The sequence below is a fragment of the Ammospiza nelsoni genome, chromosome 3 (genome assembly GCF_027579445.1).
Source record: "Ammospiza nelsoni isolate bAmmNel1 chromosome 3, bAmmNel1.pri, whole genome shotgun sequence".
Lineage (NCBI taxonomy): Eukaryota > Metazoa > Chordata > Aves > Passeriformes > Passerellidae > Ammospiza > Ammospiza nelsoni.
In genome coordinates, this window is record NC_080635.1 from 67,312,739 (window position 1) to 67,384,827 (window position 72,089).

The following is a 72,089-nucleotide window of genomic DNA, read 5'->3' on the forward strand; positions in this document are numbered from 1 at the left end:
TAGGGTCCAATGGTTCTCCTGCAGAATGTTTTAAACCAAAGGCTATAAGTAAGAGGCAATGCTGTCAAAGCAAAACAAAAAAACAAGCAAACACAAAACAACAACCAAAAAAAAACAAAACTTCAGCAACCCCCCCCAACCAACCAAGCAACCAACCAAAGAAAAGAAAAAAAAACAAAATGTATTCAAATCCTGAAAAAAGAGAAAAAATGAATCTTTACTTCAGTGTCTGAAGCCAGTGTTACATTTTGTCCTGAAAAACGTGAATCTGAAAGATATTTTGCCAACTACAGGCTAGTGTCACCTACAATCACATTCAAGGTTTTTCTGTTTAAACTTGAAAAATCAACTACAGTCTTATACTGGAGAATTGGAAAAATATTTTCTCTGAATGTAATGTGGAGCTTTTAGGTAAACTGAAGATGACAGTGGAGCAGAGGAGTATTTCATACAGCATTTTATTTAATACAGTAAATAGATATACCATTTCTTCGTATAAAATTTTGATGCTGAAAAGACTGTTGAATGGATTGAGTGGAGCTAACTTTGTCATGATGTCAAAGGAAGATCTGAGGAAAAATATTTTAGATAATTTGCTGCTGCATGTCCTTGCCTTTGTGAGTGCCATGTAAGTATAAATAGTGTCAGAAGTGGCAGCAAATCCTTCCTCTTTATAATTTCACATTCCTGCCTCTTGTAAAAGGATTAATCTCAAATCTAAAGTAAACCAGATTTGCAGCAGGAAAAAAATCTGCCAATGTAGAATCTATCAGTATAGTCAAACAACATGTCTTTATTTGTCTTCTGGTGGAAAATTACATTCCTGAATGATGATGCAGAATCTCCATAGAATAATCTATTATGATCTTTTTGGCAAATAATTCTGAAAAAGAAAATATGACTGATAAGTTTTTACCAACCACAGAGTTTCACTCAGAGGTAGAAAACTTTTGATGAGAACTAGTGAAAAATTTGTCCTGGTATCAGAAATTCTCAGTTCACATTTGAAAAAAATTCTGGTTACCAATGACATTGCTAGCTATTCTTTTGGTGCTTTCTGAACTGCGAATGAAATTCGCTTCCTTCAGGTATGGCAAAAAACACGGGCTTCCAAAAGTGAAACTGCAACTGCAGGAAATGGAACTCAGGCCTTCGTTCTGATGTGCCTGAAATCATATTTCATTTCTCTGGTTGCTTTCCCAGCAGCTCCTTCAGGACTGCTGCCTGGCTGCTAGTGACGTGGATTTAGGTGAGCACGAAGCCACAGCTCTTTCCTCCCTTATATATTGGATGTACAGTGCTGTGACTGCCCTCCTTCCCTCCTGGTGGCAAACAAAAGACAATTTATGGTGCAGATGCCTCAGAGAGGTTTTTGTAAACCTCCACCTTCCACAACTTAATAGCAAGGAACAACAAAGGATGCATTTCATGACAGAAGCTTTACTTGTGAGCATTAACATTGAACAGAAATTATTTTCTTTAAGAAAAATGGATTGCAAATATTTATCTGTCATTAAGATTCGACATTTCTTCTTTTGTAACAAAACAAACTAGAAACTTTTGCTTTGTTTGTTTCAGAAACAGAGAGTATATAAGTAGTTTTAATGATAGTGTGTAATTTTCTTTTATTTTCCACTACTCTTTTTTTGTGGAAGCAGGAAAGTATTTCAATTAGAAAAAGAAGAGAAAGATGAGAAAGGGATAAAAATATTTTCTAAACTTTCAAACGATTTCTCTTTTACACCAAGCAAACATATCTGAAAAATGCCTCTTTGCCATTCACCACTTTGAAAGAATCTCTATCCAATTTTAAAAATCAATTTTTAAATGTCAATTCAGAATGGATCAAAACTTCTTATCACAAAAGTCTTGTCTTTGAAGATATTTCAGCCAGGTCTCAAGTAAAACTTGAAGCTGGCTCAAATTTCATTGAAATTTAGGTTTTTCTGACATATAAGTTAATTTAAAATTAACCTGTCCATAAAAATGACATATTTTCCTATATTTCCTGTGCACTGTGATAATATATTAATTAAAAGGTATATTTTTCATTTTTCTTAATCTATAAGGTGATTTTCTTGTGAAAATAAGAAAAAATAAAAATCTGCAAGAAGTCCCCAAAATATTGCCACAAAGTTCTTGATCTGTCCCTAAAAAAAATTCTTTTCTTCTGAGATTTTGAAGACTTTAAACTTACTTTTTCAACTTCAGAAAAAAACATTTGAAAAGATCCAAATATTTTTCTGGATGGGGAGAATAATGCCTGCCCCATTTCTGAGCAGACACTATGTTGTGTAGATCATGATTTTAGGCTAATGGACAAAGGAGAAGAATTAGGAAGGTAACTAGGGGATGTCTTTGAAAGGTACTTGTTTAGTGGAGGTTGATTATTTTATTCCTGGTAATACAGCTCATACATTAAGGAAGACTTCAGGTGAGATGAAAGAAAGAAAGAAAGAAAGAAAGAGAAAGAAAGAAAGAAAGAAAGAAAGAAAGAAAGAAAGAAAGAAAGAAAGAAAAGAAAGAAAGAAAGAAAGAAAGAAAGAAAGAAAGAAAGAAAGAAAGAAAGAAAGAAAGAAAGAAAGAAAGAAAGAAAGAAAGAAAGAAAGAAAGAAAGAAAGAAAGAAAGAAAGAGAAAGAAAGAAAGAAAGAAAGAAAGAAAGAAAGAAAGAAAGAAAGAAAGAAAGAAGAAAGAAAGAAAGAAAGAAAGAAAGAAAGAAAGAAAGAAAGAAAGAAAGAAAGAAAGAAAGAAAGAAAGAAAGAAAGAAAGAAAGAAAGAAAGAAAGAAAGAAAGAAAGAAAGAAAGAAAGAAAGAAAGAAAGAAAGAAAGAAAGAAAGAAAGAAAAGAAAGAAAGAAAGAAAGAAAGAAAGAAAGAAAGAAAGAAAGAAAGAAAGAAAGAAAGAAAGAAAGAAAGAAAGAAAGAAAGAAAGAAAGAAAGAAAGAAAGAAAGAAAGAAAGAAAGAAAGAAAGAAAGAAGAGAAAGAAAGAAAGAAAGAAAGTGTCTCCTTGGCATAACTAAAGACAGCAGTGAGTGGGAAATTAAGTGTGCCTTTTTAAAAACTTTGAAGAGGAAAATGCCCTGCAGCTGAACAATATATAGGCTCAGGATGTACATTCAAAATGTGGCTGAAAGCTTAGTGCGCAGCTGGGAGAAAGAAATCTGCCTTCCTTGGCGTGGTGTTTGAGCACCTAAAGCTGCATGGGTGTTGCTGATGTGAGCTGACACGTGTCAGTAAGGGGTGCAGGCAGCCTGCAGAGCCGGCTGTGCAGCAGCACCAGGGCGCTGGGTCAGTGGGGGACGCGCAGCGCGGAGAGGCAGCGCAAATCCCCGGCTCGCTGGTGGGCAGGAGCTGGCCACTCGCGTCTGTTTATCCCCCAGGGACACGAGAGAACAGATTTGTCAGGGTTCGTCTCCTTTATTCCAGTAATTATGAGAGATTAATTGGGAATGTTGACTGTTGGGAGAATAATTGGGAATGGTTGTTGTTTACGTGCTTGTTTGGTTGGGGTTTTTCCTATTACAGCTGCATTTCTGCTCCTTGCCTGTAATTTTTATGAATAAACTGAATGATGCAAGGCCTCCCTCTAGCCTGGAGGCCAGCTAGGCACGGCCAGTTCCATATGGTTAAGCTCCCTTAGCCTCCCAAGCACAGGCTGCATCCAGCCTGCCTCTTGGGAGCAGCCCCAGAGCTGGGCTAGTGCCCTAGCTGTGCCCAGGAGGCCCTGGGGAGACAGCTGGTCAAGTAGCCAAGATCAAAAGAGTGTCAGGGCCTGCCCTGACATTTTTATGTTCTAGGAAAAAAAGTAGTTTCAGGGCATGAATTCATGCCCTACTGTAATTTCACTCATTTCCATAGATGTAATCTTAGTATTATTTAGGTCAGTGTGACTCCAAACACATAGATGCTGTTGATTCACTTTGCTCGCTAGGAATGAATGAACTAGGTTGATTTAAATGGTGCTACTACAGCATAGCATAATATTTATACAAACAGTGTAACAGGGGTTTAGTATTTATTTGTAACCAGCCATTAACTGTGAAATATATAATAATATTCTGGAAGTAGAGGAAGATTTGAATGTGGTAAAATATTTTAGATAATGGTTGCTACTCTTCTACATACTTTTCTGCATTACTTATAGTTAAATTTGTTATCAAATGCTGGGGTCATTTTATCCATAAATTGTTGTTATAGGAAAGCTATTATCTATTTACAGTGAGTTTGTTTTCAGAAATGTATATAGTGCTGAAAAAATTTGTTTTTTTCAGAGGTACAAAAAATTGAGGGCACTAGCACTTCTTTTAAAAGATGCATTACTAATTTTTGTCAAGAAGGTAAACAGACACAAAAATCTTCATTTGGTGATTATCAGTATTCTTTGTGTCAAGAAAACAAAAATAATGACAAATTTAGGGCAGAGTCTCAGAAATCAAACTCCTTTAAGCTTTAAAATATACACTTTTTAGCTAGCTGGAAATTATGCTTAGGATATTTTAGACAGTTGTAATGTGCAGTTGAATGACAGTGAGCTAATTTCATAACAAAAATAATATTTAATTTAGTTGTGGGGGAAAACACATTTAATTTAGAGTGACTTACAACATTTTTTTATTTCTTGATATTTAATGTCACTGCATTTTTTCCAACATCTATAAGTCATCTTCTCTAATCTTTTATTGGTGAGCTTTTGCAATGTTTTATTTTCTTTCTCTGATGCAAGATAGCAAAACTTCAAAACAGTGAATATTAGTCTGGGTATGGATACATTGAAATGCTGCCTGGAAGAGACTCTACTTCTCAGCATAGTCCTACAATACCAGTTTTGTGGTTCATGAGTTGCATATGTAAATTACAGTGCTCTTGGGGGAAAGGTGCCTTCAAATGCTGTGACCCCAGGTGTGTGGTAAGACTGAATCCCAGGGGGAAGGTCATGAGGTCCCAGTGCCTTCTTCGGACATTACTTCCAGTTAGGGTTTCAGCAATCTGCATTTAATACCTCTGGAGGATTCAAATTAGGAGAAAGAACAAATCTAAATATTTTAGCCATTTCTTTCTCTAAGTGATGCTTTTAGTGGAGTTTCAAGGAGTCTGATTTAATTATTGCACAAGCACATGTATAATGAACTTGATGTATCTAACTTAAGAAAACCCCCTGTATCTGAATCTGATAAATGGGCAGTAGTCAAATATCAGTTTCATTATTCAGTAGGAGCTTTTAGGCTTGACCAACAAAGAAGTGAAGATTATTTAGAAAATTGAAACTTAATGAAGCAGACCAGGATTTTTAGCTTAGCTTAGTTTGGAAGTTGAGATGATATATAAGTCACTTACTTTGTTTAGTGAAATCACTGAGTTCCCTAAAATTCTTCATGCTTGGAAAATTATGTGTAGCTTGCAACTCCATTAATATATTTAGAAACAGTAGGGTAGGAGCAGAAATTGAAAGATCCCTTGTAAAATTTGAGAGAGGTACTGTACAATTATTCATGACATACATGTGCATATTGATTTATGATTTATAATTTAATATATATTGTGCATACTCTCACCTAAATAGAAATGATTTTTTTCTCTTTGTATGGCATATAATGATTAAGGAGATCTGAGAGTGCTCTAAAAAGTTTAAGTTATTTATCACTGATACTTAAAAAGGAATAGCTAAGTAAGTAGATCTAAAGCCGGCCTGGAGCTTCTTTGGTGTGTGTCTGAAGCACATCTACTAACTACAACTGTAATTCATGATCTAAAGAGCATCCTGCTCCTTGCATCCTGCTGTAATGCCTCTGGTGCCTCTGCCTTTATCTCTTCCTTCCCTTCAGTTTGGTCTGCAGGGATGATAGCTCTCAGTGGATGAATGCAACTCATGCAGCCCAGAAAAAGAGGGATTCATACCAAGCAGTCGCTAATGGGGAGTGAAGTAGTAGCCAGCCTCAAATCTGGGTCAGAAAAAGAATTTATCACAAGTTTGAGATTTCTTGAGGTGCCTTTCTTTCAAAGATGAAGCTTCTTTCTCCAGCCTGTTTCTTAGTAAAAGCTCCACATTAAGATCCAGCTTTGCAAGTAATTTTGCAGATTGCTTCAATATCAAAAAATTGTATTTTTCAGCAATAAATTGTCTATTAAATATTTCAGTCCATTTGACAAAGGTCCTTTGAACAGATGTTAGCCTGAAACATTCAGGGAGAAAGATCATGACACATTTGGTGACAATGTGGTACCAGTGCCAATAGCTTCCTATAAGCTGTGAAAAAAACAGATGTTATTCCGGCCAAAATTGTGCCTTCCTCTTGACTGCTTTCAGCAGGGTGCAGGCCTGACTCTGACCCCCACTCCCTGAACTAACCTTGAAGCTGCTGTTGCAGTGATGGAGACCTCTCAATTAGCCTGATCTTGCGACTGTTTGACACATGCTACAGCAAAATTGTCCTTGCCTGCCTGTGGCAGCTGCCGCCTCCAAAGTGGTACTGTCTGCTTATAGCTCAAAGTATAACTCAGTCATACATACACTTAGTGCAGAATGGCTCTTAAAAGGCATTTTAATCTGCTGGCATTTTAGTTCGTAGGCCTCTGGGGTCAGGTTGAAAAATTACACTAATGCTGAACTTACTCTGATATTCTGGGCAGCCTTCTGAATTTTAAATAACTATCCTCAGAAGGCTACCCTTTTCAAAAATTATCTTAAAGACTGCACACAGAATTTTAACTCTGTTCAGTAACCACACAGATATGCAGACTGAATTTTATAAAAATGTAGGGTAAGAATCTCTGAATTTATGGATAACAGCAGTTATTTTAGTTTTCATTATCAGAGTATCTGTTCCTACAGTGCTAACTATATGAGCTCTGTTTTACAGTAATTGTTAATATTTGCATCTGAATTAACTGTTCTGCATTGCTGGTTTTTGTCGCTGACTGCCTATTCAAATATGTAGGATTATTTTGAAACCTACATAGGAACTGGTTCTTTTATAGTCTGGAAATGGGCAAGGCAAAAGATACTGGTCCATTTTTCAACCAATGGCTCTTCTTCATCCATTTCTTTTATGTATGTAGGGAAAAAAATGCCTTTGGAAATATTTATGCAAGTATTTAATATTTTGCTTATTTAGCATTTCTTGCTTCTCCCAGTGATCTGCCTGGATTGTTGCTGACTCTCATCATACAGCTTCTTCTGCTGTGGCCTCTTCTGTTGCAAAATTGAGCTTGTCCAGCTCAACAATTTGGGCTCCTCTTCTGGTCCTCTACCACCCATCTCCTCTGATCTGACCCTGCCCTCAGACTCTTTACAAAGTGCAGATTGCAGTGGGCACCCAGCCATGGAATGGGACCAGATTTTGGGCACAGAATAAACCCCACTGTTCCAGGCAGGGACTGAAACCCGTTAGCCATCTGTTCTTCCTGATCATTAGGGATAAGGGCTGCCCAGAGGTAGATTTTAGCAAGGCCCTGAGCAAGTGTACCTTTCTGATTTATCTGAACCCTCTCTTGCTTGCAGCCTTAAAGACATGCTAAGTATTTTATATTCTCAGTATTGAAATTGGATTTTGAGAAGCTGTAAGCTGTTCCCATTTCACAGCACATCTTCTTACTCAGCTTGACTGGAGCTGTTCTCCTTTGGGAGGAGGTCTTGCTGAGCCAGAGGGAAAGGAAGGATGAGCTCAATATATTCCTTGTTCTACCAGCTGCCACCAAACATATTCATCTTCCCTCCAAGGAGCTGTGAGTCCAGATCCATTCACACTGTGCACCCTGATGAGACAGAGTGACATCTTCCATGATAGGTGATGAGGCTGTGGTTCCAACCTCAGGGGGTTTTTTAGGTTGGTTGGGTTTTTTTTGTCACATCTAATGAAGAATGCCAAAGCAGATGTGTTTCAGTGTTGTACTTTCAGGAGCAGAATGAAATAAAAAGCCTAGGATGGCAGCTACAGTGAACTTTTGCAGCATGCTGAATACCTGGATTGTGAGGAAAAGTAATTCTTTGGCTGCTCAAATAAGTCACAATCTTTTCTGAGTGCTCCAGCAAGCTGTAGGAAGAAGGTTTAATGACTTCTCATCTACACTGTGTTGGAAAAGGCTTTTTTTGCCATGTGTCCAGCCTTTTGCTAGTTAGCAAAGAGTTTCTAGAATGCTTCTTCAGCTCCTTTTAAGATCATGTATCTTATTTTTAGATTGACAGCAAACTGTGCCTGGCAGTGACATCTGCAAGCTATTCTTTCTGGGGCTGAATGGTGGCTTTTGTGTTAGATGTGTGATGCATAAACACACCAGTTCTGCTCTTTGAGTAGAAGGAGGGCACAGTTTGCTTCAGAGGGTTTATTTTTTCCTTGTCCTAGTCTAACATCATTGCCTCCATATGAACTGGGTGACTCTGATTGTTACTTGAGGTAGACAATGGTTCTGATTATACACTGGAGACTTCTGGTACAAATACATCCCAAATAATACAAATAAGAAAGTAATGATAATGCTTCATATTATTTAAAAGTCAGGAGGAAATAAACTGTTACTTTAGTAAAAAAATTGTTCTGTTAATGTCTATAAGCACATGGTTGTATAGAAGATTTAAAGATATATCACAAAATCCCTGTCTTTTGATGCTTTGCAAGACTCCTCTTTCAAAAGTTTTGGTTGGGGTCTTTAGGAAGACAGAGTTTTGTTGTCAAAGTATTCTGCTTGATTAGTAGTTAATTTTCTCATTTTGGGAAAATCTTTGCTGAAAAAAATATTTTAAAAAATGTAACTTCATTGCCCTTTGCTCCCTCTTGGGAAATACAATTACCTCCCTTTTTATGAACTGCAATTGTGATTTTTATCCAAAAGATTCAGGTCTTGAACAACACAATACTGTATTACTTGCTTTAATAATGCTAGTGAACCATGTCAATTTTTCATTAAAAGAGGAATGACCTATGCTTTCTTATCCTTTCCTCTCTCCCGGAATTTGACACAGAATTTCAATGTCACAGGAAACAAATAACATTAGATCTATGCAAAAATAATTTACTCCACCATATATCATTCTTAGCAGCATCACACTTTCACCTTTTTCAAAATTGGAAGATGAATTAATAAATTGGTGTTTGTTTCAATCATAATGGAAAACTGTGACTACTTAAACAGGCTCATGCCCTCCCTGTAATTGAAATTTGCAAATATTAATGAGATTATACCAGTGTTCTGTCAATAAATGTTATCAACTGAGTTCATTTGGGTGGAGGTCTTGGGATTTCTGCAGCATGATTTTGCATTGTCACTCTAAAGATTTCATATTAAACCTAACAGATCATGACTACCTTTTTTAATTAACTCAAGCCCTCTCAAGCTTTATATAACCTGTCAAGGGGTATAAAGTATACAGCCCTTGCACAGGTAGGCAGGCAGGAGGAATGCACACTGATGTGACTGCTGCTTATGAAGAGTTACAACTATTTGGAGAGGTGCAGGGGCATCCCTACCTGAAATAACCAAGTGACAGATAATCTAGGTCTGTCCCAAGAGTAATTTGTTCCTGAATGAAGGTATATATCTCTCCTGGCCAAAAAACATCCAGCACTGTCACTGGGAGGCACGGCTCTAAGCTCCTACCTCGTCCTTAGGTGGCACTTTTGTGATAAAAAGTGACCCTGTAGTTATCCAACTCCTTGGATACTTGTAGGGAAAAGCTGCTGGAAGAGGCTGAATCCTTTTGCACAGGGTCTGACGTGTGTACGTGTGTGTACGTACACAGAGGGCAGGAACACTGTGACAGCACCACTTGGGTCACCTGCCATACAGATGTCACCACTGGGCAAGTTCTAACTACCTGAGCTATGTTTAATAACCCTGAGGAGTCAAAAGATGGGTTTCAAGGGGTTAGAACCTCTGAAAACATCCCTGAACAGAAATTTCCAGGATCAGCCTACCTCAAAAGGTCAAGGAAAACAGTTTCTCTTTTAAACTCTGAGGAAAACTACACAATCATGCAAATCATGAAAAAGTATAATACTTGAATATTTTTAATGCCTGTGAAAACTGAAATTCCAGAGCTGAACAACTGAAAAAGACAAATCCAAAATTGTCATACAAATAAGTATTTCTTAAAATGCATTTGTTCATTCCAGTGATATTTGACTGAGCTCCAGGTTTTCAAAAAGTATATAGTGAAAAGGTTTTTTTTCCAAATTTATTTATAAATGTAGCTCTCTCTGTATATTTTTTTGGTAATTGTTTGGAATGTTCTGAGCATTCAAAGGAATGAAAGAGATCACTTATCCTCTGTGTTTGGCATGAAGGGTGTCCTAATGCACATTTAAGCTTTTCATTGTAGAAGAATGCTATCCTGTGGCTTGCTTACACAAAATGGGAGAGGCTGTATCTGATACAAGCAGTCAAATGACATTGTGTAGTACACAGTCAGCACATTTCAAACTAAGAAATCCTTTTTTCTCTTGTTACCTTCAAGTTTTTCCTTGAAAATATTTCCAGATAAGTGTGGAAAAATCATACTAAAAGAACAACTACTGGGAGGAAACTTAAACTGTCACTGTGCAAAACTGTAAACTTAATAAAAATAACTTATTGCAGGTATTGCCTCCCAATTTTCTGTGTTCTGTGTTTTGAAAAAGGTCAGACTGAATTATCATATTTTTCCTCCTGACCTTAAAATCTATGTCAGCACGTTTTATTTTTTATTGGAACCTGGCACAGCATTTCTCTGGTGATTTTCTCAAAGTTATATCTTTTATTTTTAAATAAAAGCAGAAAATCAAGGTGGGGGTGAGGGCAAGGTGGAGGAGAGAAGCATAAATCTCTAGCTGTGACCGTGACAAAGAAAACTTAATAAAACCCTCAAAAAGTTAAGATTTTGTCTTTTTTTTCTTTTTTTCTTTTTTTTAATGAAAGTGACTGGCATTGAATTTTACTATTTGATATAGTCTAATTTAAGGTGTGAATAGTTATATTGCAAAGCTCTTTGTATCTATGCTGGGCCTGAGATTGCCTTTGTGCTCTGCAAGGATTCTCAGACCATTTCTTACTGCGTGAAGCCCACCACAAAACTAAGCCACCCCATTTTTTTTCCAGTTAATTAAGAAAAAAAATTCTATGCTGTAGGAGACTTTCTGAAGAAATATGACTTGAAGAGAATTTAAATAAGGAGAGATTCCAAAAATAATCAGTATCCCATCATTCATATACTTTTCCTAGTGATAGACATTCATGAACTCATGGCATGACTTTCAGTATCATCTCTGAATTTCTTTCACATGCAGGATACTTCCCTAGAATAATAATGTAATTTCCCAAAACTATATCTATGACTCCCTAGTGTATTAGAAAAGAAACTAATACAAGAAAAATAATATTTGCCGCATTCATTTCAGAGAAATATGTAATTTATTAATAAAATATATCAAAAAGTTATTGCAGAAACCATTACAGTTGATTTATCTGCCATATTCCAGAACCTCCTGGTTTTTTAATAAATTTTATATTTTAATTTAATTATTCTACAGATTACCAGATCTTATCACAGTGTTCAATGTTGGATATGAAGAGGGTAAAGGGTGAAGCTCTCCAGACTGAATGTGAACAAGGTGCTTTTCACTGTGAACTTGGAAAAATACTTCCTCTTTTTTTTTTTTTTTAATTTGTCATGTATTCAGAAAATTATCACATCTGTGGATTTCAAGGATTTCACACTTGGCTACGTCAGTGTGAACATTCTTACATGAGATTAAATGCTTAGTCTCATATTTGAGTCTTTTCCTTTCTATACATATATAAACCATATCATACAGGCATATATTCTATTTCAAAGGTGCAGAATTTTCAAAATATGCTGAACTATTGCTGCTTTAATATTTAATATTAGTCTACATATATATATGTTTATTTATTTATTTATTTATTTATTTATTTATTGCACTTTAGACATTTCTAGTGTATAAATTTGAATAAATTTTTTTACACTTATCTATCAATAAAACTCATTATTGTTTACATTCCTGTAGATTGTGCAGTTGAGCAAATCAGGCTTTCATCTAGCTGAGTTATTGAATTTAACTTCCTTTTATATATGTGGTCATTTTCATTTTCCAAAATAAGGTGTTTACAACTATTTATAAGGAGAAAAAAGATAATGGGACTGAAAATGTTCAAATATCCAGTAAAAAAGGACACCATTCTACTAGTAAGATAGAGATATCTGTACTAGAAATGGCCAACACCTGTAATTTTTAATATGATTGAAACCACAGGCTTCTCTCTGATAAGATAGACTCTATTTTATAAAACTTTCTCATGAAAAAAATTAATTTTATTGGAAATTATTAATAATTAAATGAAATTACAATGATTTCCAAAGCAAGGAACTTGCTTTTCCGGATATTCTTTCACAACATGAGCTTTAAAAAATATTTTAAAAGAAAACAAGAGGGACCCCCTCCCCACCCCAAGTTTTACTATATCCACCCTAAGGATTCTTCAGGTATTTCCTGCAATTAAAATAAGAGAACAAACTGTATACCTTTTCTATTATAGTGGTATTCCACAGTATTTTCTTGTTACGGCACAGGTAAACAAGAGTGTGCTGCAGATCCCATTCCCAGTGTGGTAAGAGGAGCATGGTCCCATCATCAGACTATTGTTCTCACTAAACACAGAACTTCTGCCATGCTTTTGGAAGACCTTGAGATCTAAAGATTTGATTTATCATAGAAACAGTTAATTGCAGCTTCTGCAGCATCCATGACAGCAATTTCATATAGAAGCAAAGGTGAAGTCTAGGGCAAGGTGTATAAGCTACTTTATAAGTTTTGGGCACAATCTGAACATTTGTGGTCAGGTGGGAGGACCTGCAGTGGACACCTTCCTCTGCAGCATTAATGTAAACATGTATAATCAAGGAAAAGTGTGGAAGGGCTCTGAGGATGCCAGAAAAAGGGCAGAGTGTCAACTCAAAGAAAAAGCAGTAATTCTTTTAATTCAAAATATCCTGTACGGCTGGCTGGACCTGTAGGTGCCAACTGACTAAGCATAATTTACCAAGCAGAGTTTGGGTCTGGATTGAAAGAGAGGCAGAGGAAAAGAAACCAGATCTGCAATCTGCTAGTGATAGCTGCACCATTCTTGCTGCCCAAGAGAGCCTGTGGCATTACAGGGGGGAGTTTCAACGTGCAACCAACAAGTGAACCCAGCTCGAGCCTGTAGTATCCCCTGTACCAGTACGGAAGCCAACTCTGCTGCTGGGCCTCTCTCTGAGCACTGCCCCTGGTGTCTGTGACCTGAGGTAGGTCCCACCTGGGGTGACGACACAGGAAGGCATCGGGCTCTCCAGGGTGACGACTCTCCTGTGTGTGATCCTGTGTGTGGCATGAGCTGGGCTCCCAGCACGGCTGAACTGTAGGAATCCCTTTGAGATGCTCAGGTAGGACAAATTTTCAACAGCTGCCTTGGTAGCTAATTAGCCCTATCCAGGCTTTGATATTTGGTTCAGTCAGTACATGATGAAAAGACTTATTTACATATTTTCCACCTGTCGCCTGTTTTTCTGTCATCCTAGGGTTTCTGAAAGTGTAATGTAATGCCAAGCTTTCCTTGAGTAATGGAGTGTTTAAAGGACTCCAAGTTTATACTAATATGACCCAAACTAGATGACTCTTAATTTTTAATTTTTTTAACTGTATTATATGTTCATCTTACTTTTTCATGAGTTTTCTTTCCTGGGAGGAATTCAAAGTCCAGTGCAATAGCCGAAGAAATAAAAGCACATAATCCTAATGGAAGGGATTTTTTCTTTCAATTGATATTGAATGAGATATCTTGCCTTTGTTTAAAAAAAATAGGACTAGGAAACTTAATATGTTTCTTATTCTTTTGGTGTCATTTGTACTAGACTGTTAATCTGACTTTAACCTCAGAAAAAGATCATGACAGCCAAGAACCCAGTTGCGTCCTTCTTTTCTTTACAAACTTTTGTACTTAGATTTCTTTTGCATATTTATAACTCTTCTGCAATTGTACACAAGTAACTGATATTCCTGCTAAATCTTGGCAGCAGATAAATTTGCATAGTGAGTTGGAACTTGAATTTGTGAAGGAAAAAATAAGAGGCAGGAAAGGACAGGAAATTGTTTTTGTGATGTGTTAAAGTACTCTAAAATGACCCAAAACCAAATCATCCCCACAATGTGGAGCTTTCTTACAGTCAGCTACTAACTGTGTCACTTGACATGTCAGTGGACTGTAATTTACCACAGAAATGAAACCCACCATGCTTTAATAACTAAAAATGCATAAAATATACTTTCTTTTCTGATTTTCTTCACCCTCTATAATAGTGCTGCGCTTCATTGTTTTGTGTGCTGAATCTGCATACAGGACTGATGGTTATGTCACTGGGAAGGAACTAAATCTCTGCTTGTCTCTCCAGATGAATGCTGGATCTCTTCAGTATTTTGCACGTGTCTGCTCAGTTCATAATGTCATATGCCCCTGTGACTGACTGCAGCCTGCAGAGTGACTGTCACCATTATGTTATTGACATGCTCACCCTTTCTGGCACGGGAAGTGTGCACTAGCTGCATTTAAGGTGGGGAAGCTGGTAATTTTTCCAGCTCAGAAGCTAGTGGTGGAGGATCTCCTCCTATCTAAATATTGAGGGCAGACATAACTGCAGGGCAGCACAGGTCACCCAGCCCTGCAGCGCAGAGTAACTCATCTCCCCAACCACCAGCAGCACATCTTCAGATGGTGGCAGCAGAAGCTCACCTGCTGTGGGTCTGTAGCAGGTCAGAATGGCCCATTTCCGTGCAGTTGGTAGCATCTTCTGGGTGGAAAAGACTGTATTTTCTTGTCTGCCCTAGGAAATCCCAAACCTTTTTAAGCTGTCAAGTCCTTCCCACCAGTATGATGAGAAATGTGTGGGTTTGCCCTACAGAGCCTAGAAGCAGGGACTCCTGCCCACATCCAGGGACTCCTGCCCACACCCAGGGACTCCTGCTTCCACTTGTGTGGAAGTGCAGAGTGGGTGCACCGGGGCATGGGGGACGTTCCTGTCTCAGTGACTGGATGTGCATCAGACAAGAAAGGCAAGAGAGCTAGTTAGCCAAAGAATCCCTAGGATGTTCCAAGTTTATGATTGAATTTGTAAGCCAGGAGTGGCTAATTTCTTAGTAACTAGTTTTCTAATTTTCTGATTTCTATGGTAGACAATAGTTCCCCAATGAACCCATTAGTTGACCTTAAATGCCTAAATATATATTTTAACAATTTCATTTCTTCTATAGATCCTCTTAGAAACAAGCAGAAGGGGTTTTTTTAGACATTAAGTTTTAATTTTTTAATTCATATATAACTTTCCATAATCATGTAAATGTAAGTTCTAATTAACAGTGTAGAAATCAAATTATTCTGTTAATCCATGACATACCATTAAATTTGATATTTTAACCATGATGAACTATAATTAGATGAAATATAATTAGATCAAAATACTGTCCTGAACATTTGATATAAAAAGAAAAATATATGGCTGTGTACATATGCACCATTATGATAAATTTATTGCAGAAAAAACAAAAGCTAGTTTATTCTAAGTTGGTTTAGTGATCTTGTTCAGAATATGGCAGGAGTAATTTAAAAGAGTTCTCAGTTTTATCCACATTATACATAATGAAACTGTCAAATTGAATCATTAGTATACTATTTTTAGCTCTCTTAATAATCCTTTTTGTATTGTATATTCTTACACAATCTTACAATGATGGGGAATGTATATAATTGTTGGGTGCACTAACAGCTTGTCTGTATAAAAGGAGAACAATTTTAAAAATAACCACTGCTTTCAGATGTGCAGTTTAAGAAACCTTATTTAGTCATCCAAAACAAGAAGAAATTAAAATCAAGGATCATGATGTCAAACCAGTAACCTACCTTTTTACCAAGCTGTAAAGAAAGTAAGCATCCATATAACAAATGGCAAACTCTTAAAATTACTAGGAAGGCTTTGAAACCAAGAGCTCAAATGTTAGGAAATGTCACAACCAGAGCACTTTGTTTTCAGTCCTCTCACAAGGGTGCATTATGATTCAGACTTCAATAACATGAGTGTGCAGCAGTTTTTCTGAAGGAATCTTGACTCATCTGGCATGGTGATTAGAATGGGCTCTCCAGTGAGCAGTGCTTCAATTCTATTTTTTTTTTCTTTTTATTGTTTACCTAGTGAGCCCATGCCTTGTTCACTTCATGCTGTTATGGTCTTATTTTGAAGATAGAAATCCTGAGTTTCTCATTGGTTTTTTTCAGTGTTCATTGCTGAGATTTGCAAAAGTCATTAATTTAATTATTAATTTTCATATGTCCTGGAGAGTAAGCAGGTTATCATTAATACATTTTTGCAGTTCAGAACTGAAGTTCATGTAAATGTTAGGACATGAACTCACTTCTGCTGTTCAGCTTGAAATTCTACTATTCATACAGATATGAAGATCTCAGAGGGAAAACGAAAGAACAAGGTGGAGAAGATGCCTGGTTTCTTTCATATATATAAAAAAAATTCTCCTGAAGAAACATTCCAGCTGTTCAAATGTTTATTTCCAGAATATGACTCATTCAAACAAATTTCTTACTTTTAAAACCAGAACCAAAAACCTGATTTTCTTTTTAAAAAATACCCCAAATGAAAAAAATATTGAGATATCTAGTTTATGAAAAGTGGGATTCTGGGATGGGGGAAGTTTGTGTATGTGTGTATGTTAGGAGAGTGCAATGGTACTTCTCCAGTCCTTGAGGAAGCAACAAACCCAGAAAATATGTGACAGCAGATGGAACCATGGCTGGGTGATATGCTAACACTACTGGAGTGGTGGTCTAAATTTTAAATACAGATTGGCTCATTTATTTGGGGTTTTTTGATTTGTTTTCATTTTTAATGCATTTCTATATGTCCATAAAAATACTAACAAATAACAAATATAGAGGTTTATATAAGATCTATATTGAAGATCTGTTATCAGTTCAAAATTTTTGGAATTAAAATGACAGGCCTTTTTTCTCTACATTTGAAGGGTGTATTTCATCAATAAGCTGGATATATGCAATACATGTTTGCAAAAATTGTTTGTGATTCCCTTGTTTCCACATATCACATATTAGAAATGGCTACTGTATAGGGGTTTTCTCCTACCAGAAGTTCTTAGTTTGAAAAGAGCCTTTTTTTTTTTTTTATTATTTACAATATCAAAACCCATTTATTACTCAATTGGATGCAATTAAAGAACTTTTTTCAAAAACAGTATCTTTGAGTACTATTGTTTCTAGTAGTTCATATTTGTGGTTTTGTTTGGTTTGGTTTGGTTTGGTTTGGTTTGGTTTCCTACCACCATCCCCAAAAGGAACTAGTGAAACTAAGCCCCAGTATGGCACTTTGTTTTGTATTCATATGGATGTTCTTTTACAAGATCCTTAGCTTCCAGTGTCATAGGAAAAATATGCTTTGCTACTTTTTACAAGAGCAAGGATGTTAAACTCTGGAGTCTTGACTATGTTCCAGATTGACTAATTAATATTCTGCATAGTTTCTCTAAAATTTCAAATTAAAAGATTGGTTTTTTAATTTAGACTAGTAGCAAGCAGAGTGTCATACACTGCCCTGCAGAAAACCTTGCATTTCTTACTGCAACTTAGTATCGCAAAGCATCATCAACTCTGAAGAAAAATAATTGTGGAAGTATTAGTGTGCTCCAAGAAGATAAGTTTGTCTATTCAGAGCAGTGCTTACCTGTTGCAGGATATCAGATCTTTGATTGTAAATTCTAATTCATGTAAAAAACAAGTTGTAAAGGAATCACGTGCGGTACATATGGTACAGTAACATGACAATATTATTGCATAAAGATGAACCAAAATGGATTTGAAGATTCCTGTGACCTTACTGACCCCTAGGAGGACAGAAGTAATCAGAGTCCTTGGGAACAGATGTGCTCAGGGTTGTTAAGTGGCGCTCTTGGCTTGGGGGGAGATGGGGTGATGCACACACTTGCCTTTCTATTGAATGTCACAGCTGGCCTGGGCAGATGAGAGCATCTGGTGCTCCCCCTGCCAGCCTGCTCTGCAGTCCCCTTACCACAAGCTCTGTGTTCTGCTTGATTCCCACACCTGTCACTTGCATAATAGAACTGAGAATGACCCCAGTGCAATACAGAAACTAAATTATGCAATCCGTAGCAGCAAATTTACAGTTTCAAAATCCAACCATATAATTGCATAAATAGAGATGGAACTAAAAATACAGTACTGCAGCTGTGTTTCATCTTGTGTTTTAGGAGACTACAAAGGATGAGTATGCCCTTAATGAACCAGCTCTCTCTTTTCCCACTCTCTTTTATCTCTCAACTATAAGTACTCAGTAATCTCACTGTGAAGGTGTTGAAAATCAATGTTATATTTGATTATATTCAATGTTATTGAGTCTTTTCCACTGGTATGAGTAGGATGAAGAAAATAGTGGCTCAAGGATCTTTATGGAAAGAAATCTTGCAATGTGATTTCGAGAGAAGGTGTTTCTGATACATCTCAGGATCATAAAATGCTAACCAAGCTAACCTGTGGACATATCATGTGTTTCTAAATTACACAGTAACACACATCAGGAAACCAGGATCAAATTGAAGTCAGATACTGAGTACTGGCTTCTGAATTTGGGATGGGATTTGACTGGGAGATTTCAGATGATCTCTTTAGGACATCTGCTTCCTCCCTCTTATTGTTTTCTGTGCTTCCAAGAGGTTACTGTATCTTTCCTTGTCATACTTGAGCCAGAACAATCAATCATCCTGGATATAAGCAAAAAATATTCCTGGCAGCTTGGGCTGCCAATCCATTGGCACCTGAATTCTCTGAGCTTTTGATATACTCATTTTATCTGAGCCAGTCTCTAAATGGCAAGGTCTAGTCTTAAATCAAAATCACATAATCCTGGGGAAACTGAGTGTCTCACCTGCTTTAGCACAACTAGATGGCTTGGTCCTTGTCTGTCACCTCCCCTTTAAAGAACACTGAGAAGACATTGATTTGAGGAGTGAATATCACTGGGAGAAAGAGTTTGAAAACAGCCTTGTAAGAAAAAGGGATAACATAAGAAAGTCAGGAGGCCATTTCTTGTCTGGGCAACACAGCCTGCCATGAGCTAATTGCTTCTCTATTTGGAGAATGAAATGAAGTAGAAAATAACAAAACTTGGGTAAAATAGCACTTTTCTGGGCTTGTAGTGGTCTTTTGAGCAGGGCTAAAAACCTGATGGTGGAGGAAAAGCACAGGTACTGTTGCCACATTATACTACAACTGGCTCCTGTCCTAGCCTGCAGCAAGGCAGGATTATCAGCAGGATCAGTGAGGCAAGGACAGACCACTGCTCCTACACATTATCTCCCCAAATCCCAATGACTCTTGTCAGAAAGTTTCAGTAGCTTCAGGATTCCTGATGATACTGTGCCTTTTTAATATCAGGGTTTTGAGACACCCAGGTGCATTACCTTGTAGTTATTAGCCATTGGTCAGAGCTGCTGTCTGGAATTCATCAAAGCAATGTTCATGCTTGGAAAAGCCAAAAAAAAAGCATCTACTACAGCATGTTGTCCTTTGGAAGGGTCATTTATTCAGTGCAAGTGTCACAGAACTCTCTATCCTGACTCTGTCAGGATAGCAAGAGAGAGAACAATATATTCTTCCAGTGTAGACATAAGTACCTTGTGTCACCAAGTCCCCATATTGTTACTGAGTCTCTTAAAAACTCCAGCCTCTTGGAGTTTTAAAAATAATAAACAGGTTACAGGGAAGAGTCTGGTGTGGATGGCTGCTGGAGCCCTGCTGCAGGATGTGGTGCACAGGGAAGCTGGAATAGAGCCAGCCAGTGGTGGCTGCATGGGAGCCTGTCTTTTGGGTCACAGAGCCTGTGTAACTGATAGCAGGAATGATCTACCAGAGCAGGGCTCTGCCACTGGAATCAGACTGTGCCAGAGTCTCTGGTGGGTCTGGAGACAGATGCACAATTTAAGGATGCCTGTCACAAGGTATAAGGTTCAAAAGGACTGGCTCCAGTGCTCTGACACAACTCACTCCTCTCCTTTCTGTTTGGGAGAGTATAATTATCTGGGTCATATGCCACCATCATGTAGAGGAGATTTGCTGTGGTGGTTAGATTTTTTTCTGTTGTATACCCAGTATTTGACATTATGTAGACTTTTGACTATTTTTCCTTTCATTTTTAATTCTTTTCTCTCGATCTAGAGGTTATGGTAGGTGAATGGTAGTGCTGTGGGTCAGGCTATCTTTTCCAGGCCAGAACAGAAAAGGACAGACAGTCAACATTTTTTATGTGCCATAACTATTAGTTTTTAACTGTAAAACCAATTCATTTCAATTAGCCTTTTTAAAGTTTACAATAACAGATATATTTGCAAATAAACACAAAGGGTATCACTCTCTAGAACTTTTATGGGCTAACTTCACTCCTTTGACAGCCCCTTCCATTGCCTCAGTTTCTAAAATACATGATATTTAGGTATGCTCATTAAGAAAAAAGAAAGATGTACTCATTGTCAATGAAGCAAATGATCTTACTGTAAAGAAAAAACAGATTTTCAGACCATTAAGTCCTTACATAAAAGTATGTTTTTATCATAGTGAAAGTATTATGGGCTAATGTCTAATGAAAATGTAGTTAAAAAAATCAATAAAATGTGTCTACAGTTTTGAAAGTTTCATAAAGTAGTTCACATTCTTTTTTATATGATGCTAACTCCAAGAATTTTGCAAGTTACTTTAATGATAGCTGTGATCATTGTATTCCATTATGTATTCAGAAACAGTAGTAGAATTTTGTGTATTAGTCAGAATAACTGAAAGCTTGTAGAGACATTTATGCAGTCCACAAATGCATTATGAAAGTACTTAATCTGAGGCATACACAATTGTATATGCTTTATTATGTACTCTTTTAAATTCAGGTATAACAGAATATCTTCCCAAGCATTTAAAGATATTAGACAAAATTGAATATATTGCCTTAGTTCATCCTAATTTAAAGTACCAGTGGGGTTTTTTTTAAGAAATAGCATTGAAGGGTTTTTTTGTAAAAAATTACTGGATTTTTTTTATAAGAAAACTTTTGCCAGTGAATGCAGGAACTGTCATGAGGTGGTACATTAAGCCACAGCTTCTTTTAGCAAATAGCTATTTTCTGAATGGCAATTTATTTTTTCCCTCTGAGTTTGCTTAATGATGTTATTCATAGAGTGATAATTTGTCTCAGTGTGGGGCTGCCTGCTCCAGGGGAACTCAGCAGGGGCTGGGAGCTGCTGCCTCTCTCAGGTCACTCCACTGTGAGGCAGCAACTTGTACGCCTATGGAAACTCAAAAACATCCAACACCCTCCCAAAAGGAATATCCCCCCTCGGTTCCTGTTGTGTTGCTTGGTTGTTTGTTTTTTATTTCAATACCAGGTAGCATCTCGAAACAGCGCAAAAAAAAAAACCACAAAGAAAACTTCTATACATGGATATTTCCAGTTAAACATGGACTTTATGAGTGAAGAGAGTGTCTTCTGGCTTCTATGAATGCATTAAGTAGTTTTTTGACACTTCAATATAAATCTGTCAACAGGTAACTAAAATATTAAGGAAGAGGACATTTTTGTTGACCAAGGTGTGTAGAGGCCCAGAAGGCTGGTTCATCACAAGGTGCAGTACAAAAGTCAAAAGGGATTATGTTCATTATTGAACTAAAGAAGTCTGAATTGTGTCCGCAAAATAAAACAAGCAAAAGAATTAATAAATACAAAGCTTTAAATATCTTTTGACATGTCTCTTCAAGGTCTGCCTTGTGTACCTGGAGGCAGTGATCACATGTATGTGACAGCTTCTTGATGCTGACACAAATATTACTTGAAGTGTTATTGCCAAACACGTCTTCACGTCTACAATTTCACTTCATTTCTCTGATTTTTAACCCTTGGAGCTTAATTTTTAGTGGCTATTATTAAAAAAAATGTGGACTATGATTTCACTGTTCTATCAGTCCTAGTTATTACAAGATTATTAAGGGATAAATATTTTCCTCTGACATGGAATAATTTGTATGTGGCTCAGTGGTTCATCCTGTAAAGTGGACATTGTAATACAGCCATTGATTTTTTTCTAATGACTTTGAAGAGCCCACAAACATAATGCTTTATTAGGAGGATGTCCTGGTTTTGTCTGGGGTAGAGCTAATTTTTCTTCTTACTCAGGTGGTAGAGTGCTGAGTTTTGGATTCAGTATGAGAATAATGTTGACAAAACATTGCTGCTTTGGTTGTTGTTCAGTAGTACTTACCCCAAGTCCAGGACTTTTCCCGTGCTCTCTCAGTGAGCAGGTACACAAGAAGCCAGAAGGGAGCATGGATGGGACAGCTGAGGAGCTGAACTGAAAAGGCCAAAGGGATATTTCACACCACAGAACACTCTGATCAGTGTATAAACTGGAGAGAGTTGGCCAGAAGCTGCTGATCACTGTCCTGGGATGGTTTAAGCCTTAGCCAGTGGGTGGTGAGAAATTATCTGTATTAATATTATTAATATATTTTACTTTATTTTAGTTATTGAACTGTTCTTACCTCAACCCACAAGTTTTACTTCTTTTCTTCTGTCTCTCCTCCACATCCCATCTTGTGGCAGGGCTTGAGTGACTGTGGCACGTAGCTGATGGTTGGGGTTAAACGATTACAGGGGAGCTGCAAGAAGATATGAAATACAAAACTGAACAGTCTTGTTGGGAGAATCAAAATTGTCTCTCAATCTCTCCTGCCTTCTATGGCCCTTTGGAATTTACCATCTCCGTGTATAATCCTCTTTCTTTTACTCTCTCATTTTTAACTATTACTCTGTTTACCTACTGAAACCTTCAACAAAATAGTAGTACAGAGAATTGCACAACTGTCTTAGCAATAGGCTTTAATTAATTTCTTTTTTTTTTAATTACACTTCATCATTGTTCCTTTGGATTTTCTAGAGCACAGACATCTGCTAATTTAGGTGGAAATGACCTAGATATCCATAGAGATAGGGGCAGGGGGACTGGATCATAGACAGTTTTTTGAATGTAAATGTTTAGGAGACATCCTGGACCTATGGGTTTGCTTGCAGTTGCACCATGAAGATGAATGGGAGATGTATAGGTTCAGTGACTTTGACAATGAGGTTATATAATCTCTGCAGGGGTCCTTGCTTTTGTTCCTGCTCTCATCCCCAGTGCCAAGCAGAAGCCACATGTGTCAAAGAGATTATAGTTTCCTTCTAATGCTTTGTGTCTTGCACCCTTTCTTGTCTTGAAATCTGGAGTTCACCCATTGCCTGGATTCTTCAGGCACCATGTTGATTATACAGTTACTTTTAGGCAGAAACAAATACATCTTTTGGGGGAGAAGAGTGACAGAAGTGTGAACTATAGCTTGTTCTGCTCAGCACTGAGGTTGTCTATAATGTTATCCAATGTAGCAATATTTTATAGAATCTCAGAAAGCTGCAGTTTTTCCTTATTTTCCTATGTAAGGAAAAAAAAAGTCAAATTACATTATTTCTAGCATAGAATTGTTGGGAAAGGCATTTTTCCTTTTTTATTTATTGGTTTGGTTGAAAGCATTTCTGCAATAATTAATAATTTAGACTAATTTTAACTTTGTGCTTAAAACCGATTGTTAGTTTCTCTTTATCGCAATAATTGCTCAAATGAATGAAAATTTCACAATGAAGCTTCAAGTTTATTATAGATCAAAGACATACAGATGAATAGATGCATTTGTTACTTCTGGAAAATGAAATTCTTATAGAAAATTATTTCAATGTAGTTGTATAAAACAAAATTTAACAGTGGTAGTCCAATAAAGAAGCTTTAATAATTAAAGGAAATGTGAAGAGTTAAAATCAAGAATTATCTTTTTCCTGGTACTACTGTAGACCAATTTAGGGAATATGGAGTGAGTTGGTCTCCATTTTCTTCCCTACCAGAATTATATACTTAAGTTCCCGTCAATTATATCTATGTAATGTCATTGCAGGCTTTAAAAGACAGTGGGATGGCTCAGAGTGTTCTTGGGGTTTAATTTTGCCTTTGGAATCTTTATTACCAGTGATGATATGTGAAAAGGAAAGAACACAGCTTGGCTTTTGGAAGCTAGGGTAAGTTTTTGGCTGATGCTTAGGAGCAATAACATGCAAAGCCTTTGTAAACTGGTCACAGACGATGTGCAAATCCCTAGAAATCAATAAAATATATTTATTACATTTTAGAATCAAAACCCAGTTTAACTTGTAGGTACTGCAGAGTTTGTGCTGTGAAGTGATTCTAAAATATTTATTTACACGCCTTAAGCTAAAAAATTTATGGCTACAAAGAGCAAGATCATATTAAACAAAGCAACATGTTTCAAGTATTCCACTGTTTCTCACTGAACTCAGCAGTAAGAACTTTACCAAGAGCTAGATCCACAAAGAATAATTGGTGACAGAATATTTTCTAACAAAAGATTAATTAATTTTCCTAAGAAAATTAGAAGTCCTTAAAATAAAGCTGAAGATTTACTCTACTGAGATTGGACCAGTGTATTTTATGTGCACTTAAATAAACTCCTTAATTACTGAGAGGACACTGCAGTTGACAGTTGATAATTATATAATTAGACACTCATAAATCCTCTTAAAAAGTACCAAAAAAGTTGGTGTACTGTCCTGAAAACGAAAAGCCACACAGTTTGGATTGCCACCTGTCTTTGAAGAAATATACTAAGTACACAGTGTCATTAACATTTTTTAAGATAAATATGCTAAAGCTAAATTATCTGCTTGATATTGAGCTAAAGATTTAACAGTAGACATGTCCTATGAAAACCCTGAGCCACGGCAGAAAAACGTGTCCTCTTCAAACTCTGTTTGTAAAGCATTTACGCTTGTGACTTTGTGTTTTATCCCTAACAGATGTGAGCTCTGTGAACTGGTCAACATCCCCTTTCTGTTTCAGAGGCTCTGTAGTCCACTCATCACTTTTTGCTTGCTTGTCCCTATAGACATGGATCGCACTTTGCTTTTCATTGTTTCTCATCCTAGGTTTCCACTTTACAACACTTGATGTGATTCCCTGTACATTCCACTCCCCTTTTTCTTCCCCAAGTTTTCTTTACCTTTACTAATATTCCCAGTGTCTCTGCTATCCTCACGCCAGGATTTGTCATACTGGTTCTCATGTACCCGCAGCTTTGCGTTCCCATGGACAGCCAGGGGACTGTTTTCCTTATTTCCATGGAAGCTTCAATTTCTAATAGTGCCTGAAAGTTACTCTCTCCTCTGTGGCTCTTTCACCTTCTAGTCCCTCTTTCCTTTTCTTTTAAAACTTATTTTTGCCTCTGAGAGATGTATCATTTAGAGCATTAGCCAATAAATTCTGCAGGGAAGATGGTTAGAGCCAAGGTGGGAGTAGTTTTGCTGCAAAGTATTAATTTGTTTTTAGTTCTGTTCTTTGAGCTGAAAATAATTGGTAAGATGCTTCTAGCTGCTTAGGTAAATAGATGGCAAAGACTCAATTTTTTTTATTATTTTTATTTATTTCTTCTGAGAAATCAATAAATTTTTGCCCACTGATTCTAGAAAGGGATCACATGGGATATGCAAAAGTGCATGGACAAAGAAATGCATTAGGTTCAACCAGATTTCTTATAAACATAGTTGGTCAGTAAACAAAAGTAAATATTCCTGTCTACCTTCCTCCATTCATGAGTAAAGAAATAGGATGTAATTTAATTTCATTTTTATAGGTAGTTATGGTTATCTTCTGAGGCTTAGCTCTCTACGATGGATTTATGAAGCTTACTCAGATTATTTTACTTTCTATGACCAGGTGTGTCTTTCATTTTTTGTTGTCTTTTATCTTGTCATGGTTATAGACAATAAGATTGAAATTGATTTAATGTAACTCTCAACAACTACAGTATTTTAGATGGCTTTTAGAGTTGAAGAAAGGAAAGAGGCATTTTTAGGGTATGATTCATTTGACCCTTTTCAGATGTCTACTTCAGGAATGGATGAAGCATACCAAAGAAGTTCTTCCACCACAAAGAAAACCTAGAGGGACTAGATCAGATGTGAAACTCTCATTGTTGTCTTTGCTCTAACTTAAATTAGGAATGTCAACTTTGTGATTAGAATTGAATAATGAAATCCACTTCTTTATAGAGATAATATACAAGTAATCTCTGTCATCTAAGCCTTTAAATATATGTAGTCCAACACCCCTGCCAAGGGTCTGGACATCTTTCACTAGATTAGATTGCTCAAATCCTCATCCAATCTGACTTGAACACTTTCAGGGATCATCCACAGTTTCTCTGAACAACTTGTTTCAGTGTCTCATCACATTCATTGTAAAGATTGGTTTCCTTGCAGCCAATCTAAATCTACATTCCTTCAATTTAAAATTATGGTGTGCTGTCATGGGAGGCCTTAGTTAAAAGTTTTTCTCTTTCTTTCTTATAAGTCATCTTTAAATATTGAAAGGCCATAATAAGGTCTCCCTGGAGCTTTCTCTTCTCCAGGCTGAACTCCAGCTCTCTCTTTTTTGTATTCCTAGGAGAGGTGCTCCAGCCCTCCGATCATCTTAGGGCTCTCCTCTGGACTCACTCCAGCAGGTCCATATCCTTCCTATGCTGGGGACTCCAGAGCTGGACACAGCACTCCAGATGGGGTTTCACAAGAGCAAATTAGAGGAGGAGAATCCCCTCTCTCAGCCTGCTGGTCATGCTTTGTATGCAGCCCAGGAAGCAGATAGATTTCTTATACAATGTTGAACATTATTCTTTGTGTCTTTTCCCAAAAATGAACGCTACTTCCAGTGACAGCATGTTATTGTCTAGGGGGAAAATGTTAGAAAAAGAATGAAGGATGAAGCAGAAAGAGACTAGTAGGAATCTTCTAAAATCCAAAATATTATTCATAAAGATACCTTGTAAATAAAATCTAATACAATAAATCCAAAATAATTTCCAACATGTCTTACTAAAACAAGTAGAACTTTTCAAAAAATGGCCTATGACAGTTTCTTTACTTAGACCACATTTGCCCTTAAAACAATTTGCTGACATAGCTGGGCTAGGAAGAAGTGAGATGTTTTCACCATGCAGAATGACATAAGTATGATAGCAACTTCCTGACTGTAGAAATGTTTCTTAAAGAGCAAAAAAAGCCAATTTGCAAGTACAGCTTATTCTATTCCTGGAATTAAACTTCTTTTGCTGTTGCTCTATCTCCATGGTCAGGATTTACCAATATAAACAAATGTTAGGATCTGATTATTGTGCCTCTGCCTGAATTAAGGTGCAAGGGAGAACATATGCCAAAATCAACACTACAGATTTTATTTGACAGTAAATGTGAGGTAAAGAGAGAGATCAAAATAGGAAGGGGATGTGGAGAGAGGAGAGGGGGAGAGAAAGAGAGAGAGAGAGAGGGAGAGCTAGATTAAGCAAAGATGTCACCACCACATGGATTCCAATAGTGGCCTATTGGTCCTCTTCTTCTGGTCTTCTTGGAAGTGGGGGTCCTAAGTTGTTCTTCTGGAGGTTCAGCTCTACACAGTTCAAGCCCCAGGTATCCAAGGGGTGGTCACAGAAGTTCCCACAATTTGGGCTGGCATGGGTTTAAGCCATTATTTCCTTTCTCACAGCTTCCCACAGCAGGAATTTTTGTCCAGATGCTACACAAAACTTCACCTCAGTTAGGCCTGGAATTAGCTCCTTCCTGCTGTGCTGTCTGCACTCATCTAAAGTTCTGTTGTGGAGGCTTATCCTGTGGGGATAGTGTTTTGAGACATGTAACTTTGTTCTTTAGGTCCTCACAAGACAGTATAATGCTTTTCCAGAGAACCCTTGTAAATCGAGTGAATGCCTTCTGCCTTTCAGAACCATCAATCCTTGAATTCTTGCTTTTGATAACCTTATGAATCAGTTCCAATGAAAAACCCTTTTCTTAATTGACCACATAAAAATATCTCCAAGTCATATTTGGAACAAGTTCATTTGACCTTTTGTTGAGGACCTTTTCTGCTATACAGCCAATTTATACTGGTCTCTGGAGTGGTCACTTATCAGATATGTATGTTCATTCAATAAAGATATGCTGCCTAGTTGAATGTGTGCCAAAATGTTATGACTCCCTTTCTTCATTTCTGCCAAACAGTAAGAAGATTACTTAGTAATCTTTGGCATATTGTGTTTTGTCACTATGCACGACCTGAATGTATCCAGACATATGTTATACAGAGCCTTTATCTCTTCCTTTTCAGTGGGTGGGAGAAAGTCAATTACTTATCAAGAAACTGATATGTTTAATTCTTGAGGGTATTTAGTTCCATAAGATAGAAGAATTTGCATATTCAAGACATTCTTTTCGTGCAATCCAGGCAATACCTGGTTCCGTAATCTTCTGAAAAGTTCACAGAAATTATTCCTAGCACTGAGAAAGGAAGGTGCATGCTGCTTTGTGCACTGGAAAAGAGTGCAGCACCTTTCCCACATAATTTTGAGTACATCAGCTTTTGCTGGAGTCAGAGCACAGCTGGGTTGTTGAACAATATGATCTTGTCAGCTTTGGGAAAGCAAACTAGTATAAGCAAACACGGGGTTTTCAATGGTCTAAGTATACAGATCTAAATTCAATTTGTAAATTATCTCATTTTAATAACTTTAAATTGGGTTTTTTAATAACTTTAATTGGGTTGAGTCTTTTATATTGCTGTTCAATTTAAACAAACATTATGAAACTATGTGAAAAAATAAACCAGAACCAATTTTAATGCAAACATTCATATGAGACAGTATACCTACATGACTTATAAATAAAAACATCTGTGTCCAGACAAGCCCCTTCAGACAAGGAATATTTTATAGCTTACCAAGCCATCCCTCATCTTCTGAGTGTGTTAAAGCTGCGCTGCTGTGCTTGGGGGGATCCTGATTTATACTTGGTGTTAACAAAATGCCCACTGGAGATGTGGTTCCACCAGAGTTTTCTGTGCATGAAATTGTCCCAATGACTACCTTTACTCTATCAAACCAACAAATATCTCTGCCAGTAAAACAATCTCTCTGCTTCTAGCTCATTTATGGGAGGCCTGTGAAAAAGAAAAAGCCTGCTTCCAACTGCCTGGACAGTCTCTTCCACCAGATTACACTGTCTCCCCAGCTACTCCAGTATGACCATTTTATTATTCTTTATATCTATAAAAATGATCCAGGCTAAAGTCAGAGCGAGACATAGTTAGTGTGACAGAAACACGATACTATTCCATCTGAACTGATATTTCCCTAGGATTCAGCACAGCAAACTCAGTGTGATGAGAGTGCCTCCTAGCAAAAAACAAGATCTCATTCAATTGTGTCTAATAGATATTTTTATGAGAGGTGTGAGAAAATCTCATCTTTTGCCAAGCCCTTAATGCTGTTTGCTCTTACAACTAAATATTGCAAAATTTCTTTGGGAGGTTTCTAATACATAACTAACATAACGTCACATACATTATCCTGGAGATTCCTCATAACTTGCCACCTCTGTTCTTTCACTTTATGTGTTATCTCAGAGTTAACTCTTTCCATAGACAGGAGGGTATGAGGAAAAACAAATTTATTGCACTCTTATCATGTTAGGTTATTGATGGCTGTCAAGTTCTGTGTCATTTAAGTCACACAGTGTAATGCACACTATTAACTGTTACAAACCATGGTCTGAAGAGAGAAGTTCCTGCATGTATTGAAGGTTTCTTTAGGCAATGAAAATGGCAGGACCTAGAGATATTCCATGCCACTTATGCTGATTCAAATGGAAGGTTTAATTACCTCTAATTTTGTTATACCGTAGTACAGCAATGGAAAGAAGTATCTGTTGCTTTGCTGTTGGCTAGCAGAGCTGAGGAACTGACCAAAACATGATAAGTTATTGCAAACAAGGTTCTGTCTGGCACCTGGGGCTATTTAATTAGCCAGAGACTGAACTCCAATAAGAACAAATCACTAGAGGAGAGAGTTTTCTTTTTTTTCTTGTTTCCTTCTGAGCAAGGATAAAGCGAAAAGGTAAATGAGGTAAAAGTTCAGATAAGAGCTTATGATTTTTCCATAAGAATAGGAACAATTTTTTTTGCTTTCTTTCTTTTCTTGCTGTCTCTGTGGTGCGGAAACCTTTGGACCAGAAAGAAATGAGATGACAGCTGGGTTCTTCCTCATGCAGGGTGAACACTTTGTAGCACTCACTGCTCCGCACTTGTCACGGCCCTGCTGAGTGGCATGGGTATGAGAAGTCCCTCACCAGCTTCCAGCAGAGTGAAATAGGCTATTTAAACAGTTTAAACTGCTAGTCTGGACTAATCTGATTTTATTGCCATTGGATTAGGGAAGCAATTGTATGAATCGTGCTGTTGGCTCTGCAGAAGGATCAGACTTTTCAGCTTTTCACCAAAGTTGAAAAATCAGCAAAAAGGAACAGGATGTTTGGGTGGCCCTACAGCGTCCATTAGGCATTTTTTTTCCCCAAGTATGCTTCAAGACTGAGTTATGGACTAGTTCTGTATCCTTTGGTAGTGCTTAGTAAACATGACAGATCCAAAATATCTGTTAACAGGAGAGTCAGTAGGAGGGGCAGCCAGTTGTTTTGGGAAGTATTAAACAAGAGCTAATTTAAGGCATGAGCAAACTGATCCACAGTCAGAGGAAGAGGGAGAACAGTCCTCCCACAGGTCCTCTGAGTTAGATTTCTAATCTGAGCCACCAACATAGGCAGTCACTTACCTAGGAATCCCAATGAATCAGACACTCATTCATACTGGTCTTTTTTGTGGGAGAAGATTATGGAAGGAGTGGGGCTGAAATGTCTTAGCAGCACAGATCAGACTCTGGTTAAGCTGGGTTTAAAACTATGTTGGTTCTGAGCTTGTTCTGGCTGCTGTAAATGCTCTTCTTCTGTTTGATGGCAATCAAGTGTTCATGCTGACATTAAGGTGTCTACTATTACTTTACTTAAAATTGGCACACTTCTTTTCTGAAAAGATCCAAATGTATCATTGAATGATTGCCCTTTATAACTACTGTACACATAGAAATAAAATAGTTGGTGAGACTGCTGTTTCTCTATTCCTTTATAGAACATAAAGTTCATAGAACTTTATAGAACATTTAGTTCATAAAACACTAAAGTATTTGGAAAAAATGCACATTTGTTCCCCTTTCTGAATTCACTTCTTATTCAGACAGCAGTTCAAATTGCCAAAAATTAGAACAATATAGCTTTCAAAATACTGATGTAATAACAATACATTTTTCAGCTACTGTCCCAGTATAAAGAATTCTATGAAATACAGAGTAAGCACATAGAATGAGCCCAACAGTGAGTAGAAAAACCTACAGGTACTCTAGCTGCACATCCACTGTGTACATCCTGGACAAATCAGTGAGGTAAAAAAGTTAATTTTGGATAATTTCTTCTCCGATACATACTTGCAACTCAGCTTTACAGAAGGCCTCTGTGCCTGAGCCAGCATAACTTCCATCTTTAAAATAGGATTTCAGTGCCTATGGCCAAGAAGGTTCCCTCTTGAAGCATCAGAAATCATTCAACTCCTTTACAAGTTCAAGAACTTCAGACTTAGCTCACTCCTTTGGAGACAAAAAAAATATTATCATTCCCTCAACATGCTTAGCTAAGAAATACATTCTCTGTGAAAAAAGCTAAAAGAATGATCTGGAATTGTGCTTCTGGGCTTGGTGTATCTGAGCAAGTTTTCCTTTTGCCTTGAGAATGATTCAACCCCAAGTGATTAGATACAGTTTGGCTTACTTTTCCATTTCAGAACTTTAGTCAGATGAGAAAAGTAACCTTACTGTTAGAGAAGGACTAGACCCATTACACTGATGAATCACTTAATTAGATCTTTTCATCAAGTAATATATCTGTAATATGGTTGGATTGATAGATAAAAATCCCATAAAAGACTAATTTTTTTCTTATTTACATTATAAATACATTAGTACCAGAGTTCAGACATGGAAGCTTGATCTATCATTCTGTGCCTGAATTTCAAGTGCAAACAATATTTAGTTATTCTAGTATTTGTCTAACATTTCATTAATTAGATTTTTACATAAGGAACAATGCTTGAAAAGTATTTGTCTGAAACAGGCCAGCCTTCTTTTCCTTTTATCTGTAATTATCAGCTGAGAATCTTTTCAGGCTGGATGGCATGCAGTGTGCTAGTTATTCACTGCTTGAGGTTTGAGCTTAGTTCTGACTGAAACCATGAATAAAATTAGCTTAATTTATTTTGATTGTAGTAAGTATTTATCTGTATGACAAGACTATCAAAGACCTAGGCATAATTTACAACATTTCCCAAGGTAGCACTTGTAAAACAACAAAGGTGTTGATAGACCCATTTTATGCCTTTTGGCAGGCTTTTGTGAGGAAACTTGCCATGTTGTGTCTGCATTATGTTGTTCTCACATCCAGTTAATGGGTTTCCTACCACTGCAACAAGAGACCTAAGAACTCCTTGAAAATCTCCAAAATCACTCAGAAGTCCAAATTTAAACAGAATATTCAACTGGAAATATGGAAGGCCAAGTAAATAAACTTGTGTTTTCTTTTAAGTAAACTATAGTGTAACAATTTTAAATAAACTAGAAGAACTTATGTAGAGACTCCAGTACATTTCTTTTTTCCAAGTTTGTATTTCTTTTTTTTTTACTCTCAATATTATTGTGGTCTCTTATATATTCTTTATTCTTATTGTCATTATTGACAACTTCATTTTACTACTACAGTGAAATGTCCAGTGGAGCTGCTAAGAAACTAAGCTTCTTTTGGCAGACTCTCTAGTCCCAGTTTCCAATTTAAATTTGAGTCATAACAAATTTTTTAATAATATCTCATATTAAAGGAATTCCACAAACTTGAGATGCACAAAAATCGTCCATCTTGACAACAGACTAGTTTGCCTTTTGATAGTGTGAGTCAGCACTATATGTATTGATTCCAAACAACACAGGCATTGGAGAAGTATGGTGACCCAGTTTTAAAATGCATATTGTTGATTAGAATAGTCATTTCATTTTGGTGGTAGAATGAACAATACTGGACCACATCCAGGCCCTTAAAACAGTTAATGGCTGCCCTTCTCCAACAGATGGCCACGGTGTTTGTTTTATGGGATGGTTTGGATCCATGCAGCTTTCTGCATCACCATCTTATTGCAACTAGTTGTGCTGCAATTGGAGGAGCCACTTCCACAAGCAGATATGATGGTGTAATTTATACAAATAATTATCAGCATGGAGTCAAACAACTGTAACAAAAGGATTAATTTCTAGTGATTTGAAGAAAGCGTTGGAGTTAAAGAAGGGAGGTTATTACCAGTTGTTCATTCACTGATGGACTAATTTGCTTTATATTATAATAAATTTGGTAAATTTTGATAGAAAAAAGTAATACACACATGCCTACTACTATTTATCTTAATGGCACTGTGACATTAGATTGCAGCATGAATGAAATGCTGATGTGTTTCAATGCCTTGGCAGCTTGCAGTGACCTTCAGGAGAAATGAAATGCTCTGTTGGCTGAGGAAACAATTGAGCTGAAACCAGTCAGGCGCAGTAAACTCTGAGATAGTCTTTCCAAATTAAAAGCTGTTACTAGCAGCTCAAAACAAGGCAAAAAGTCAGAATATAACATCTTGCTGCAAGGTGATTTTTTGCTCAGAATAAAGGGGAAGGAAAAAAAAGGTAAGTTCAGATCTAAAGGAATTCCCATTAACTTGAAGAATCTAGAGATTAGAACGAGCATTAACATCCAAAGGTAGCTGATATATGAACACACTGTAGAAGCCATAATCTGTTGGAAATCATAGAGATAAATTTAGGCACTGACCTTTTAGTGCATTAGGGCATGAAATAAATCACTGGCTGCAAGTAGTAAATTTTCTACAATCTAAATGCTTTCCAAGTACTTCTAGCTGTAGGATTCTGCAGTCGAGGGCACTACATATCAGGAATAACTTTTTAATATTTCAATTATGCCTGAGTATTCCTGACCCAATCTTGCCTTGTTGTATACCCCAAATTTTTGTTAATATCAATGGGTATTTCAGGGAATCAGAAAGTCAGGTTTTAAATCAGTCAGCACTGCCCTCATAAATTAATGATTATTTACATACTGATAAAAATTTCAGCTTAATCTCTAATAAATTTCTACAGATTTCAGCTGCACTGCTTATCAATATATTCAGTATTAAAATTCACTTCATTGGATCCCTTTCTTTACTGGATATGTGCTGCTTTACAGGTGGGTACCTGAGGAAGTGAGCCCATAGTGTGAGAACTAACCAGCTACAGCTGGAAGTTCCAGTCCATGCTTCAAACACACATAACAGTGTTTCAGGAGCAGTTGTTGTAGTCCTACTTATTGTGCCCTGTTGACAGAGAAGAAATTTTCGTCTGTTCTAGCAACACCATTGTAAGAAGTCTCCTGAACTGCAGACAACATTGTCACCTTCTTTCTGTCCATTCCAGAGCCTTCACTTAAACACTTCTAAAGAAAAAGAGAGACTTGATGACTTATGTTTGGAGGAAAAAGTTACATCTTCTTCTGTTCTTCTGCATTTTCCTGACTCTAATGTCACTTACACATGTTTCTCTTTGCAGAAGAAATAATAACATAATCCACATAGCACACATCTATCTGTAAATGTCAAAGTGAATTCCTCAAGGTGTCAAAGCTTCATTCTTTCCCCTGATAATTGAGTTGGGTAGAGCATTGACTGGGGAAGCATGGGCTTTTTCTGAGGACCTTAGAAACCATTGTTGCCTTGAAAACTCAGAGGAGTTATTTGGGTTCAGCACTTTTCAGTATAAGATTTTGGAAAAGATAAAGACGTGATGTATCTCTGCAGCATGACATAATGTTGGTTTTAGTTTGCTAGGCCTCATTACCCTCTTTGTGAGGGGAACTGGAAAATTGTATGAAAGGAGAAAAATTTTTCTTTGTCTGCTGAAACTCAAAGCTCATTTACTTCACCAGGTCAGCAGCAGTTCCATGGCTCCTACCTTGGCTGGGGTAGTGAATAGTTCCTCTTCTCTTCCAACTGACAAAGATTTTAGGAGGCTGGGGATGAGCTTTTAGTAAAACAAATTGATTTATGGAGTGTTATTCAGGGAAGGGTCCTGTATGTTAAAGATTTCAACAAATAACTGCAATTAGGTAATTATCAGATCATTTTTATAGGTTGGGGTTTTTTTCTCTTTAAAATCCAAGGGATTTAGCCAGTTATGCCTGCTTTGCGGTATTGCATACTTATGGCATTTCCCCTTCCCTGAAATGACTCTTCAAAGCATAAACTTTTATACTGTTCAGGGGAATAGAGCTTCCCAGACAACTCTCTTGTGAGACTTTCAGGGAATAACATGGAGCAAGTTATTTCCTGCACAAATTTCTTAGCAAAACCAGAGACATGAAAATTCCAGGTTTCCTTCAATTCTGACATTTCCTTCAATTCTGACTAGCATCTAAAGAGACAAGAGAGGTCAGGCATCATAGACTGGTTGCTCCTTAAAAATGCATGCATACATACATGCATACATAAATATATACATAAAGCTACTCAGATTAACAACAGTAAGGATAATATGAATAGTCACATGTGCCCTATGATCTGCCCTTGATTCTTCATAATCTTGCTTGCAGTTGAGATGCCATCTTCTACTATGCCTATTGTCATCCAGACCTCTTAAATCTTACACTAAGATGACATGCAATGAAGGGTTCTTTATTCCACAATGTCAATTCAGAAAAAAAGAAAGAAAAGAAAATAACCCAACACCTTCATGTCTCTTATTTTTTAGTTGACTTCTAGTCTTTTTTTACCTCTCCAATTTTCAAAATCTGCTCATGAAGCTCTTATACTGGGCCTTTCTTCAGTGTTTGACTTACACTATGTCCGCAGGAGTTTGGAATCTAAAACCATAATGCTCCTGCCCTCTCAGCATATTGCTGAGCTCTATACAGCTTACTTGGCTCTCTGCATAATGCCCTGTTTGGCAAAGATATCCAGATAGCATATCCTATTTGTACGGTGTTCTCAGAGTTTGGTGAAGTGCAGAGTGGGAGGATCAGGAGCATGCTATTATAATAGTTGACCTTGCATGCAGCAATCAAGGCAATAAACAAGTTACAAGAATTGTAACTTACATAGAAATAGTCACACAAAAGAGGAGAGGGAAAGCTAAAAACAGAAAGAGGCGCTGAAAACCCAAAAGTTGAAGATCATTCTCATTGACAGCAATCACCAAATATGTATATACCTTTTATTTCATGCATATTTTTTCAAGGATAAAGAAGAGTTTTTTTATCTTAGCCTCCCTTGTTACTGATTTTTTGTTTGTTTGTTTCCAGTACGCTTCTCATCTTATATTTTGCTTCTTTATTTTTAATCCTCTTACTCCTCAACTTTTGGGGATATTTTTGAAACTATGTGTAACATAATCCTTTCATATGTGGCTGTCCAACTTGGTAAGCTGCACAACTATCAAAACTTTATCAAGGTTTGAGATTACCAGGTATTGATTCTAGGTGAGTATAACATTACAGGAAAGCAACTGGTTTATCTGCAATTTTTCAGAAATATATGTATCCTTATCTAGCAATGCATGAGAGACAAAGAAGTGATTGCCTGCTAAGGGATCATGTGCTAGTCTTCCTGGGGAAAATGTTTATATTTATATGACATTTAGAAAGTCATCATAAATAGGAGGCTTGGTAGTCAGTATATTATTTATTGGACAAAAAATCACTACTAAGCATACAAGGTTTGCAATAGAAAAGAGACACATCACTCTCTGTGTTATTTAGTTTCTCTTAAGCAATTTTGCAAGCATTCTGTTTGAAAACACAGGATACAGCCAATAGAAGAAGGCCATAAACTGTGATACAGGTCAATACAAACTGAAAGTCCACTAAAGATTCAAAAGCATTTTTGTCCAAAAAAATTGTATCAAGAATATATAATTTTTGTCTGACATTGAAAATGTCAGAAAAAAACTATGCACAGCAGCTGGAAGAGCACAACTTGAATAATGACTGATTTTTTCTGTACGCCCAGCTTGACATAATCCTAAAACTCCAAATTTTGTGCAGTCCTGAACACAGGCCTTTTCAAATTGATATCTCAATGTGTGCCAGTTTGGATAAAGAAAAATTTAGGTATATAAATTTTGATGGGTTGAAAATCTTCATGTAGATATTTCTGCTATATAAACTATGAAAGTACCTTATAAAGAACACTACTAACACAATCTTGAATAATTTTATAAAGAGGAACACCACTAACACAAATGCTGATGCTGTCTTTGTTCTTGCCCACATACAGTAAGTGAGTCACATGAACGGTGTAGTCCATGCTCCAAGGGGACATCAAATGCATCCAGCATGCCTTTAAAATACTTGCTTTATTTATTGATGAAAATGCATTATTTTATAGCAGTGTTTATTAATTTAAATAAAAGTCCTTCTATGTATGCATTGCAAGTGTCCTTTTGAAATCACAGCAGAGGCTGCTGCACACTCCATTATTTAAACCTGTTCTACTTTTGCTTTGGGCTCTTTGTTGTCTTTCATGAATTCTTTCTCCATCTATCATTTGTTATATTCACTTTCTTTTCTGGAGGAGACTTACACATTTGCTCTTATCTGGAAATAAGGAATCAGTAATGCAAATTCGAAAAGCTCAATTAAAATCAAGGCATTTTGCTTCACTGTGTTGACTGCACACTGCTATTTGCTCTTCAATGTAAAGCATGGCTGGATTCATTTAGCGCTGAGAAGGGAAACAGGAGATTCCAGTTTCAATACAAGCCAAGGAATTGTGGTAAAGCAGTTGGCAGAAGTCAATCTACAAAAACTGGAGGAACAGAAAGGTTTAATTTAGTTCTTTTGTCACTATAAGAAAAATAGTGGGATTCCAAGAAAAAAGCAGCCACCTTCAGCCAAAACCAATCTTTCATTTCAGAAGAAGAGAAAGAGAACAAGATGCTGTCTTTTTCTCTCCTGTCAGCCAGAACCCTTCCTGAAAACTTCACAAGTCCTTCCTGGAGTCACTCTTACCTACTGCCCTCATCAGTGACCCTTCTTTCCCATGCAGATAGTCCTTCTAGTCACTCTTTGAAGCTCAAATGTGACCTTTGAAGCTCCAGCTCATGACAGCAGAGAGCTAATTTATTTATTTTTAATTTCCAGTTCTTTAAGCTCTGCCTCTGTTTTAGATGCAGTAGTTAAAAACATACATTTCCTTGAATCCAAAATGAGCAGTGGGAAGCATCCAAGAGGGTTCTAAATATGAAAAGAAAATTGAATTCATCATTTAGCTGCACTAATTAAAATTTTTTATTTGTTCAAGTGCCTTCATTGTTTATTTTAATATCAATATTTTATTAGGCATTGAGAAAAGAAACTGCAGTTCTTGGAAAAATGCAAATTCACTTTTGTTGCTTTAAATAAAAATGCAAATTCCTTCTTCCCACTTATCTCTTCAAAAAGAGAACACAGCAAAAAAAAAAAGAAAAAATTCTTTCTACCACATGCATTTCCTTCTGTAGCCTTGGCCACACAGAACAGCTACCTAGGTACAAACCAAAAGCATTAATTAAAATGGCCTTGGTAAATAGGTGAAAATCTATCTGTGGATATTGTTTTCATCTTAGCTGTGTATTTTATGATCCAGCAGGGGCCAGATTTATGAATGAAATCACCCTTTCACTGATATAAAATGATGGACATATGAACACAGACACAGAGGTCAAGGCATATACTAAATCACTTTGACCTCATGAAAAAAAATTCTTATATTAACCATTATTTAAGGCAGTGTTGGGGCCTATCTCTTCATGAAGCTGCTTTATAACTCTAAAGAATTTGAAGCTCTTCAGGGAAAAGCTGTCATCCCTTATCAGAAATTAATATATTCTTATGCTTGAAGCATAAAGGATATGACCATAGCACAGCTACAGAGAAAATTCCAGTGTACCATGTAGGCACAGATCTAGGATTAAACTTTATAGACTACTACTAAATTGCATTGGTAATGGCAACATAAACCTTGGGACAGGGTAATTTACCCTACTTGTGTGAAGCATTTAGGCATACTCTGTTTCAATGTCCATGCAGGTGCCTATCTCAATATAACTATCAGCTTTGACATATTAGCGAGTGGCCGGGTGACAATATGTTACCAGGCATCAGTGGCTCCATGATAACAGTGCATTGTGCATGCTCCATTTCCTCATGATAAATGGGAGGTATTTGATATGGGTTACCCTCCTTAAGGAGAGTAAGCTTCTTGACATGTTCGGAGGATGCTGCTGCAGCAGAGTAAGATAATGCGTAGGAACGCTGGAGCAGCTGATTCCCAGGACTTCATTTTTGTGTTAAAGGTTTATGTGAGATTTAAATCCAATTTAAGTTAAATCAGTGCAATTCTTCGCTGCAGGTGGAATGTTAAGATTACTGCATTAGTGCACACTAAAATCTGTATTGGTACAATCTATGGTTTAAACAGTCACCCAGTGGTAAATCTAAGTGGGCATGTATTAGTTCTGTCCTTCAAGGAAAGGAAATAAGTCACACCAGTCTAAGGCCAAATTTGCATTACAGGTTTTACTGGCATATCTATATTACCCAAAAGCCTGACAGTGCACAATCTGGTAGACACAACTGTAGAAGTGAAGGTACCTGAAAACATGTAAAAAAGGTGTTAAGAATCTTAAGATTTTGTCAGCAGTAATCTACATTCAAAGTTGTTACTCTTCTGGTCATTCTAGATATAACACCCTTGATCAAAACAGTAAAGAAGGCAGAAGTTTTAGTTATAAAATCAACAAAAACTATTTTGACAGTATATGTTATTCTGTTCAAGGAGCTGGCTTAAGTTGTACTGGCAAAGAAAGCTATTTTATCAATGATCTATTTCTGTACTACAAATGAGTGGCTGCTGTAATTCTATCAGTGCAGCTCTTATCACCGAACCTGCTAAGTGCAGCCAGGCTCTCAAGGTAACTTATTTATCCTAGGAAGAGGAAACGTGTTCTGGAGTAAAGTATACTCGCTGGAATACAGTTTTACTGATTTAAATTGCCTTGTCAAGAGAAGTATTTTGCTTGTCATATTCTATCACAAACAACTCTTACCCTGCCCCTGACCTGAAAAAAGTTTTTACTGTGTAAATGGTCTTATCACATCTTATACCAATATATCACTTACTCTAAAAAAGTTAAAGTAATAACTGCAGTGTCTATGTAAAGTTCTATTAAAAAAAAAAAAAAAGTTCTAAAAAAAATCCATTAAAAGAATTCTGTCTAAGCCAATATTTAGGTTCCAAAATTTTTTCTTTGGAAGTTGTAACTGGTTGCTTTTTTTTTTTTTTTTTTTTTTTTTTTTTTTTTTTTTTTTTTACATAAGCACTTACCTTTCTGATCTGGTTAACTTGTGATGCCATATAGGTTTGCTTTGAGGTTTTGTTTTGGTTTTTAACTGGAATAAATAAAGATTTTATTTTGACTGCACTCAAGGTTCTGATCCCCTCTGCTATATCCTCCTTTGCCTGAGGTCATATCCATGTGCTGCATCCTGAAAACTCCAAATTTATACTCAAATTGTCTGCAAAGCAAGTTTCACATAGCTATATTGACAGATAAAGGTATAGTACAGATAAAACTCAAAAATTAGTTGGGTTTTTAAGTTTGGTTTGGTTTGGTTTGGTTTGGTTTGGTTTGGTTTGGTTTGTGAATGGATTTTTTTAATAGCATAATCTACGGGCTTAATATAATTGCAACAGTTGATGAAAATGCTCAAAGCAAACCTGTCTCTTAGACAAGTTTATTTTGGGATTTTAGCAATTCCCTTTGCTACACTGTGTATTTCTTCCATGTTTCTATCCAGAATTTATCAGCTATTGCTTTCAGGATCCTCAGGACTCTTGTCCTTCACTGTTTTTACCTTAGCTGAGGTGTGTCAGACTCTGCTAACAGTGTTATTATTCCACATAGTTTTATTTCATTTTTCTGAAAGATAAGCTACTTTATCTCACGTTTATCAAATTCAAAAGAGATACATCCTCTATCTTCACAATGCAACAAAAAGACAGGACTCTATAGTTATTGTATCATGTTGAAAATTAGCATCCAATACAAAGATTCACTGATCTTGACATTGCTAATACACACCTGAAATGTATTTATAATCAACTATGTAACAGGGAAATGTTACTGTGTTCTCACTTCCCATATCTCAGAAAACCTGCATACCAACAAAAGCATCAACAATTTGATGCTTATCTTTGCATGACCTGTACAAAATTAGAAGTGTAGCTGGGGTACTTTTCAGAAAGTGGGAAAAGTCAGTAGTAGTCATCTTTTCCTATTATAAGTTCAGATGTATGAAGGTCCTGTGACTTGGCAGCCACCTTTGTTTCAGTAGTTGGTAGTACAGATAGACAGCATTCACATGATGATAACAGCATCAGAAGAAAAGTAAATTTAATATTTTTATGGATGTAGGAACTATTTGAACTTTGATATTCTTAAGAACTCTTCATAGACAGTAAGCATTTTTTAAACAGCTAGTCTTCATATGAGTTTTCTGCTGAGTAGGCAACCTTTTCTCCTGAAGGGAAGTATGGAAAATATGGAAAAAATAGTTCACAGACAGGTGTCCAGGATCCCTAGTTCAAGGAGAGAAAATATAACATGCTTAAAACTTATATGAGAATTTAATGGTTTCATTTTTAATTCAAGTTCCATAGAATTAGTAACAGCATAATTTATATGAGCACACTTAAAGCATAATCCCTTATCTCTTAGAAGTGTTTTAACAGTCCAGAGAGATTAATGGTATCAGTTTCCCTCAGCTATTTTGGTTCAACCAAATCATTAACTTGTTTTTGGCCATACAAGTAAATTTTATGCTAATGGCAATGGAGAGACACAAATGCCCTATAATTATAGGGTTCTATGACATCAGTATTGTAAAAAGCCAAAATGCCACTAATAGAAAGAATTTTGGCAGACTACATTAGCTAAGAAAAAACCTAATTTTATTTGAAGATACCGTCTATAAGATCAGCCTTTGGAGTCCTCTTAAGCCAACATCTTCCAGTTGAGACTGAAGGCAAGTCTGACAATGTAGTGGCAGTATAACTTGTTCAAGAGAAGGACAGATTTTGTGAATTGCAAAACTCAAAATATTGCATGGAGATCAGATTTGTAGTAAATGCTGTATACATATTTGTAGTGAAAGCTGTATACATATTACAGTAGATTTGTAGTAAAAGCTGTATACATATTACAGTCATTATTAAAGTATGTTTAATTTAAAGGAATCTCTTTATAGAGAGTTCTAGTTATTGTGAGCTGCAAATTGTTTGAATAAACTAACCAATGCAAACTGTTTTAACTGCAGGCAGTTTTTCATCTACCTCCCTACTCTGCTGTAAAATTCACCTTGTTCAGTGAGTTCAAGGAAGTCACTGGGGGGCAAACCAAATAGTTGATAGGCTAAAGAAGACAGGGCTTCCTCATGGGTACAACCACTCTGCTATATGAAGCACAGAAATAAACTTGTAGATGAGTTCAAGTACATCCTCATGCTCTGAGCCTGAGCAAGCCTCACTTGTTTCTTCCTATAACGAGGACCTGCCACTACACTGGCGGTGCTGCTGCTGCTGTCACAGAATGCACTTGGCAGGGCAGCCTCACCTGAACTTCTCAAAAGCCACAGGATAGTGTCCCATCAATAAATTCGTTTGATTTGGTGGCTACTTGGTTCTCATGTATGCCAGTCAAAGATCTCTGTCATTCCTCTACAGTAAGAGTCAATCTCTTGATTTCTATTTAAGATTTTGATGGTAACACTTTGTACAATGGCCACCGCGCACAATGAACACCCATTTCTATTATCATATCCTAAAATAACTTCAGTATTTAAGGTCTAGCCTGTAAACTGTCTTTTCTCCCTTCTTAAAAATACTCGATTTTAAAATTATGATTATTTATGGAGTCTATGGAAAACACCAAACACTGGAAATGTGGTTTTTTGAAAGCAGGAGAGGGATTTAATCAAAATATAAAAGCAGTTTCTTTTGAGATACAGTTCTGACATGCAAATTGTCCTGTCATTACAGTCTGAAGGAGAGAGTAGAAGCATATTTATGTCAGTCATTGCACTATTACAAAACTGCCAACTCTGGCATTTACACCTAAATCACAATGCAAAGAAACATGGACATACCAATATATGCACTCAAAACACCCCTACTGTGGGAGTGCCATCCCAGGAAATGCCAGAATCAAGGTGTTTATGACATCTGCATTCAGTTCCCCAGGGTGTGCGTCAGGATACAGGATCACACAGCCACAGCCTGGTTTCTGTGCACTTTTCCAGGGCACAGAAGACCACCATGTGCAGCTGCACAGGGTAGTTCTTTGTCCTCATGGTCCAGCATGTCTTTACCCAGAACTGTGTACAAGTTATTTTCATTTTGAATTTAATAGTGTGTTTTTTCTTGTGCTTTTCCCTACTCAGATATTCATTACCATTTTGCCTGAGTGATTTGCAAATATTAACAGTCCTTCTTCACAAAGACTTCTAAAATGTGAAGTATTAGATCCAATTTACAGGTCAAAAATTTATACATAGGGAGATTGAAATTAAAATTTTCCACTTATTTAGGAAGTCCTGTTTGAGATGTTGAAAAAATGGACCTTTTGCAGCACTATATAGTGGTTTGATTAATCAAAACTCAACATTTTTTTGCACCTGCTACTGCCAGAATTTCTGCAAATCTGACACCAAAATAACATGAGTAAGGGAAAAAAGAGCAAAGATTAATCTGATTTAAACAATTCTCAGATATTTACATACAAATTCTGTGACTTAATCATATCTCCAGCTTGGCTTTGCCATTAAAGTATGTTCTATAGCATAGAACCTGCCATCTTCCATAGGAGGTGAAACAAAAGCAGCTCTCAGTCTTCTCCTCTGAGTATTCCAGAGTCATTTGTACAGCATGGCTGTCACAAACCAGACCAGGCTCTTGTTAAAACATAGAAATAAAATTTGAAGATAATATGTTTCATCCCTCAAAAATTGATCCTACGGCATCATAAATACACTTAAGCATTCCTCAACAGACCTGAGACACTTCCTATTCCCTTGTTGCTTGTGAATATATTAATTTATATAAAGATAGTGAGACCACTTAGAGTTCTATAGCACTCTAGAACATACAGCTATGATCATTATAGATCAGCATTACAGGAGAAAGAAGCACTTCAGATTGCCAGGTGATTTCACAAATCACCTTGACAGCCATTTCAGTCTATCCTCCCAGACTTCTGAATGCTATTGCCTAGGTCATCTCATTCTCTTTCTTTTAAGGCAACTTGTTAGTCTTTCTTGTCCTGATATGCTCCCATGTCTTACCACATTGTGGTGTGTCTTTCTCTGACTCTCTTCCATAGCAGTTTCCCTGACCACATGCACATCTACCTCTTCACCCATTTAGTTTTTCTTTTTCTTATTTCATTTTGCCCTTTCTTTCTTCTTCCTCAGCATCTTCAACTTGAAGGTTGTCATGGACACCCCATTCCAAATTTTTTTATCTTGTTACTCTCTTAACTTAGATTCCTGGCCCCACATCTGCTTCAGGCTTGGTTTTCCACCTATTCTTGTTGAATATACCCCTGAGGCCCATTGATACACAGTAAATCCTGGTTACTTAATGGATCCAAATCTGTAATCCTCTCCTCATCCTGTCTCCTTCCCCTCTGGCTGAGCTGTCCTGTTGACATCTTGCTGTTCCATTGGCTCATCATTTGTTCAGGTTCCCTCCTCAACCCCAGACATTCAAAAATTCCTCCTGCTACACAGCTGCTCCTCCATCACCACATGCCCAAGCACAAGGTGTACCTATCTTTTGCCTGCTTGTCACCTGAGCTAGGTGACTTTCTCCCACCAAGCTGACTGCTCATGTCACAGGCTCAGATCTGTGCTTGGGATAAGCCACACCACAGTGTAAACTTGGTTCATGCCAAATGAGAACAAGATAAAGAAAAAAAACCACCAACCAAAAATCTAACCTGGTCAATATGAGTATTGATTTTGGTTTTTCCCATGAAAATGTTTGTGTTCATGTGAGAAAAAATAAAAGACACGTCTTTGGCACTAAGTTCATATCTGTACAATATCTTGCTCCCAAACCACTGGGGACTCTAAAATCCAAAAACTTATTTGTCCCCACAGGCATTCATTATTTGGTTTTTTTTAATTTGTTTGTTTATTGTTTATTTTCACATCGGTATTTCCAAAGTCTCTTTCTTTGAAAGGACTGGAATTTATGGAAATGTTTCATGCTGAGACAGATACTTAGGTTGAATGCTCTAAGCCTCTATTATTCAAATCTGGGGAGGTTACAAACAACAGAAGTTAAAAGATATTTCGATGGAAAGCATTAGGCAACTTTACATTTTCTGATATTGAATTTCAGACTATGACCTGATTAATAGCTGTAGAGTTAATAAGTATGCAGAAGACATAAAAAGAATCGATCAGCTCTCTATGGAATCTTTTGAGCAGCTTAGTAGCTTTGGCACAAATTTATAAAATGTTGCTGCTTTTTAAAATGCTGTACACACAAGAGAAGACTGAAAAAATAATCCTGTTTCACTTATGATATTTTTTACTTTCTTTCTCTTTCTCTTTCTCTTTCCCTTCCTTCCTTCCTTCCTTCCTTCCTTCCTTCCTTCCTTCCTTCCTTCCTTCCTTCCTTCCTTCCTTCCTTCCTTCCTTCCTTCCTTCCTTCCTTCCTTCCTTCCTTCCTTCCTTCCTTCCTTCCTTCCTTCCTTCCTTCCTTCCTTCCTTCCTTCCTTCCTTCCTTCCTTCCTTCCTTCCTTCCTTCCTTCCTTCCTTCCTTCCTTCCTTCCTTCCTTCCTTCCTTCCTTCCTTCCTTCCTTCCTTCCTTCCTTCCTTCCTTCCTTCCTTCCTTCCTTCCTTCCTTCCTTCCTTCCTTCCTTCCTTCCTTCCTTCCTTCCTTCCTGTCTTTTTTTTTCCTCCCCTTGGCATCCAATACCTGAGGAGTAGCATTCAGGCTTTTTTCCTTTATGAATCTTTTTCCTTTTGGCTTTCATCCCTTCAGTCTCTGACGTTGTACAAACTTTTTCAGTAAACAAAAGACGATACTGCAAGTGAAAATCCGTATTTTAGGTTAGATATAAGCAATATGAAAAATAGAGGAAGCTTACACAGTTCTAAAATCTGGAGAGTAGTTTTTTTCATCACCTAATTTATCACTAACATTCAATTTATTTTTCTGTTTATGTTTCTAATATCTAAAAGGACATGAAATAATATCCATAATTTATATGGAAAAAGTCCAAACTTAAAAAGTTGGCTGATTTGACATTCATATATGACTCCTAAACACCTAGCATTCCTGAAACAGTGCTTTAGCAATTCAAAGCAGCCTGAAGTGACCAGATTGGCTTTACCTGTATAATAATCATAGAATCATAGAGTATCTCAAGCTGGAAGGGATCCAGCTAGGATCATGGAGCCCAACTGTTCCTCAAAGAACTTCCTAAAACGAAACCATATGATTTACAGCATCCTGAAGATTCTCCTTGAATTCTGATAGGCTTGTGCTGTGACTTCCCTGGGGAACCTGTTCCAGTGACTGACCAGCCTCCCAGTGAAAAACCTTTTTCTCATGTTCAATGTGGACATCGCCTGCTGCACCATCATTCTATTTCCACATTCCTAAATAGCTTCTGTTTAAAAAAAATATATACATATTTGAATGCCTAAAAATTTGGTCCCTAGGGAAAAAATCTAACTGGAAAAGGTTTAACTTTTCAAACAAGGCATTCTCATCTGCTTCATAATCTCCTATATGACATCTGTGAAAGGTGGAGTATGCATCCAAATTAGCTCAAACCTCTCTAGATGAAACATTAAAATGTCTGGTGTTCATTTTGAATATTTCAAGTACAGATACCTTTGAGTCTCCAAACTACCTTGATTTTTCAGGAGCTGCCTGTCTCCACTTTGAGTCTTTAATTCAGCTCCAAGCCATCTGGAGTGAGCACCCAGTGTAACACCTAACATTTGCAGCGCACTCAGCTCTGTAAAGCTGCAGTTTAACAGCCTATAGCAGATTGCCTGCTTAATTACAACAAGGTTCTACAATTCAATACTACTGACATCGACGTAAGCCAAGTACACATAGATGCGGATATTCAAGTTCAACACATTTCAGATTCTCTTGCTTTAAGTAGCTCTTGCTTAATGGCTTTATTATCCCTTTGCTAAAAGGAGTCTTCATGAAGATACAGAATCCATAAAAAATGCAACATTCTAACACATTTTTGTAACTTCCAACAAAGCTGCATCAAAAACCTTTTTTAATTTTTTTTTTTTTATTTTGAAGATGTTCTGGGAAATAGATACAACTAGACATTGACAATATTTCAGAACATTCCACCAGCCAGTAGAAAACAAAGCTATAGTAGCCAAGCTCCCAAGCTCAGATAAGCTGTGCACATCCTGACAGCTCATGTCTAATCTGTTCTTAGAAACCTTCAGCAAAGAAAGCTACACAACCTCCCTAAGTGGTCTAATCTGCCGCCTGTCTACACCATTCATAAGTCTAAACTAAGGCCTGAATTAAGCCTGCAGTTTCTTCATGCTCCTATTCTGTCAGGAGCATATCATGTGCAAGATGTCTCCCTCCCTCCCCACAAGTGGCCCATACTTTCCTGCCTCCCTTTGAGCCCTGACATTTATTTATGCCAATTCTGCACTTTTTTGCTCTGACTATAAATCAGACTGATGAAATAGCATGTTTTTATTTAAAGACTAGACTTTTTTTTTTTTGAGTGCTTCATTTTGCAAGTCCAGTTTAGAGGTCAGCCATGTGAAGAGCTAAATCAGCATAACTGAGAAGAGACAAATCTCCTAGGGGGAACTAGAATGAATGGCTAAATGTAGAAAAGATGAATCATGTTTGGGCTGTTAGAAATGGCACAGTTAATGTTAAACCACAGTCTGCAGGTCATCATTACAGGATCAACTCCTTGCTTGCTTTCCTGTCCCAAGTGGGTTCCTGATCAGAAATTGAATTTAAGGAAGAAAGTAGTCAGGATATCATATTATAATGGATGAAAGATGGCAGACAGATGATGGGGCTGAAGCAGTGGAACCACATAGACATCATGAAAGGTGTGGCTCCCAGACTATCTGCTTGCTCTGTTTTCCTGCTCTTTTGTCACTCCTTGTCCCCTTTTCCACTTGTCTTGCCCCCCTCCCTTGGACAAATCTCCAGCCTTCCAGTATTTTCACTATGCTCAGTACCCTGTGAAAAATGTACTTGCCCTTTTTGCTGGGATGATGGGCTGCCCTGGTTCAGCAAAATGCCAGATGAGCAGCAGCAGCTGAATCTGTGCCACAGGTGGGAGTAGGAGAAGGAAACTGCACTGCCACTATGTGTAGCTGTCCCATCAGAGGGGTTTAATGTCCCTTACACCATAGGAAATATCAAGATGGTATTCATTCCTTGTGATAAGTAAAGCATGTGCCAGGGATGGTGTCTTATCTGCATGACTTTTCACAAGCAGAACCTCAGGACTTGTAAAGCTGTGGCTGCTGGGGTTGCAGTGTAGTTCAGTTGTTCTCTGTTCTCATTTGTTTGACTAGACCCATTGAAATCAAGTAAACTCAGCACTGTTAATAAGCATTCACACTGGAAAAAAGGACTCCATAAAGGATCGTTATTTTAATCAATAGAATGATCTTCATTTTCCTAAAGTCTCACAGAAACAAAATGACTGCAAAACAGGCAAAACCAAAATACAGTTCAAGAAAACAAGAGAACATAAGAAATATACAGGAGTGTTTGGAAAAAAAAAAAAAAAAAAAATGGGGCAAATCTTGCCTTATTTTTTTCCCTGAAGGCAGTGACAGATTTGGGGTTGAGCCCAAGTCTCTCCCTGAGGTAAGGTCAGCATAACCTTGCTCTCTACCTGGGGTCTAGGTAGTTGGGTGGCCTCCCTCATCCTGTTAACCTATTTAGAGACAGGAGACCAAGTCATGACCAAACCAAGCCATCAGGAAAGAACAAGTGCCAAGAAGAAAACCTCAATCAGAGTATAATTAAAGCATCCTACTGTAAGAACGCCTTAGCAGGCTAGATCTGGACTTTGATGCTGGAGCTTTTATACAGTTTGTTGTGCTAAAAAGGGAAGTAATTTGCAGCCAATGTTGTTTGAGGCCAACACTGGAAATCCTCATTCCCCTTAATTCCATTTTTAAGTGTTCTTTACTTCACTAGTGCTCTAAAGCTTTTTCATATATTCCTAAACATCTGGAACCATAACCTCTGTCCAGGTGTTTAGACCACTTAATTTTAACCAAAACAAGACAAATGCATATACCAGAGGATACATATAATTTTATGTTGGCTATAATCTTGCATGAATGATTAATGAAGTGCTCTTTTCTTCCTACTATTTAGCTCCATGTTGGCAGCCTCAACAACAAAAGGTTATGGTCATTATTTATGTGGCTGATACTTCACATTTGTTTTCAAGCTTGGGAAAAGTAGATTGAACATTTGAAAAATAATAGCTGGCCATAGTCACTGATTTATTCTTTCTCCCCTTTGAAGTTTTTGTTAAAATTAGATTGGTATTACGGTTTGCTTATCCTACAGAATTATTGCCTTCTAGAAGACTAATTATACATACAATAAGATTTAAAAAAACGTGTAGCTTGTAGAAATATTGATAATATAGACATTTTTTCTGAATTTACAAAAAGGCATCTGTACTTACATTATACTTTTCTATGGTAATGTCGCATTGTGTAGTAAGAAAAAAAAAATCAGTTTCAAATCCAGTTGTATATTCTATAGAAATATTTCCAGTAGGATTTATACTGAAACAAACACAATTTTTCTGTAGTGAAGAATTGCTCATTTAAAATCCCTCAATCAGCTTTTAACTTTCAGAAAAAAAGTCCAATTCTACTTAGGATTGTCATATTATTCTGACTAAATTCAAAGTTTGAATTTTACCCTTAAAGCAACAAATTGCTCCAATGACTCTATTATTATTATTATATGTCCTAAAACATTAATCAATTCAAGAACATTCCTTCTAAGAAATGTTCTTGTTTTTAATGGCTATTTATAAATTTTGAAGGTTTACCCCTCAATGCAAATGTGTGTCCCTGTCACTTTTTCAAACTACCGTTCGTGGTCTGTTTGAAGAGAAATGTTACTTTCAGTGATGCTGATCAGTAAGATCCCTTCTTCTTAATTGCTGCAATAGGGTTGTTGAAACAAGTACAGAGGTCAGCTGTAACCATTGTGATTGCATGGTAATAAAAGTGGATTCCTAGTTAATCTGCACAACCAAAGAGTACTGATGTATTGTCTCTAATTTACGTTTTATACTGTAAAATACCAATCATGTGACAGTATAAATTTCCTTGGATATTGAACAATATACAACACATGCATTGTCTTAGTTAAGTTGATTTTCTGAAGTCTGAGCATCAGTATATAAAAGGCTGGCTAAAATATATTTTTCTTTATTTATCAAATCCGATTGCGTTTTTCTTAATGCAGGACCAGCTTTATCCAAAATTCAGGGTAACAGTTATAGTTTGTAGAGGGTCTTTAGCGTTATACTCTATTTCTTCAATATTTTTTTGTTATCCGTATCTGGAAGAAATCTTTGAACCTTCTTTTTTAACTCTAACCAACTAGTAATTATTCTGAGTCTACAAAAAGAACAATAACAAAGTATTTGTCATTTTCAGCCCACAGCATGATGTACAGCAGTTATTGTTTTGGGTACAGTGAACACTTTTAAAAGCTGATTCATGTAGTGTTTAGCATATCTTTTTTGACTGCTCTTTTGAATGTCAATTAGATTGAACCAGAAAATTTAACAGCAATAGCTAAGTACAAGAAAGGATTTATGTGTATTATATATATATATATATATAAAATATCAACATGTCATTGCCCATGTATGACAGAGAGAAGAGAATGAAGGTTAAAGAGAAGAATTATTTGCAATTGCCAACTGAGATTTAGTAAGAAATAAGGAAATAAGAGTAAACTAGAAAGCTGCACCACCACAGAGATTGGATTCAATAATTTATGTAGTCATGAAGACTGACAAAAAGTTTACTTTTTATAATTTTAACACAAGTTGATCCCTGCTATTTTATACTGAAAGCCAAAAAGTGCTCTGAACAGAAAAAATAATGAAAACAGAAGACACTGAAACAGGATTGAAAACTGGAGACAATAACCGTAAATTTAATATTATTTATTCCATTTTAGTTTAGTACTCCTTGTAGCAGTACAGAGGAAAATTGCTACTTACAAGGAGTCCATTTTACATTACCCATTAAAAGATCTGCAACAAGACTCTGCTATGCTAAATGAGAGAAGAAGGCCTTTCTGTGATTAAGATCCAATCCATCTTCAAGAAGTTCTCGGTCTGTTTCTTGTGTATTTGACTCAGGGAGGTGCCTTTTCCTGCTGGCAATCACTGCACTGCACACAGTTGTTGAGAAAGGAAGGCACAGCAGAGTCTACTGCTCACTTCACCAGCAGTGGGGCTGGGATAAGATTCTGAGGAAAAGTAATCAGAATCCCTGTAATTTGTCAGATACTCGCTCTGATATCTGAATTTTCAAAGTTGTCTCAAGACAAAGATCCATGTAGGGAAAGGTACAATTTTTTAAAGGCAAACAATTTATTTTGAAGAAAATGCATGTTTGAATTTACTCAATCAGACTGGTTGATGTCTCTGGTCTTTACAAATAGTTTACAATATAGGTGAAATTAAAAAACAAACAAAAAACTCAAAGCAGTATGAAAATTTGGAGTACAAGTAAGAATATTTACAGAATTAAGAAATCTTAGCGTCTTTTCTGATTCTGATCATTAGTAACACCCACTCCAGAGTTTCATACATAACTCAATATTTAATTGTTTTAAAACTTTAGGTGATACAACAAATCTCACACTACAGTTAGATACAGTATCATCACAAATGTACTGGTGGACCAGCTTCTGAACTCAGTATTTCTTCTTCAAACCTGTACAAGACTTCAGAATTTGGTCTATGCTTTAAAAAAACCTCACCTTTAAAGTGTTAGTTATTGCTGACATCTTGTTAGGGGAATGATAAATCACATTAAATACACCAAAACTTTGCAACTTTTTCTGGGAATTCTCTTCAAAATTTATGATGACCATATTGAATGTGTTAGTTTTAGAATGTGCATATGCTTTGGCATTTCAAACAATCAATACTAAGCCTAGTAATGCTAATATTTTTTTTATTGATGATCCAATGACTACTCAGTTGACTTTAGATCTTCCAATAAAATGTATTGTTTGGATTATCTCAGAGTTCAGAAAACAGTAAGCATGCCAAAAAACCACAAATATAATCAAGTTTAAAGGTCATAAAAGGGTGTAATAGTGGCTGAAATGGTTGTCTAGTGTATAAAAATATGAGACCATTCAAACTACAGAGTGTATTAAAATCAATCTACAAGGGATTACACTTTATCTTGTCTCAGAAATCAAATATTTCATCAGGGCAGAAAACTAAAATGCTTTCTGAGAGAAATTAACTAATGTATATAATCTGAAAGGGAAAGTGACAAGCTTCCACATTAAGGGGCATAAAAACCTAGATCTGTTGAAAATATGTGAAAGCCAACATATAATCTAATGCTATGCAGACACCTGCAGACTGGATGTGTCCTGGAAACTCCAGACTGGTGTGTGGCTGGACAGAAGATGCTACTCAGGGGACTTCACTTTGCCTTATCTGAGATGAAGTCCCAAGAGCAGTGGGGCAGAGAAGAAAAAGAAAAAAAGAACATTTTTGCAAAGCTTTTGAAAAAAGGTTTACAGGTTAAAGGACAGAGTGCATGAGGAATGGAAGCCTAAAGGTAAAATCAAAATGCAGCAAAGAAAAAATTAATGAAAATGCATTCATAAGAAGAGCATGAGGGATGATAATAGTTCAGTTTACTGAAATTCAAAGATACATAAAAATATACTGGAGCAGATAATACAGGAATAAAGGAAAACAGCTGGGAGCCCCATTAAAAGAACAAAATATGATTTAAATTGTACAAGAGAGACATACCAATTACCCCTTTTAATTCAAATTGCTTAAATATTGCATAAAAAGATTTGTTTGTCCAAGTACAGACACTGGAAAAAGAGATATATTCTTTGCTTAGTACCTCACATTTTTACTTCAGATTTAGATCCCTAGAGGACTTTAGACTGAATACAGACCAGATGGATAAAACATTTTGAGAGTATTTTTTTATAAGTATGTAGCAGGATTACCCACTGGCAATTGAGGGTTTTGACTGTGGATAGAGAGTGCTGCAGGGATATGATGTCCAGCGGTTTCTAAGAACGTGTCTGTGAGAAGACTACAGTACAAAACTTCAAGAAAATATTTGAGGGAGACATTTTTCTGGACAGATTCCAGCCAACAGAAAGATATTCTCTGGTACTATGAGGGCTGAAGACAACATGAATGAGAATAACAGTGAATTGACAGAGTTCACAGCTTTTCAGAAAAGAGCCCAGAGAGCAGAATAACAAGCAACAAATGAGCAGGCAGTGAGCAAACACTGAGATTTGAGAAGTAAGCCTAATGGGAAAGGAGGGAGGTGGAACAGGCAGCTTTCAACAGGTAGTTTTAAAAGTATAGGTTCAAATTGTTCCACTCTTATGGAAATAGAACAAGGGACAAGTATGGCTAGATCCAGTGATGTTTAATGACTGCCAGATAAGCAGAAAATAAAGGAAAGGGAAAATAGATGGGATTGCCATGAAAAACAAATGGAAGCAAAGCGAAGACCACAGAGACACTGTACAGGGAGCTAGGAAGAACACAAAAGCCTCTCGCTCTCAGAAAAAAAAAATATTTGCAATAAAGTTGACAAGTATAAGCTGAACTTCAAAAGGAGAGAAAACTTACTAGTAGATAGCTCTTGGAAGGTCAAAGAGTGTAATATTGTGACAAAAACATTGACTGATATGAGGTCAGTCTCTAGAGATGAGATGCAAGTAATTTAAATCAAGGCTTTGCAGATTTTAGGTCCATATTGGACCATGTATTTGATTTGTTGTAGATGTAGTCAAAGTCAAGCAACATCAAAATCTGACCACGTTTCCCCAATCTTTTTTTTCAGCCTGATTTCTAAAGTCTTTTCTATAATATCTTGATATCTCTGATGACATAAATACAAGTCAGAATAATGAGTTGAGCCAATGTATTGACAGCAGAAAATTTCTTTCATCATCTGAAAGACGAATCATCTGTTTGGGATGATTGGAGGCACTTTTTTTAAAAATTTTCCTTTAACTTCACAAACATTGTTCTTGGGAAAAATGTGCAAGGAAACGAAACTGGAATGGTTTATTTTTATGTATTTGTCAGTTGTATATTCATTAGCAATCTATATTTACACTACCTGCTAATCAAACTCATAACAAACATTGAAATGAATCATGAAATTAAATGAAAATGTAAAAATTCACAGTGGCATGTGAAAGACAGATTGTTCTGTGTTGTGGTTATATCACAAGCACTAACAGGGGAAAATGGAGCAGAAAAGTAAGGTAAATCCCATGAGGAAGTATCTGACTTTCCTATTCATCCTGTTTACTTGTTAGAACTTATTTAATTTGTTATATACAAATGAAATTTAAATTATATTACCTATAGCCTAAAGCAATAAGCATTTATTTTAGTTTGCAAAAGGGTAAACCATATTTTGCTGTCTGATTAGGACTGCATTATTTCATTTTTTGGCAAGTATTGACTAAAGGAAGAATTCTGTCTTCTTCCATTCTTCTACAACATTCTTCACCTCTGACAGAAACAGAGATAAAAGAATATTAAACTTTTAGTCTTTTATATAAAATCCACTGCATGTTCAAAATGGAGTCTGTGGGGCAGAGCATACATTTCAGGTTTCTGGCTGTATCTGGAAAATCACCCATTGATTTGTCTGACAATTAATTTCCAAAAGATAACTACAATTACACAGACAAAGTCTTTTCTGCAACTATTGGTATCCTGCATTCATAACATACTCATAGAAATTACTTGGGCAGGTTTTACTTCTATATGGAATGCAAAGTAATAAAATAGTTTTGATAAGGAGTCACTAATTCTGAAGCAAATTGCACTTTTCTTCCTGTGAAAGAGAGTTGAGAAAAGTGTGCATTGCAGAGATTGTTGTAAGTCCTTGATTTCTCCTAAGATCATGAACAACAGTTGGTGCTCTCTATGAATGATAATCTCTATTACTCTGATCAATTTTTTTTCCCTAATCATTGAGGGAATAGAAATCCAAAACTTTTAAATATTCTGAGGTTTGTAAAGTTTTGTAATTGTAATTACCTCTAGCCACCTGTCCTCCCCATAGGAAGAGTTTTTACCCTATTAGTCTTTAAATACAGTTAGATTATCCAGTTACATTTGGCAGGAAAACGGTGCTCAAAGTTTTGCACATTAGATAATTAGCAGTTTTCAACTAAATCTGTGTGCCACTTGAAACAATTTTTGTTGGATTCTACACTCCAAGAGTTGCATTTTTTAGTATGTTTGTTTCCTGGGTACATTGAATTTCAGGTGTTGTGTGATCTGTTGGATAAGTGAAAACCTCACAGCTGAGAAAGGCATCAAACCAGAGAGTACCAAGTAAGGCATAAATTAAGGGGTCAGATATTACTGGTGCTGGTCTATGTAACAGTCTCTAGCAAGAGAAAGCAGTTCCTTATTTCATTTGAAATTATGCTTAAAGCAGCTTGGAAAAGATTTAAAAGAGAGGTTTCGTATTTTAAAATGTTATTGGAATTATTAAACAATAAAAGAACATGTGCTTACTACTAAAACATCCCGAACTGTAATATAGAATTACCAAACCAAACCAACCAAAACCACAAACTAACAAACAAAAGCCAAACAAAGCGGGGGGGGGGGGGGGGGGGGGCAGAAATAAACAGCAAAACACCAAAGTCCTGGACATTGCACTAGAGAATCTCAATATCCACACATTTTACTGAGGGCTCAAAGATCCCCAGTATTATTGAGCCTAGAGTGCTGTAGGATAGTGTGTTCAGTCTAGTCAGTTTCTGTTTTCACAGCTTTCCCTTCTTCTGCTTTAAAGAAGACCATGCACGGAGTGGCTGTAAACAACAACACTAATTACTAATTTGAAGTTAAAGAACAGATCTCCTCAATGTATTTTATCTTTAGCCAAAGCTTGGTACATCTCAAAAATGATCTTGCAAACCCATGCCCTACCCAAGAGATTATGTAATATGCATCTGTGCAAACCTTTAACAAGGTTTCAGAGTCAGGAGACTATAGAGACTGAATCAAATTTCTCTGTGTTCTCCCTGGGGTCAGTGACAAATCAGCAGCTGTTTGTTTCCATTGATATAGTCCGTCTGCTGCTGATGCAAAAAAAAGGCAAGTTTGAATTCTTGTGACTCAGCTCAGGCGAGACAGTGGGCTGGTGGGTGACTGGGTTTACAGATTTCAGACCAGGTGTGTTGTTGTCAGATAAGCAGAATGGAAAATGCTGATGCTTAATTGCTGTGTACTTGCATTGAGAGGGATCACACAGTAAAACGAGGAACAAAAGACTTACAAGGTAAGTAATTCTGTTTAAAATTGTTGTATAGTATAGCAACATTGTTTTGAGATTAGAAAGTTTGTAAAATAGGCTAGATTTGTGCTTTCTTATGAAAGCCTTCTTTTAGCTACCGCAGCAACTAATTTTTATACCATTTTCTCCAATGTGGTTGTATTTTTAAAAGGTAAAGAATAATGCAGTAAAAATTTTCACTGGTGATGGTAATGCGATTCATTGATATCTCCTCTTTCTTTTGTGGGAAGTGAAACAGTGGAGCTTACAAAAACCTAGTTTAGTCTTCCAATTCTCAAGGGCCACCTCCAGCTTTAATAATTTATATTAATGTAAAGAGTAGCCTGTTGGAGTCAAAGTACTTTACTTTCCATTCTTTTCCCTGTCCTTTGAGCAGCTGCCTGCTGGGAGCTGTCAGGGGGGTGCTTGTTCCCTGAGACCCTTCTGTATTAGTGACCTTTATGCGTGGAGAGCCCAAAGTGATTCTAGTAATACTAAAACACTCCAACAAAGGAAATAACATTATAAATAGCCTTCTGCTGATATTTTTCATAGCTCAGATGGCTGGGACACATTAAAAAGATGATGATTTCTTAAATGTGCCGTTTCCGGTTACAAGTATCTTAGTGCAAAGATTTGTTTTTTAGAAACAACCTCCTCTATAAAGCCAGCCTAAAGCCTCTGGAACTAGACAGCTTCAAAGACTTGAAATGAGAAGTTTAATGAGCTTCAGATCAGGTTATGAATTTCACCCCGATTTCCACTGTGGTGGAAAGCTGCAGGTCTACAAGCCATAGGTTTGCAAACATTTGTGTGTAAACCAGAGGCATTTCTGACTTGACTAGATCACTCTTATTGTCATTTAGAATCTAACAAAGTTTAAAGATTTATAAAGAAAGATCTTTTTTTAAGTAATTATATATTTTAAAAAATTTAGAAGGCAATTACATAGGTCATCTCCACATTGAACAGATTGGCTTGGTAAAATTTTTTTTTATGTATGACATAATTTATGTCTTTGATAATATTTCCACAGTTTAAAAAACTGCATAATTTTGTATGGTAAAAAACCAAAACTCAATAATGAGTCCAAGGTTGAGCAGTTCTAAATACTATTGTTGCTGATATATAGCTCAGCTTTAACAGACTCACACTGTCCTAGATCTACTCACAATTTATAGAGAGACAGTTTACCTAGATCTAAATAATAAAGATATTAAAAGTTCAAATGCATCTCTTAAATTAACAGCCAGTGGTTTTTTTGAACTATTATAATTGTGTTCACATTAGGATTTGCCTCATAATATTCATGGAATGGCATTCACAACTTGATTTAGCTTCAAAATTATCTCACAAATATGTGATTTCACACAGTGTCTGTTTTGGCAGCCTTGTCTCATGGTGACAAAGGCACAGATAACAGAAGTAACACTCCTATCTGAAAGAAATGTTTTTACCTCACCATACAGAAGTGGAAGAATTCAATTTTACTTAGATGCTGTGTGAACACTTAATAGAAATGAAAAAAAAAATCTATTTGGTTAGTTAGCCTTATGTAGCATGTACATAAGGTTACATAAGGTGTATACATAGCAGGTGTGGTGCAATCTGTATTTCCAATGTTTTTCTTTACCAATTAATACCAGTGCTCATCCAAATTCCGGTGCCTGCATGAGTATCCTGAACATGTTACTGACCATACATTTCCTTTTCCCTGTCCCTTTGAGAAACCTCATGACCCATATGGTGAATAATAAAGCCATTTATTGCACAATTAATAATCCATGGTTGTTTTAATGTCTAACATTCCACAGTCTTTAAAATATAGGTAGGTATATCTCAAAGGCATTTCAACACTTATCTTTTTTTAAACTTTCACAACAAAAGCTAGAACAGCAGCTAAGCAAGCTCATGAATAGACAACTTTTCAATAGACAATCTTTTTTTTCACCATTCTATTTAAGCAACATCCCCTCCACAAGCAAAAAGTCTGACTAGAGGGCAAGCTGGAACCTGGGAAGATATTTACTCAGCCATAGCTAAAGAACTTGGAAGGGACATGCTAAAAATCAGTCCCTGACACTTAAAAGATTGGCCCTGGGTTATTTTTGAGGATGGTCAGCAATGTGCTGCTTGAGTCAGCTCTGTGCTAGTGAGGCAATGAAGGCTCACCTCTATCATCGAGTTATTTGCAGTCATTCAAGTGAAGTGACCACGTCCCTCATGTTGGTGAGGCTTGTGAGGCTTCATCTGGAGAAAGGTGTCCAGTTTTGGGCTCCCAACACATGAAAGATGGTGACATGGTAGAACAAGTCCAGAGGATGACCACCAAAATGATAAAGGGGATGAAGCAGACGAGCTGTATGGAAAGGCAGATAGAAGGAAAGGTGGAGCCAGGCTCCTCTGAAAGATGGAAAACAAAAGGGCATGAGTTATAATAATTGATATTTCAGTCAAATCCTGTGACAATCATTTTTTGATCCTTTTACAGTAACAAGGGTCAAGCCCATTGAGAGACTGCCCAGGGAAGCTGGGAGAGGATTCTTCTCTGATGATATTTAAAACTTGACACCATATTACCCTCAGTAACATGATCTAAATTCAAAGTAAGATCTAAATCTAACAGTGGCCCTGCTTTGAGCAGGGAGTCAAACCAGGTGACCTCCATAGGTCTTTTTAAATCTAAGCTATTTTATGATTCCAGTAAAAACCTGCATGCTTTCCAACTTCATAATCTTTCCCTACCAGCACACTCAAACCTTTCTTCTCTGTTGAGTTAAAAAAGAGCTCTTTGTTTCCTACACCAGTAACTCATAGCAATCAAAAGTTTTGGATTTTTTCTCTCAAAAAAAATCCCCAAATTACTTTATTACTTATGGATTTACTAAAATATATACAAATTTGAAATTCTTAGTCATCGTGTCAGTTAAAATGTCTACAAGCTATACTCAATTTGTTTCCAGATACTCTCTTTGATTCCAGACAAACCAGCTACCCAGGCTGCCTTTTTGACCTAATTATGTGCTCGAAAATCCAGAGTGCATTTTTTTCTAAAGCACACTTGATGTGATATGGATTTATTATCTGCTCCACATACAGAACAGCAGGAAATCAATGGGGACACAACTTATTCATCTTCCAAGAGCTGATATTAAAAAAATACAAGTCAAAGTACAGACCATACATTCATATTTACTCTCCAAAATGTGGTATGTACAGTGTGGAAGACTAATAGAAGGGAAATGAATGTGGTTTGTGAATTTTGAAGGCAAACCTTCTGCTAGTATAAATTATTTAAACATTCTCAAAGTCAATAGAGCTGTGAAACTTTATAGCAGCTACAAAACTGTCCCTTAATCTTCACATTCTAGTGATTTTGAATCAAAATACTTTAATAATCTCCTTTACATCTCAGTCAAAGCTCACCAAGGTCAATGAAAATGTTCCCAGCAAAGGCAAGGGAATTTTGATCACAACTATTACAATTTAAGTTGTTCGCATTGCAATGTCTACCTTGGTCCTGTCAAAATGACTTTATTTATCTGGGGGAAAAAACTGACAAACTCTGGGATATGCAGGGAGATTATTTGAGTGCATATTAATGAAACAAACTAGTGTTAAGGTTGCTTCAAATGCCTTTGCAATTGAAAGAAGGAAGTGCCATTAGTCAAGTTTGATACCTTCTGGACACCACTTTTATGAAAGATACCTCTTTTTCCACTCTTGACTGCATTATGCCAATCTCTCATTCTTTCCCCTCACTCCATTTTTAAGGTTTACACACACACACTCACCCCCTTCAATCTCAGTTTGTTCAATGAAGTTCTGATGGATATATCAGAAAAGCACTACATTGCTGGCTGAGAGGCAGTTCAAGTGTCTCACTCAAAGCAGTGTCTCTCTGAGAGGGATAAAATGTTCTGTTACATAAACCACAATATTTTGTGTATGGATAATGGAAGAAACATACCATCAAAAATCTGTATCTCCTCTGTCTTGCCACAGCAGACAGATCTAAAAAGCGATCTCATTCTTTTATTTGTTTCCTTAGAGAGTCAAACTTGAATAGTTTCCCACATAACCCAGAGAGAAGAAAGAATTGGATTGGAGAAGAGGGAGTATTTTGGGCTTTGGGGTTTTTTTCAAGACCAATTACCCTTTTGATCATATTTTAAAGTGTTAAGTAATAGAATTGCCTCATTTGGATATGATACCACATAGAAGCTGCTCAAACAAACCCGTATTTGTTGCTAGAAAAACATTTGACACTAATTTCAGATTAAGTATCTGAGTCGTGAAAGAATTCGAATTAATGCTCAATTGGTGTTGCTCTGATATGTAATTGTTAAGAGAATAATAGTCACTTAAAACAGCATGAAGGGAAACCCAACACTTGTTTTAAAAAATATTTTTGCAACCCAGTTCAGTATCATTATTCATACTATTAGCAAATTTTACATAAATGAAGGCATTTTTAAACTTCAAAAGACAATTTTGAATACTCTTCTGATAGAATGAATTTTATATGGAAGCAGCAATTTTGTCCCACAATTATTTTAGATATTGGAATGATTTCAAAGTTGCTTTTTCTTAAAAAAAAAAAAAAATCAAACCTTTTTAAGCATAATTCAAAAAGAACATTTGAGGTTTTGAATTTCAATGGGACCATTCCCAAGGACTAATGTCTGCAGTATTGGGGTGACAGTTTATTAGTCCCTATGTAGGGATGTGAAAGAAGTCTTTTGGCTGCTATACTTCTTCCTGCTAGTAAAATTCCCCAGCAATAGATAACAGGCATCTTTTTAAATCATTATAAACATTTTTAGCCATTTATGTTGCCCACGTTTCTGTGGCATTGCACTACAGTCTTGAATTACAGTCTGCAATGAACACCTATTTTCATACATATTAAGCTCCTTGTTCTAGTATTAATAAGTATTTAGATTATCAAATTAATTAAAATAATTAATTAAATTAATTTTTAAACTACCCATTCAGGATAATTGTGAAAAATAAAGAAGTAACAGCTTTAGCTTTTTAAAAAACTTTTCTTCATTTAATTTTTTCAGGTAGCATACAGATTCTTCAGGTATGATTTCAGGCAGATTTTGTTTATGGGGAACGTTGTAGGGACATTTGATGCAGTTTGTTGTCAGTGTTCAGTGCTGTTAGCAGAAGAAGTGATACATTTTAACTGACTTGATCTTTTTGTCAGGAGAGTTCAATATTCTGAGTTTGTAGGGATTGAGCTATGGTTATAATGGTTTCTTTTTCAGCAGATTAGGACAGATTGAGATAGATTCCCTTTAAAGGGCTTTAAACTCTGATTTCTCTGCTAGAAGAACAACAAAAATGGGAAGATGATGCTGAGTGACTGGTGTTTAAGTGGATAATATTCTGGGTTTAAAAATGAGCAAATAAGAAAACTCTGTGTTTTCCAGTTGTGGCAAAGCCTGCCACATGCAGGAACACAGCAACAAACAGAGTTACAGGTCTGATTTGTACACATTGATCCAGAGAAAGATTTGAATCCGACTATTAAAACTAATGCCAGCTGTCTGCAGCACCCCTGGGACACATATGCCAGATGGAGTTTGCCAGAACAGTATAACCATGTCCCTTCCCTGCCAATATGTTCCTTTACACCAGTGGGACTTGGGGAAAGCACTTGAGCTAACTGTGACACAGGGGAACTCCTTGGCGAGGGCTTTCCGCTTTCTTTGTCCAGAAGATGCAATGAAAAAACAAGAGAGGGAAAAAACCAAACAGTGACTCCATCATATCAGCTATTGTAGCTTTTCAGTATGTTTCTTCCGTGTTGTTTATTTTGCCATTATGGGCTCAGTACCACAGCCTGTTATTTGATTGCTGCTTAAATCCTTTATGAGTGATTTTTCCAAGGATGGTTTTCTGAATTTTAAAAAGGTTGCACTTGAATTGAACTTGATTTCCAGCTCATCAGGCAGTGGGTTGTATAAATCCACTGCTAAATATGACCATTCTCTACTCATTTCCACTTGCATGAACTGCATTCATTCCTTTGTAAAGGTAGTGGAGCTCTTCTGCAGGCTGAAGAACCAGGGACGTCCAAGTCTCTTTAATCTCTTAACCAGTGATGGGCTAGGATCATACTGGTGGTCATTTTAGCTGATTTAATAGAGTCAGCAGTTAACACAGCCAGAACTAAATCAGTGGTTAAAATGCTTCAGACAAGCTCTTTTCTACTCTGTCTTTCTGGGACCTTGGATTTCCCTATTTCTAGAAGGGTTTTTCTAAGTTTGCAGCTATTTAAAAAGCACAGATGTGGTTTCTTCTCTTCCCTGTCACTGGTGCATGGAAAGTGGAAATCTAACAGTGAGTTATTATGCTAAAAAATTCTGCTGTCTGCTTCTTAGGTGCACATCACAAAAAGACTAATTTTATATGGATTTTCCTGTTTGTTATCAGAGGCAAAATAAGACTGATATTCAGGTATACAAGAGAGGGTTTTTTTAAAATTTCATTTTCACTTCTTTTCTTTCCTTTATTGTGTACAGGGAGAGAGAGGGATAGTTGCAATGCTTTACAGCTATCAGAAAACATATGTTATAGTGCCCTTATTGTAAGCCAATAATTTAAAGAAGTCAATGAATTTGCTTTTGAATAGGGAATTTATGTGGCTTGGGAATTAACTGTACCACAGGTGACACGAGGCTTTGTTCTACAATACAGAGCACCATGTCACCTGTGGTACAGTTAACACAAGTAGCCATTTTCACATCACTTGGGATATCTGTGGTGCACAAAGCTGTGTTTTTTCATTTCCCTTAAGTTTACTATGTTGTTTTTTCCCCACCTACTTTTTGAATATTTATACTTACACATCCTCTGTGCTCTTCATATTTTTTCCATTTTCTGAGGCCCTCCAGAAATTACCCCAGAAGATCAGGGGCTGTTTATAACATGCCTGTGCATGTGTGCTGAAAGCTACAATAACAGGGCTTCTACCAGGAGTGTTTTTGCAGGAGGCTAGAACAGCAAACAGCAATGAATTCCCAGTGAGTCTGTCCAACACAAGAGCTGTTGCCTGGTGAACCTGCCTTCACCCTGTGTTACTGTGAGCAGGCATGGAAACCATGAGGAACAGAAGCCTCTGTGAGGAGCACAAGTCCCCAATGCTCCATTCATGGTGGAAACAAAACTGGGAGCTACTGGCTCAGGGCAATACACAGGCAGAGCTTCAAAGCTTCCCGGAGATCCTCAGGCACCCGCTGACCTCCAAGTAGTGAGGAATGGTCAGAGGTGGTGTATTTGTGTGTTTACCTGCTCCTGTGCAGTTTCCTATTGGTATGAAAGGTTCTGCTGAAGTTCTACTCTCTCAAAATCAACCCAGCTGCTGTTGCAAGGCAAGAGGCTGCGTAACACACTCGCTCCCTGCTGCAGGCTCCTTTTAGCTGATTAGTCATTACTGCAAGCACTATTCAGTTGCACAGCTAGTGTCTCACCCCAGCACAATGAGCTTTCCTTCCTTCTTGTAAAGGGAAATTAATAATCCCAGTGTCAAATACTATACTCTATTGTGGTGAGCAAATTTTGCTTGCTGTTGTTTTGGGGTTTTTTTCCTTCCCTGCCCTCCTAGTCCCTGAATGGTAAGCTACTGGTGAGCGATCCGGACTGCCTGGCTCTCTGCAGGCTATTTCCTTTTCTTCACTTTTCATTTTGAAAAATATGCAAACTTCCATCTGTTTCTTGAATACAATCCTTCTGAGATCTACGTATGCATGAGCTTTTTGTGCTGAAGAGGCAGGTTTCTTAGGACTGTAACATTTTACATGAATGCATTTTGACATTGGTTTTCTGCTTCCACATACTCACTCTACCTGCACATTGTGTTTTAGGTGCCACTTAGAGTAATCATTAAACTTCTATCATGCTTGCAATGCAATTGGGCACCAATATTAAGTAGGAGCAATGGCAAAGCTGATAAACAGTAAAATCTCAGGTTTCTGTTTTTAGCCAGGGTGTATGTGCTTCTGCTCTGCAGCAGATGTTTCTGCCTTTGAGGCAATTTCAATGCTGAGCTATTTTAAAGACAGATTATTCTACATGAACAAGTAAATTCATAATTAATTCTGCTTTCAACTTTTAAAGATTTTTTTTTGCCACTGAGAGAAAAAATGAAACTGCCTAAAATGAAAGTTTATATAATTCTTGTTCCATCAGATGGTGTTCCAGTGACAAAGGATAATTTGTTCTGACCAGGGATGGATTTGATTCATACCTAACACTGAGAGGTAGAATGTGAGTCAGATAACTAAAGGCTGTCATTATATAACTGAAGAGATGCACATAAACCAGACCCCATTAGAGCACATTGCCTCAAAAATCTTACCTCTCTAGGACAGGTGATGTTGAAAGCACTTTTTTTGCCTCCTATCTTCCCATACAAACTGCATTTATTAATTAAACTTGGGACAAAATTCATTTAGTTTGGAGACCCCAACTATGCAACCTCTCCTCAGAACTGTCTGCCAAATTTACTGCAGTTTCTGGATACCTTCTTTAGGGTAAGAAAGGTCATTTTGCTGAGCAAAAAATAAACAATGTTAACATTGTTTATTTATAATGTTTATTTCTAATGTTTATTTATTTATTTCTAATGTTTTATTTATGTTTGTTTATTTTTTTATTTATTTATACACTGTTGTGTGCACCGGTATGTTTTCTGAAGGAATATTTTTATGTCTTCTTGTGTTGTAAATGCAAGGTACTGTGATGATTTCTGGCCTCCTGGAAGGAATTTGGGGAAAATTGGAATTGCAAAAGGTGTTTTCAGTGGTGTGTCCTTGCTGCAAAATGAGAGGTGCTGTTCCAAATAAAACTCTCTAGTTTTTAGGCAGTCCTATTAAGTCACCCAGATAACAAAGGCTTACACATCAGTGAAATTGGATGTTTCAGTGGATAATATTTTAGGTTCCAGACAGACAAAAATGGATGGAAAAAGCCACAAAGGAAAGTGCAGACTGAGCTGCTCTTTCAGCAAAAACTGCTGAGATTCATCAATGCCAGGTGAGCTGAGATGTCTCTATGGCTCTGTTCAGGGCTGGGTACCTGGAGTGGTACAGCTGCTCTGGAATGGCACAGGGAGATGTGGGGCCAGTTGCCCTCTGCATCCTGCCTTAGTGACTCAACCACATCCCTCTCCCAGAGGATGTGACCCATGGGTCTTACCTCATGTATCTGAGTGCAGCAGAAGAACACTACACAAATATTCCTTTGATGTGACGTGCTCTGTTCACATTCTTACAACTCTTGCAGCTTTGACTTTACCTTTTTATTTACTGTTTCAATGTCTGTGGTTTTTGTGAATGTTTTATATGTGTGTATGTGTGCGTGTGTGTGTGTGCGTGTGTGTGGGTTTTCAAAATGATGTGATTGTGTTTGCTTTCCTTTTAAGGGTTGTTGGTGTTCAGACTGTAGTGTTTTTGGGGGAAAAAAAGATATTGTAAAGCAAAAGTTACCAGAAAACATTTAATTTGAAGAATGTGATCTTGTAGATACAACTCTGAGTGGGGCACTGTAAGTTTTGGGTCTTGGAATAGCTTCTTTTTTCATCACATTGATGGAAGCCTCTAGTGCTGTACAGTGTTACCAATCAACCCTTAGGGAAGAAAGGAAAAAAACATTAATTCTGACAGCAGAAGCAGTGGCTCTGAATGGCCTTGTGGATTTCAATTTCTTTTTCTCATTCCAGTGTGCATATTTATAGTGCATATTTTTGAGAATTTCTGTTTTGAAGTTCACATGCAGCTTCAGACAATACAACATCCTCCAAACATCTCTCTCTTGCTAAAACTTTCTTTGGTTAATATAATACTTTAATTTTTATAGTCTGCCAAAATTTCTATCTTCCATAAGGGAAGCAAAGTGTGGGAATTTTGGACTTTTGGTTCCAGTCCTCTTTTATGTAGGTACAAGTTCTTTTTCAGATAGATATATCATCTTCCATAAATACTAAGGCAATGTTGGTCCTAACAGTCAAATAAAATTATATAAACTAATTTAAGACACAGAATTGGAGTTTTGGTACCATTGTTTCCCTCCTGAGTGCCATTCATCTCACAGAATAGAAACTTGCATGTGAGGAGAAGATGGGGGATGGTGGAATAAAGAAGCAGGATTAGTTTTTGGAAAACAGAAACTGTGTGTCGCTTGGCTAAAAGAGGAAGTGACAATCGACCATATTTTATTAAATATACATGGAAGAGAACAACTTGCTGTGTTCACATAACCCCAAGTCTATGGGGGTTGAGCCAACACTCAGTGTCAAAGAGTCAGTTTTTCATTTTAAAAACTGGTATTTAAGATACAGGTAATTCCTGGAGGCACCCATTCATGCAAATGAAACTTGTAGATCAAAATTAATGGATTTTAGTCCTTAACAGGAGAGAAGGATGAAAAAAAATATATGAAAATAGCAGGTTCCTTCACTTGCCTTCCCCTTGTAAGAAGCAGCTTTTGCTTTCAGTTGCCTTTATTAATTTTGTGTTGAACCAAGTATACTGTCAGATTTTTTGTCCAGATTGCTCAAAACAGTACTTGGCCAAACTGACAGCAATTACAAAAGCCTTTATTTGAGCCCAAATTATCTTTTCATAGCTACTCAAGTGAATCAGAGAATATGAAACAAAACTGAATAGGTTGCATTTTTACAACTATAAACGAACCTTCATTCTAGGTATATAAACTGTCAAAAATGGTAAAACAGTATAAAAAAAATCTCTTGCCTATTTAATATTTCTTAACATTGCCAGATACCATCAGTTTTTGACAATCATTCATGTTATGTCAGTTTTAATACTGTTGAACATGGTACATATTTCCCTTGGCTTTAACTGACATTTACTATTTATGTGAAGTGAGTTTTCTTTAATATAAATGAAGGCTACTTTTTCCCTATATACTTTGTAGATTTTTTTTCCAGACACATACGATACTGTAACATTGATTAATTGTATTTCTTGACTTGTTCACTAATTATTTTCAAACACATTGAATAAATTAATATGTTGCTGAGTTGTGTTTTAGCAAAGTAGAATCTAAATTAGCTCATACAAAAGGCAGATCAAGTCCCAATTCCAGAAAGACCTTATTTTTCAAGCCTTAAGTCCTACTTGTCTCCTATTCACTCCTCTTCTCTTCTCTGCTTCACACCAGACATCAACTCAAGTTTAGCAAAACATATAAGCATGTGCTTAATCCTTGTTGCTCAAAAATCACAATGTAAAAATAAGTCCAAACAAGCCAATAACACTTGTTTTTATTTGCCTTCTGGTTTTATATTGTCTGATAATATTTTCAAAATTTACCACAGCTTTTGAGGCCACAATTATAACTCAACAATTAAGTAAAAATAACTCCTAGAAGCTAGTTCTTTAGGAAAAGCACATTAGGACACTCACAAAAAGTTATGAGCACTCTCAACACTGAGTTGTCTCGAGCAAAGTACTTAATGCTCAATTATGGATTACATCTAATAGCAAAATGAGTAAGCAAATGTTTTAACAGACTACTTCTGCCAGGCTAGCCTTTTCCCTAGGCTTCTCTCAGACTGAATATGAATCAGCTCTGCTCCAGAAACTACATAACTATGTCTGTGTGCTCCTAATTTCCTCTGCTGTGTCTCACTTACTGTCTGCCTGCTTTGGAAGGCTGGAGGGTCAGGCATCTCTCAGAATGCCTTAACAGAAGACTTTTGTGTTTTGTGTACTTAAACTGGAACTTTTTTTCATTTCAGATTTCTTTCTTATTCTTTTAAAGATGTAATATTTTTCATTACAAACTGTACCCTCTGCTGTGGTGGGTATCTTTGCAGCAGTGACTGCTTTGAATTGGCTTCATTTTCATTAGACAATAGATAACAATTCACTATTCTGAGGAGCCTCACTAACAGTTAATATTTTATAAATACTTGGTCATTATGTATTGCAGCATGTTATTTTAAAAACAGTTCTTTTTATATAATTCTTATGGGAGAAAAGGGAGAATAAAAGGTAATTGTGTAATACTTCACAAATCTATATTTAAAGTGATTAAAAATTGGGATGATGCTCTCGTGAATCTTCTTAGTGATGACAATTGATAATAAAAATACACAAAGGAATTGAATTAAGTATTCCACATCCTTTTACATTTCCTGTGGGTTTTTTTTTTCCAATTGTTTAAATAATAGACAATTTGTTTTTACATTATATTTTTTGAATTTTTTTTATGTTGCAGTTAATTACCTTTATATTGATCAAAGCATCTTGTGAGTCTTGAGTTACAAGTACTAAACTTGAGAGTTTACTTCTCACAGTTCCAATTCTTCTGTGTTACTAATGTTACCACACACTTAAAAGTGCTTGTGAGGCTGAGGCTTACTTTTGAACAGAAGCTGTAGGAAATATTGGAGAGACTGAGCATGAACAACTAAGTTCTTCTACCAGCACAGGCTGTAATCCTATTGCTACTGTGAATTGCTCACAGTCTTCAGGACTCTGCACATAAGCTAAGTATTTAAAAGTCAGATGTCAGGAAAGGGCTTCTGCCAGCTCCCTCCATCTTAGCACTGCCTGAGGGTGGGATTTGTTTGACCTAACTCCAGCTGCCAGAAAATTAGGTGTTTGAAAGGTATCAGTCACCTATTCTGGCACAAAGGAGACAGATTTATATGCACAGAGATTTATCAGCAGGCTCCATAGCTGGTGGCATATATGGGCAGTTAGAGTAGCTTTTGGGCAAAGATAAAAACGGGAGAGAAAGAAAAGGGAAAATGAAAAATTTCCCCGGGGAAAAGTGGGGAGAAGTGACAAGATCCACAGCTGAGCATGCTCAGGTCCTGATTCCATCAGCATCAGGGGTTTTACCAGCACACATGTACACAAGTTCCAGTCATACCTGGAACTTGTCTTCATGTCTTCAAGACATGCTCAAGCTGTCAACTTTTATGGGCACAATGCTGTTGGTCCATTGAGTAAGCAAAATGTTGGGAAAGGATAGAAGAAGGGTTACTCTCACAATGGTGGTGGTCATTCACACAACAAAGAGAAAATATTGTCATAAGAAAATGCAAAAACACTTCTGTTGTGACTTCAATGAGAGAATTGAGCTGCAAGTGAAAGGGTGTAGAATTGCAAGTAGAAAGCCCTTTGTGACAGAAAGCACAGAGACTGTGCAACACTACCTTGGGGAATGGATGGATCACCCCAGGGAAATGCATGACTCCACTGCTGCAGAGGGATTCCCACTGAAGTTTGTTGCTTAACTTTTTGTTAATATGACTTGAATCCTACTCCATATACACACATCTGACAGCATGATACTTTTAATGTGAAGTTCTTTATTTGCCTTCAGGAATCCTCATAGGCCGTGCTCTTGGTAATACTATATTTTTCTTGGTTATACTTATATCTATCTTTAGTTTAGCAGCTTTTAGTAAAATACTATTATTTATATCAAAATGACATATTCTCTAAGAAACTGACACTCTTCTAAAATTATCTGAGAAAATGGTCTTGTTCACACTCAGCAGTTGCAGCACTTCAAGTGTGCTACGAAGCCAAAAAAGTCCAGTATGAAATAACTGAAAATTATGCCTAAATATTTCAGCAGCTCAAGTTGTTATGTCATCAGTTATATCTAGCTTATTCAGGCCTATTCCCATTGGGTTTAATGAACTGCATAGAGTGGTAGTACTTCAGACCCATTAGCAGCTGGAGATGTAAAACAATTTCAGTAGAAGGAATCCCTTCCATCACAGAAATAGTTACACAGGCACAATATGTCATGTAGAGCAAGGCTAAGAAACCATTGTACAATGATTTACTGACTACAGCACTGGGTTTTTATTCTCTTTTCTGCTTTCTACCACCTGCTGTACCCAGTTTTTAAGTTAGATTCTTCTTTTGACAGAGCATCATTCATGCAGATCACTGTCCTGTTAAGGTTATTTTGATATATTTCCTTTGTGTGACTCCCTCTGTGAAGATCAGGCTCTTCACCCAAGTCCACAAGGTAGAAGAACTGCCTGCTGTTCTGGCTGTGATCTCTAGTTCAGGAGTGAAAGGACTAGTAGGAGCAAAACTAGGCCCCAGGGCTCTTTAACATATAGTACCTCGAGTATAGTGAGCTGGCTTACCTGATTCCAGCTCTTGTACTGCTCACCTGTGCTTCATTCAAAGTGGCCACTCTCAGCTTTTGATGGATGCATTGATCTGTACTTTATATCACCCATCACAAACCTACAAACACACAGATGAAGTTACACCCAGGAATTAAGCTCTGACACTCAGAATGACATAATCTGTGATCCAAATATCAATGGTGGGATTCTGTGGCAGCTTCTCTTCCCAAGGAGTATAAATGCTATTTCTACCAACAGTGAGAAGGGTTTGAGGACCAGCAGTGAGTTTGGCTGATTTGTTTGAAATGTGTAGATGGCACCTTCATCAGTCATGTAGTAGCACCTTTTAAAACATTTTTGTTAAATAGTTATCAGTTTTGCAAGTATATGCATTTAACAGAATAACAATTTCTGACAGCTACACTAAGTTTGAAAGCGTCAAGCACTGGCACTCAGATAATGACAGTGGCAGGAATGTTTTTACTGCATTAGATGCCAATTAAATTACTGATTTCATAATTATAAATCAGCATGTTACAGTGGATAATTAATGTTGTCACACTCAAGCTGAGACACTTTATATAAGCATAACCCTTTCCTCTGTTGATTTGCTTATTCAGGAAAGAGAAAATATTGCATATAATTTTTAATATTTGAATACATATATTTTAGGATTCATGCTCCTGCCTGCAGCCATAGCAGCATTCTGTCCTATACAATGGTTCAATTTAATGAGTGTAGACAGTGTTCAGAAGGGACACAATGACCTCCAGGAAGAGAATGTCATTTAAAATTAAGACTAGTTTGGTGTGGAAAAGAAGAAAAACAAAATACTTAAAAATGATTGCCAGGTATAGCATTTTACCAGTAAGAAACTGTGTTTAAAAAAGGTTGTTTGGAAACTCACAGTAACAAGGATTTGGCCCAGAAGGTTTGTTTGCTAGTGTAGAGTTGCTCTAAATTATAAAGGAAGTCATGGAGAGGTAGTATTAGAATAAGATCTTCCATTCTATAACACAATATCCCCAGTCTTTTCGTCACTTTAAACTTAGTTGTGGTCAAGGTGGTTTACTTGAAATTGGGAAG